Source organism: Musa acuminata, chromosome BXJ3-7, assembly GCF_036884655.1.
Source record: "Musa acuminata AAA Group cultivar baxijiao chromosome BXJ3-7, Cavendish_Baxijiao_AAA, whole genome shotgun sequence".
Classification (NCBI taxonomy): Eukaryota; Viridiplantae; Streptophyta; class Magnoliopsida; order Zingiberales; family Musaceae; genus Musa; species Musa acuminata.
In genome coordinates this window covers 35,378,840-35,450,928 of record NC_088355.1, presented here as the reverse complement: position 1 = coordinate 35,450,928, position 72,089 = coordinate 35,378,840, and the positions used below count along the sequence as shown (strand labels likewise).

Sequence of the window (72,089 nt, the reverse complement as noted above, 5' to 3'; positions counted from 1 at the left end):
ATGACATACTCATAGACAAACTTCAGAGGCAGCTTCATTGTCCATAAAACATGGAGCTTCAATAGATATTTACATAACATCTACACTAGGGCACCTTTTCCAGTTTGAGTGCTGAATAAATTCCAGAAAGAAGTGCTCCAGGATGGTTGATGGTAACCAAATTGCAGATGTCAATTCCCTCGGCCAGCTGATTGGTGGCTGGTGCTGAAACATCAAGTTACCAAGGTGCTTGATCTCAAGATTGCTAAGTTGAATCATGAGGACGAGCAGCCCATAAGGAACTAAGCGCACGAAGGCGTTGGAAATAGTCACCCAAGGCAAGCAAGCCTTGTGCTGCTTGGTGGGTTGTGAGGATGCTGTACATCTGCCTCAAGGCCTGTTGCCGAAGGAGGTCTGCCTGTTTCAATATATAGCAAGAATGATTTCATGTTCAGGTTGAATACCCAGAAGCAAATTTCAAAACAATATAGAGTTAGTTGTCATATATTCACTTATGATTGCTGGTGTAAAAGGATGAACATTTTAACAAAAGCACATAATACAATAAGAATAATAACAAGAGACCAACTTTTAAACATTAGTAGTATTACTTTGTGTGGCAAGTGCATGTTCATCACTATTGATGCTATTAAACTATCCTGCAGAGAGGAAGAGGGTGAAAGGTAGAGGAAAAGTTTGTGACATGAACATCAGGTCATGCAAACTCAGTTGGAAAACTCATCCTAATACTAAAGGCAAAGGCAATGCAGATTCAGAACCACAGAATAGGATCAGATGCTATCTAGATGAAAATAAATGGATGAATAGTTAAGAAGATTATGAACCTTAAAAATTTATAGAGGATTAAGAAGATATCTATCAGAAACTAGGAAGAAAACAGAAAAGGCAAGCAGTGGACAGTGCTGCAATTTAAAGAGGCCCTTTGTGTTATCAAACACAGAATCCTTTTTGTACATCTTATATTCTGAAAACATATGACATTTAGAAATTAAGATTTTGAAAATGCTATTTGATTATGACAATACCTATTGGTTTGTCATTCTCCAATTAATCATTAGGCATATTGTTTTGCGATCTCAAAGAAACAAGAGGAAAAGATAACATACGGCAGAAACTATGACATACATGTGCTCATATTCATGCCTACCCAGTAATTGTTCTATTCAGCTAATAAAATCTGGTTTTATTCACATATTCATAAGTCCTACACTGATGCAAATTATGGAAGTAAGGTTTAAGGGAACACAAACTACCAAAAATAATGACATCAGCAAAACAAGAGACAATGGTATCCATTACAGATTAATTTTAAAATTTGTATATTACCTGGTTCACAAAGCTTACAAGAGCCTCCAACTTTCCCATGGCATTTGCCATCTGTTCCATGTAATTTGTGACACCAGGTGTGCCTGAAGGGTCACATGTTAGTGTTTCAGAAAGAGTTTCCTGAAGTCTCTCCAATCCTTGCGAAAGAGCATCTTCAGCTTGTTGTGAAGATTGCCGCAGGCCTGACACAGCGCTCTTTTGTTGCTCTGTCATAGGGTCTAGTTGCGATGAGACTACCTGTGAACCAAGGATGGTAAAGTAACATTAGCAGTACTTTTTATCCATAGCTTACTCTAAGGCTCCCTAAGGACGGTGAAATGACTTTCTCAGTAACTTGAGGAAAATGAAAATGAAACTACAGATAAATAGCACGTGACATTAGCAAGAAACATAAGGTTTTTAGTTCAGCAACATGCCCCTGCATGGTGACATGCTAACATGGAGTATGCCGACCCAGTCTACATCTCCATAGGCTTCCTATAGTCCAATGCTGCGTTAGCATGTCCGTGCATGCCAGCATGTCACATACTGGCAGCACAGTCAGAGTGCTTGCATTTGCTGAAATCTTTACTAGATTCTAAAATTCCAAAAAATAACATTTAATCACCTTTAGAAGCTCTGATGGCCTAAATCCACCAATCCAGAGAAAAAACCTTTCTGTGGGCGTTCTCCACATGCCGGATATAAGATAGAAGACATCAGATTTTGCTGTGACTGCTTTTATTCGGAAAAGATTGTCATAGTGTCTTATTCCGCTCTCCACAAGCATTTCAAGCTCAACATCAGATGCATGTGCTTGTAGCGCAGTTCTTAAATCACTAGTTTGCCGATTCTGTTCTTCAACCCAGTGTCCATATTCCATTTCAAAAGCAGCAATCCCTGAAATACACCGCCAAGGAATGCCTTTAAGTACATGAGGAGCTGACATATTGATCTTACAATCTGATAATAATCTGTGGAAAGAATTGAAAGAGGCAAAACAGAAAAAGCCTACTTTATCATTCCAAATAGTGCTGCTACGAAAGAATCGCAAATTTTATCATCTTTTACTGAGTCAATATTAAAAAAAGACACATGATATAAGATACTGCAAGTGAAACATAAAATTCCCTTGCAAAATATTGTATATTATAGTCTATATATTTAGAATGGATTTAGGGACTTGAGGCACAAGTCCATGGAGGACTAGCAAATAATTCAAAGTTTGGAGAGTGAGGTTGAGGTATTTACATAGTAAAAGTGAGACCACATTGATGCTTCCAGACTTTAAAGATTCAAAATGAAAACTGAGAAAAAGAATACAAATTACCCGTCACCTGCACTAGTAGTAGAAAGCTGTACAAGTTTTAATTAGAGCTTATAATACAACCATATAATCAGAGTAGCTTTTATCAAACATCAAAAAGATCTAGTGAAACTTTAGAAGTACAGGTCCGACATTAACAAAATATTGCAGCTGAAAAACGATAGCCTTTCAAGATAGATGTAGCTGAGTCTTCTAATTCTTGATATTTTAACATTGAAGTCGTTAACATATAGTTCAGAATATATTAAGAAAAAGATACGAAAGAAATGAACACTATACCCGAATTAACACTTCCTGACAACCCAATATTCGTCTCTCGTAAATGCCCACCAATGTACACAGCCTGGAATTCATCAATAACTTCTTGCTTAGCTCATATAAACACAGAATTCCTTGTTCATCATGATTAGTGCCACTTATACCTGCTGTCTAGCCTGCTCAAGCTCCCGCTCTAGCTGGGCCAGTTTTAGACGACTTGACTCTAGTTGTTGAACATAAGCCTACAAAACAAGTATCAGATGATCAGCATATTAAGAATCAAATCAGTCACCTAATTGTACCTTTACCATTCTAAGATACCTTTTTCCGCAGACGACTTTTCTTAGCAGCCTCTCGATTCTGTGCAAGCCGTCTTAATACCTATGATAAGTCATCCATACATCATCAAATTGGCAACACCATATGGACAAACCAATTACATTCGGAGTTCACAGCATTTGAGAAACATATCAAGAAAATGCAATTCATTCTCTAACAATATATATTAAGAAAATGTAATTCATTCTCTGACAATATATAATAAGAAAATGTAATTCATTCTCTGACAATATACTAAATAAGTAGACTTGAACTTGGCTCATTGATATTATTGCAGATACATATAAGAACAAGAAACTCTTTTCTAACATTAGGATTGGTTTTGCAACTTGGGTTAATGGTTGATTAAAGAACAAGCAATGTTAAGCACGGACAAAGAAATTCGAAACCATAATTGGGACTAAGCCATCAACTGAAATGAACTGAAATTGATATAAACCAATAAATTTTAAATGAGCAGAACTGAAATAGTTATAACTAAAATTATTGTAAATACATATCCCTCAGAGCATCCAAACCCTGTTGTAATATCATAAACTAACACGAAAGAATTTTTAAAATTATCATAAACATATGATACTCCACAAAGATAATTCGTTAGAGGTAAAATTTTCTTGACTGATTTAAACTAAACCGTCAGATAAATTCATTGTGATTTAAATGCCAAAGTACATCATTCCAGTGGTCCAGTACAGGATTAATCCACATAAATGAACAGGCAATATTTTGTTGACCATTTAAGAAAATAAACTGACAAGATTCAAATAATCTCAAAGTTTATGTACTATTTTTGTTGTCACCAAGAGATCCATCACTTCTGTAATCACAGAATTGTCTAATTAGTTAGTTTCAGACTAAGGTGGGACTAAATTCAAGCAGACATATCTTCTGATTACTACCTTGATCAAAAGTTTCTTGTTCTCCACAAGTTCACATGATTTCTTTCAATCTGTATTAAAAAAGTCCATAAACCTATATTGCTAAAAAATACTCAAAGCACAAAAGATAGCAAGAATGTCAACAATTTTTGGAAAGAAAACCTTTACATGGAAAGCCCATCAATAATTCCACAAAAACCAACCAATGAAGGTATTCCAAAATATGAGAACATACTAATTGAAATCATAGTCAAAATAGGATTTGTTTTAGCTAGAGTGTCAAAGTATGCCCTATTGACTTCTTCGCTTTCAAGTAGATGCCAAGGTCAAAATTCTCCTTCCCCTACCAGAAGTTGAAGGAATCACCTATTATTTGTCTGAGTGAAAGAAGTGAGGCGTTTATCCCGAAATAAATAAAACAAGTCAGGGTTGTTTTTCTCTCTTCTTCAAAGAAATTTAGAGTACCATGAACAAAAAAATTTCTTCAGCAAAGCAGGTGGTAAAAATGTCACAAGCATTTTACATACCTTGTCTGAAGAATGGCTTGTTTCCTGACCATACTTCTTTGGTTGTCCTAGTTCCTTGCGAGGAATATCCTCCAGCTACAAATTATTTCAAATTTAAAATATAACGTATATCCAAGTAACAGATCTGATGCGATTGATGACATAATGTTGCCAAACAACACATGCCACATACCTCTGCCATATAATCAAGTTTCGTGTCTGTTTCCACAATTGTTGATGCACATGTATTTTGACTGCTATCAGCTTTAAACGAGTCTTCCCACATGCCAATTTGGTGGTTCGGTTCATATATACCCATCCTTCTGGAGGTTGCAAATGAAGATGTAGAGCTTCTACTGTTTAGGCCAAAAGGAGAAAATCACTTCTATGAAAGACAAAAGGATAAGAAGTAAACAAATTTACTGATTCAAAAAGAGAGTCCTTCAGACAATTGTAAGGTGCAATTGCTTTTAGTATATAATAGAGCCCGTAACAGTATATAGTAGGAGTTTCAAATGGACCTTGATTACCTGGCTACTTAAACATACCTCAATGTATCAGCATCAAATTTTGGTCAAGGACTTTAAAAATAAGAAGCTTGGTTATGTAAGGATTAGATCAAAGTTTTTCCTAGATCTGGCTTAGCAACTAGCTGGATAGAAACCCCAAGACCAACTTAATATTTTAGGCAACCACATTCCACTATAGGTTATAGCCAAACTTAATCTGATAATCAAATGTTTCAGCCCATTTTGTTATGTCAAAATAGCGGAGTCACACTTCCTAGAGAATTCTGATAGAGCTCTTCACAACGGGTTTACTTGTACAAATGCTTGCAACCGCACCCAGTGATTTAAAAGTTACTGCTACCTGATCAGGTGTGTACCTACTATCTAAAGTCCATAGAGAGTATGTATAACTTTTTAAATAAATTAATAAAAAATAAAGTCAAAATATCTTAAAAGACCTATAGCACTATATCTGACATCACATAAAGAAACTCTCTCAAATCTGCTTTTGATTTTACAAATTATTCCAGTTCCAAACCCCAATAATTTTCTTCCCTTCCATGTACTATGGAATTGTCTCAAAATCATGGGATGCCTTCATAAGTTTATCAGACATGCCAGAAAAATGGGTTGTAAAAGATATTAGAGCTGAAGGGCATTTATTGTGCCCACAATATTAATCTCAAAAACACAAATAAGCAAACAAATTAACAGAATAGAACCCTACTAAACAACACAGGAAACTAATCTATTCTCTTTTGCTTCTTGAGGTTCATGATTAGAGCTGGTGGCCAGCTATGATGTCAAACTACTTCCCAACTACACAGGAAACTAATCTAAGCAAACTCAATCCATCTCATCTCCTGCTTAACTTTGGGAAAAGCTGACAATCTATCAACCTGCTAGAACCTAGTAGTTCTCTGTGCTACCAACTTGCAAAAGTGAAACAGATCCCTATCAAAATACTTCCAACTTTTTCTAAATATAACAGCGGTTTGTATAATTACCCCAAAAGATCTTTCTGTTTCATTTTTCTTCTCTATTTTGTAAACGCTCTTTCCTAAAAAAATGCAGGCAAATAAAGCATCATTTCCTATCCTTTGGAAGGCCAACTTTTTCTACAATACTTCAAAGGTCACGAAACCACAACAAATGTTCTGAAAGCTTGTGGACAATATTTGTCGCGTAATTTTGCGACTACTCTTTATCAATATTCAAAAAGCCATTTCGGGGGAAGGGAAGATATCGTCGTTTCTTGAATTATGTGGGTCGTATTAAGCTGAAGTTCTAATTGTTTCCGAGACTCACGAAGACCAAAAGATCCCGCTCGAACTCAGAGCACACAAAATTCCAACCTTCAAGCAGAATCCAAAACCGGCAACTCGAAACAATAAAAAGAGAATATCCCACCGTTTTGCCGCAATCTTCACCGAATCAAGTAAAATCCATGTAAAAGAGGTACTAAAGAACAGTTTCCCCGTTCAAAGGAAGAACTCTTAGGTTCCCACAGCACGAAGCACGGTGACAAGTTCATCAGCCGAAGAATCTGAACAACCTCGGTGATAGAAGAGCAGCGCTCTAACCTGGACATCACTCGAAAAGCTGCCGTCGGGCCCCGCGAAACGCAAAACCTTAAGCCCAATACCGAGGTGGGAAACCCCCGCTGTCGCCATTTCCTCTCTCCCTCTCTCTCGCTGCTCCCTAATCCGAGAGAGAGGAGAGAGATGCAGGGAGCAGTGGAAGCAAACCACGAGACGCAAGTCCACCACCGTCCCCTTGTCGTCCACCGTTATTTTAATGGAACGTCGCGTGTGAGCGGAGAGAAATTCGCCGCGGGTGGACGCTACGTTATCCTGCTCCGTCGGCGCCGGTTAGCACCGTGCGCCGATGACGTCATCGGCCGCTGTTGTGCACTGTCGGTACACTTACCCCCCAAAAACTGCATTTTGATTGATAGATTCGGATGAACTTTACTGGATTAACGAGTAATAGTTTTGAAGATATGAAGTTTATTGAAATCATCTGTAGCCCTTCACAACCCTATTGACCATTACTTATTTTTCCATCTGCCAATGACTATGGAGACTTGTTGAGTGAGCTTTTTTTTTTTTTCTGAAAAATAAATAAATTATTAAATTAAATGGGTAAAGAATATATATATATATATATATATATATATATATATATATGTATATGTATAATTTATTTTTGGTGAAACACATTGAGGTTTTATTGGGGACAATCAAGATAAATTGTAATATTAATTCTTTTGTTCTACCATTAGTTATTCCAAAATTATGAACGACTCTTAAAGTGGTTTGCGATCGAAAGGTTTTTATCATAATATTTGTATAGATGTAATTGAGGTGGTTCATGATTTTCATATATGTATTAGTTTTATTATCATATCAATATTAGTTTCTCTGGTAAAAATAATAATTTTTAAAATGGACTAAGAAATCAATGGCAAGAGAAGGAACCTCTATATCTATAAAAAATATATATTCTCTATTGATTATATATGATGGGAACTTAGCATGTTATAGGATGGGGGTAATGGTACTAACATGAATGTTAGTAAATTAAAAAAAAGATAAGCCTAAAGACATATTTTGGTTTATGTATAGCACATAAGATGTACAGGGATATATAATTCTACCTAAATTTTAGAGTATATAAAAATCTTGATTTTAGAAGGAAAAGAAAGAGAAAGGTTCTCAATGAAAAGGGAAATATACATAATAAACCAACCCCATTGATATTTATCCTAGAGAACCATGTGGGCATAACATGGCAACATAAAATCTAGAAATCTAGAATTTTGGCACATAAAGAAATTGCATGACCTATTGACTCACTATTTTACTGATGATCACTTGCAATTATGCAAATAATATAATATATAAACATTTATCTGTTTCTTGAATCTTTAAAATTCTGTATTTGTGCATAATTTATAACAAAAGGGAAAGTATTCATTTATCACTTTTACTAGCTATTATCAGTATAATTAAGAACAGGTGTACCCTATGTAGAAAGAAGTGTCTTCTGAGTTGGATTTGTTTCAATAGTTTGAAAACTCCTATCCATAATCAGAACACATTTACAGTGCATTCAGCAGTGCTATAATTCAAAGGAAAAAAAAAGTGACAAATCAAAATGCTTACCTATGTTCAAGATGAGGTATGTTATTTTCCAGATAGCCAACATAAAGCTCCATCATATCCTGTTGCAGTTGATCCTTGCCAAAGTTCATGGTTTCCTCACATTCTTGTTGATATGGCTTGGAGTATCTCGATTAAGTTGCATGGCTTAGAAGTACTTCAGTGATCTAGATAATGAGCAATAAAAAATATTAATTATATACATATGATGGTTGAAGATTAATTATGGCATACAGATGATTGGGTTTTAACATAAAGAGAATCATTCTGAAGTAGAGGAGAAATTTTATTGTATAAATATTTGCATTAGGAGTGAATTCATTTCTTTTGATGATACATGCCTACTTTCATGGCGATTACATGCCAGTAGATTAAAGAAAATAAGGCACTTATGTTTCTAGCAATATCCTTAAGGGGTGAAAACATCTGCAGTAACCAAACTTTGCTATCTCAAAATATGTAGATTTGTGCATAATTAAGCTTACACATACTACTCTTCTATTTCATTTACAAAGATATCTCACTACTACACTCTTTGGACAAACTCCTGTTGCATTCTAAACTCGATTTGTTGTAGAAATCATCAGTCTACCGAAACTTCGACACGATCCAAAATATAATTGTAGTACCATATGTGTAAGGATTATAAGAACATCATAAAAGAACTTTGAAGAAGAAAAAAAGACCACAATAAAGGAAAAGAGAGTCATACCTCTCTGCCATGTTTAGGAAAGCTGAGTTTGATCTCAAGTGAGATGGAGAGAAGACAGTAGCAATCAAAGCTGGGAGTTGGGAAGGAGGCGTTAAATGGAAAATGAAGAGAGAAGCTCCTCTATATGCACCTCCTACTAAGATACACATAGTGGATAACCCTTTATACTAAGTTGCCAGCCGTTTAAGCTTTATGCATCAAACATTAACAAAAGCCTAAAAGAGCATGATGCATCAAGCATACACTAAATGACCCTAAAAGTAGATGCAACTTGGCTGGTTAGGGGTTCAAATCGAACTACATAACCAAACACATGTTTTAACCTAGTTGAGATAAAAGGTTGATTGGTTTACCTTCTGAACTTAGAGCTAAGCACTTCACATTTACCAGTTCAGGTCTGGTGCTAGCTAACAAAAAAAAAAAAAAAAAGATGTTTATTGAATTTATGGTATAGATCCAAGCTGAAATACTAAATTTCACTTAATCCTAAACTAAATAGATCTACTATCAAGTATCAACAACTCAATTGTGTTCTAAGTTACTCGGTCAGTGGTCCTATCAGGAATCAGATCTTGATAATTGGACTGATCTATCGTAGGTCGGATTATGATAATTGATATTATAATGAATCTATTTCTAGGATGTCAAGCCGTTTGAGTAACACCTTGTTAATCCATCCATCATTGATATTGTCCCATTAACAATTTACAATATTACTCTCTCGAAAGTAATACGGAGTTTTCTTCATAGAAAAAGAAGGAAAAAAGAACTATAAAATTATGGGAACAATTCCTTTTGTGTAGGAAAAAGAAGCTGTAGGGACATTGTTGTCATTTACCTTTAACAAAATGTTCTGCAATCTCTATGATTGTTTACACCAAATTTATTACTTCAGTTTATAGCAAAAGACTAGCTGCTCTCTAGATTTGATTTTCTATGCCATTTATCATGGAAAAGCACATTTGTAAGACCTGAACAATCAAGGTGAATTATCAGTTTAGTTAGCAGGTCTGCAGTGTGTTGCTATTGGAACATCTTGTACTAATAACGCAAGGAAATGTAGTTGACTTGTTAATAATGAGGAAATAATTCTGTGAAGTTTAGGCTTAACATTTCTACAAGCTGATGCCCTGGAACACATCACAGGATCCAACTTACTTTAATGCGTAGCAAGATCTCAAGCATTGATGAATTCATGGACCTGTTCAGAAGCTTTCCATATAGGTGACACTCCTATGAACTTAAGCTAGTGGGATGGCCAACTTCACACTGCTTTCTTCATTCTATCCTTAAAGGCCTTTTGTCTTGATCATCTTTGGCTTTTTTGGGTGGCGTTACCGCTGCCGTCTCTTCCAACTCTTGATCAATTGCGTAAGACATAAGTGTGGTTTGTTGTTCTTTCGAAACAAAAGCTCACAGCCTTAAATATGCTGCACAGGCTCACCTAAAGAAAGATAAGCCTGAAGCAACAGTTTCTTTGCCCACCATGCACTGGAAGCAAATCCTAGTGCGCCTATGTGGGGTATTGATTCAATTGAAAAGGCGGTCTCTGCCCCCACTGTCCCTTAATTTTGCGAAACCCAACAAAAATGGTGCTCTTTGATTGATCAAATGAGCTTTTTCTTGGCTCAGGGTGTATTTTCCATGCTTTTGACACATATCTATCTGTCTTGTATCAGATTAGGTTTGTTTACTTACCAGGTGGGAAGGTTATGGACGCATGAGCTGAGGCAAAGTGCACAGCCACTTGGAAAAGCAAACTGGCCAGGTAAAGAGGTGTCCAAGGATAATATTAGAAATGGTGAATGACTAAGATTCTTGCATGGGTGGTGCTTGACTACTGCATTCTCCTTTTTGAGATGCTTTGGTGTAGATCTGCAAAATGGACAGTAATCTGAATAGCAGACTCTGAACATTGTTGACTGAGACAAAAGACACCATAACCAGAGAGCCTAAAGAATCATCAGGTCTTGTTGCACCCAGGAGTTTGATACGCATGTCAAAGTTCAATAGAATCATGGGCTAAACTATGCAGTATTTTCTTTCACTAAAATACAGTCATCAGAAAATGAGGAAGAAAGCAACTCGATGTAATGCGTATGATAGGATTCAAATAATACTATATACACATGTACACCCATATTTGGATACGTAGATACACAGAGAGACAGTCACTGGTTCAAGCAACAGAAGCTCATTCTTTCTAATTTGATTTGAGCATCACAAATAGTATATATGATAGAAAAGGCTTGAGCTGAGGTGATAATTAAGCTCGACTTCCTAAATCAGTTTAAACCTTTACATCTGCAAAAGCAAGGAAACAATCAAGCTGGCAAAGAGAGAATAAGGCTTTGCTTCTGCTGATCCTAACACTCATTTGGATCGTACTGTGGCTGACGGATTCCCCCTTTCTTTTCCTTTTTCTTTCTTTGTGAGGTCACCATATTGCATGAGTATTAGGTGCAATGGAGCAAACCATTCATCTGAAATGAGGTTTCCTAGCTAGGTTGTTGCGACTGTAGAGGAAAGAGACCAACATGAGCAAGGGCTGATACAGTGGCCTCTCCTTTGCGGGTCAAGAAACACTTCCCCTCTGGTTTCATTTGCCTTCGTAGGCCATCGAATCCACTACTGATGGAGGTCCTTTCCCTTTAGAATTTTGGATGCGCATTAAAGCACAACACAAAGTTGGAAGCTGTAAACAGTTCTCGCACTTTATATCAATTATTAAAAATAAAGTGAACGGAATCTAACGCATTATTTGGATTCAAAAGCTGATTCCTCTCTCTCTCTCTCTCTCTCTCTCTCTCGCAGATAAAAAATTAAAGCTTGTTCATCAAAGCTACAGAAGAACTCAACTGTTTTTCATGCTGAGAGGAACTGTTTTCAGGGATCAAAACCTATCAGTTCAAAATGTAAGAATCCTCATTAATATAATATATATATATACATATATACATGTATATATACATGTATATGTATACATATATACATGAATATATGTACAGATTTCCTTTTATATTATCTTGAGGTAAGCGTAAACATACTGCCTCACTGCATTTGGGCTGGTTCATGATGATGCTTGGTGCTTCTGCCACTGAAAAGTTGCAATCCACAGTCATCTGCAAATTGTTCTAATTTATTAGAATTTTGATCACGGGAAAGCATCTGATGTTAATCTTTTTGTGTTCCTCCAATGAAACAATGCCAGATTCCTTCTAACGTATGTATTTAGTCTTTTCAGGTGAATAAAGTTGCAATTCAACCCGAGTGTCTCAGATATATTATCCATGGAGGAAGAAGCTTTGAAGGCTTGTGCTTCGTTTCACTTTATAATTCCATGAATGCATGAAATGCTGACTTTTTAATCCGATGTCGTATGAATTCATATACATAAAATTATCCAAAGTGATTTCGAGCAAAGTGATTTCGAGCCTAAAGTATTATACTTTCAATGTAGCACCTACATGAAAATTAGAATCGAGAGAGGTTTTTTTACTTGGTCCCCCAACGCTGAAGTTAGTAATTCAAGATTCCTAAATATGAGCTCGAGTAATTCGATAAAAGAGAGGATCCTCCCTGTTTCCCTATATAAGATTGTTTTTATTCCTTCAAGGAAAAGAAAGTTTGTGATGTCTTTTATAAAGGAAGAGAAGAGAGTATAATATTGTCTTTCATGTGAGTAAGAAGAAAGTTTGTGATTGTCATCCTTGTTATAAAGAATACGAAGAAAACTTATGATTACCTTTTTTTTATTATAATGGATAAGAAGAAAGCTTATTCTTTGAATCATAGGCAGATAGGTGAAGGATGACTTGATCTTATATGTGACAGTCACATGTCAGTTAATAGTAGATTTTCTATCATTTGTCCCTCCCGAAGGCATGTTATAGTGCACTTGTGAGAGGGGTTCAAAGTGTATCATTTAGTTCGTCCGACATGGAAGCGTTTGGATTCTCATCTTGCGAGTCAAGTTTTCCCAATTCAGGTATTTCGGGCATGTTGAGCCTATTTTTCTACCATAATAGGTTTATCTTGACGCAAGTTGGATTTTCTCGACTCACGTATCTCGAGCATATTTGGCCTTGCGCTTATGTCATAGCGGAGTTCTCTTTATGTGGGTCAAGTTTTCATAACTTATATGTCTCGAGCGCATTTGGCTTTGTACCTTCGACATAGCGAATTTATCTTAGCACAGGTCAAGTTTTCCCGACTTACGCATTTCAGACACATTTGGCCTAACACCTATGTCCTAATAGATTTCTCTTAGCGTTGGTTGGGTTTTCCTGACTTAGATGTCTCTAGCGCATTTGGCCTTGCACCTCCGTCATAGCAAATTTATCTTGGTATAGGTCGGGTTTTTCCAACTTACACGTCTTGGGCACATTTAGCTTTGTGCCTCCATCATAGCAAATTTATCTTGATGTGAGTCAAGTTTTCCCAACTTACGCATCTTAGGTGCATTTGGCCTTGCCATCATAGTGGATTTATCTTAGCATGGGTTGAGTTTTTCCAACTTATGCATCTCGAGTGTATTTGGCCTTATGCATCTTAGTGCATGTCAGATTTTTTTGCCATAACAGATTTCTCTTGGCATGCGTTGGGTTTTCCCAACTTACACGTTTTAGGTCCTTTTGGTCTTGGCATCATCGTGAGGGTCAGGTTTTACCCACTCATGCATCTCGAGTATATTTGGTCTTGTGTCTCTGTTATAGCGAATCAGGTTTTCTTAACTCACTCGTCTCATGCGTATTTGGCCTAACGCCTATGTCATAGCTTATTTCTCTTTATGCGGGTCGAGTTTTCCTGACTTACGCGTCTCAAGCACATTTGGATTTGTACCTCTGCCATAGTAGATTTATCTTTGCACTAGTTGGGCTTTCCCAACTTACGCATATCAAGCACATTTGGCCTTTGCCTTCATCGTAGTAGATTTTCGTAATGTGGGTCGGGTTTTCCCGACTTATATGTCTCTGGTGCATTTGGCCTTGCATCTCCACCATAATGGTTTTGTCTTTGTGTGGGTCGAGTTTTTTCGACTTATGTATCTCGGGCGCATTTAGCCTTGCACCTCCATCGTAGGAGATTTATCTTAGCATGGGTCAAGTTTTCTCAACTTTTGTGACTCAGGCGTATTTGGCCTTATGCCTCCATCGTAGCAGATATATCTTGGCATGGGTCAAGTTTTTTCAACTTACACATCTTGGGTGCATTTGGCCTTATACCTTTGTCGTAACAAATTTATCTTGGTATAGGTTAGGTCTTCTTGACTTATGCATCTCGAGCGCATTTGGTCTTGCATACCATAGTGGATTTATCTTGGCGTGGATCGAGTCTTCCAAACTTACGCATCTTGGGTTCATTTGGTATTATACCTCCACCGTAGTGGATTTATCTTAACGCTAGTTGAGTTTTCTCGACTTACACATCTTGAACACATTTGACTTTATGTCTATATCGAAACGGATTTATTTTGGCACAGGCCAGATTTTCTTGACTCATGCATTTTGGGCACATGTGACCTTACACCTCCGCCATAGTGGATTCATCTTAGGATGAGTCAAGTTTTCCTGACTTATGTATCTTGGGTGCATTTGGCCTTGCCCTCTATCGTAGTAGATTTATAATCTTCCTACCATGGTGGATTTCAAGTTCCTTCTCTACCATAGTAGATTTCAGATTTTTTTCACCATAGCGGGTTTCAAATCTTCTCTCTATCATGATGGATTTTAAGTCCATTCTCCACCATAGTGGATCTCAGATCTTCTCGTCATGGTAGCTGTAAATCTTCTTTCCACCATAGTAGATTTCAAGTTCCTTCTCCACCATAGTAGATCTCAGATTTTTCCACCATGGCGAGCTTCAAATCATCTTTTTACCATGGCAAATTTCATATTCCTTCTCCACCATAGTGAATCTCAGGTCTTCCCACCATAGCAGGCTTCAAATATTATTTCTATCATGGCAGATTTCATGTTCCTTCTCTATCGTAGCAAATCTCAAGTCTTCTCGCTATGGCGGGTTTTAAATCTTCTTTCTGCTATAGCGAATTTCATGTTTATTCTCCACTATAATGGATCTCAAATCTTTCTACTATGGTGGGCTTCAAATTTTCTTTCCATGGTAGTAGATTTTATATCCTTTCTCCAACGTAGTGGATCTTGAGACTTCCCCCTGTGGTGAGCTTTAAATCTTCTTTTCATCGTGATGGATTTCATGTCTCTTCTTTGCCATAGCAGATCTCGGGTTTTCTTCTATAGCGGGCTTCAAATATTTCCTCCACCATAATAGATTTCATGTCCCTTCTTCGTCGTAGTGGATCTCGGGTTTTTCTTCTATAGCGGGCTTCAAATCTTCCCTCCACCATAATAGATTTCATGTCCCTTCTTCGTCATAGTGGATCTCGGGTTTTCCCATCGTGGTGGGCTTTAAATCTTCATTTCATCGTAGCAGATTTCATGTCTCTTCTCTATCATAGTGGATCTTGGGTCTTCCCTCTATAGTAGATTTTGGGACCTCTCTCGTCGGAGCAGATTTTGAGTCCTTCCATCATGGTGGGCCTTAAATTTTCTCTCTGTTGTGGCCATAATCATAGTAGTTGCAATAGTATTTGGATTTGTTCCACCTCGCTAGAGATGTCTTCATCGATTGAGAGTCTTTCGAGAATCCTTTTTCTTTTCTCTATAAAAAGACTCTAGTTTTAGTTATGTATAAGGAATTCGACTTGAACCTTGGGCGAGATAGCTCGGGTCGGTCATTTCTTCTTTGTCTCATGTTCTTCATTGGATCGATAATATTTTTCTTTGTTGTAGTAACCTCGGGGTCAAGATAAGAGTGGGATCGATATTGACAGTAGTCACTCTATTCTCGACCTTTTGTTCATCTCCTCATGGTTACCTAAGATCATCACCTTGACGGTTATAAATTGATTGGCCCTTTGGAGGACCTTAGGTACGATCACCAGTAGCCTCTCCATTAATGACCAAAAAAAGATAATAGGACATAAGTCCCATCATGATGATATAGGCCTTGTATTTTGTTCATAAATTGGGTGACAAAGTTAGAGAGTGTTTCTTCCTTCCCTTGCCTGAGTCCAAGCGATATTGTCGTTGATAGCTTTGAACATATAATCCCGAGGAAGTAGAGTTTGAACTCCTTTGCAAGCTAAGCGAAGGAATTGATTGTGAGTAACTTCAAACAAGTGTATCACTCATATGCCCGGCCTCTCAGTGTCATTAGGAACATGCAATACATTAAAGCGCGTGAGGCACAATAGAGAGACATATGAGCATGGAAGGCAACAGTGTGTTTAACCAAGTCGGTACTATCGTCAAAGGCTTCGAGTGATGCAAGGTAGAAGTTAGTCGGGATTGGTTCCTCTTGGATGTTTTGAGTGAATAGGGATCAATTGGATTATCCTCCTAGACCGTTGGAACTCTCATAGCATCTCATCTAGGCATTGATCCATTTGCTAGTCATAGGTGTCCTACAAGCCAATCACGTGAGTGATGACACATGTGACATGACATACAATCTTTTTGCTTATTATTATTATGATATTTTATCACTTTATATTGTTTGACGTATAAATATATTGTAATGTCCATGGATCTGTGCAATGGGAATCAGATCATACTGAGATCACGATAATGAGACTAATTCACCTCTAAACAAAAATTCTAAATAATTCTAATCATAGGTTATTCGATAGAGACATCGAGATAACTGAACAGACTAATGTTTTGTATAACCATCTATATGATAGAGGCAGTTGGTCTCATAGTTGCTCGTGTGGAAACACTAGAGCTACAGTGAAGATGCTCATTGGAGAATGAGTTCATTGATTGATCCGTTCATAGAATATTGGATGGTTGATGATATCTCATTGTCAGAGAGTGATTCTGTCGTCCTAGTGATGTACCTGGTCCTTAGACTTGAGACACCAAGGATGTCCTATATGAGTACTTCGCCCTTTGATACCAGACTTATAGGTTTGGAAGTTTCAGATCTGGCAAAACCGGTCATCGGGAGTGATAGACAACCTTACGAGGGATATTAAGTGTCAATAGAGGATCATCCGCTCTTAGTATCATAAGAGAAATATCATATATGTTCTTGCTTAGACAAATCCCTAGTCATGTTCATTCGGATTAAGAGAAAAAGAGTTCTTCGGGAGAATATAATTAGAGCGAGACTTGAGTAGAAACCGTATGGGCCTGACAGTACTATGCCCGATATACGGTCTTGAAGGTATTAGATAGATGAGGGACTAAAGGTATATGATAACTGAGGATAGATAGGTCTAATGGATTGGATTCCCCTGTATTGTCTAGGGACTACGGCGTAGTTGTCTAGTACGTCCATAGTCGATAAGTCAAGTGAATTATTATGAAAATAATAATTTACTAAGCTAAAAGGAGTTTTGATAGGTATGACTAGTGGCCAGCTCGATATTGGGCATAGAGGGTCACACATATATGATAGGTGTTGCAACAAGTAGAGGTTCGGATATGAGATATCCACTAGAGACCCTATCTTATTGGATATCCAATAAGCCCATGAATTATTGGATCATATAGATGAGATCCAATAAGAGCTAATAAGATATTATTGGATAGAAATTCACTAATGTAAGAGGCTTGAATAGTTGGATGGGCTAGTGAAAGGTGCCTTGCAAGCCAATCATGTGAGTGATGACACGTATGACATGACATACACTCTTTTTTCTTATTATATTTGATATTTTATCACTTTATATTGCTTGTTGTATATATATATATATATATATATATATATATATATATATATATATATATATATATATATATATATATATATATATATATATATATATATATATATATATATATATATATATATATATATATATATAGTGATGTCTATGGATCTGTGTAATAGGAATTATGATAAGTTCATGATAATAAAATCGATTCACCTTTAAACATAAACCTTAAATAATCTTGGTCATAGGTTACTCAAAATGGATATCGAGATAACCGGACAGACTAGTATGTTGTATACCCATCCATATGAGGTAGCTGGTCTCATAACTACTCGTGTGGGGACACTAGGGCTACAGTGCAGGTGCTCATTGGAAAATGAGTTCACTCATTGATATGCTCATGGAATACTGGATGGTTAATGATACATTATTGTCAGATAACGATTTCGTTGTCCCAATAGTATACCAAGTCCTTAGACTTGAGACACCAAGGATGTCATGTTTGAGTACTTCATTCTTTGATACCGGACTTATAGGCCTGGAAATTCTAAATCTAATACAATCGATCATCATGAGTGACAGCTAATCTTACAAGGATTATTGAGTATCGATAGAGGATCATCCACTCTCAGTGTCATGAGAGGAATATTCTATGTATTCTTACTCAGACAAATATCTGGCCAGAGTCATTCAGATTGAGAGAGAAAGAGTTATCCGGGAGAATCCAATTAAAGCGAGATTTGAGTAGAAACTGTATTGGCCTGATAGTATCATGCCCGATATAAAGTTTCTAGGATATTAGATGGATAAGGGACTATAGATACATGGTAATTGAGGACAGATAGGTCCAATGGATTGGATTCTCCTATATCGTTTGGGGACTACGGCGTAGTGATCTAGTATGTTCGTAGTTGATGAGTCGAGTGAATTATTATGGAGATAATAATTCATTGAGCCAGAAAGAGTTCTGACAGGTATGACTCACGGCCAGCTCGATATTGGGCCTAGAGGGTCACACACATATGGTAGACATTAGGACGAGTAGAGGTTTGGATATAAGATATCCGTCGGAGCCCCTATCTTATTGGATATCTAATAAGCATATGAATTATTGGATAATATGGTTGAGATCCAATAAGAGCCAATGAGAGATTATTGGATAGAGATCCACTAATCTAAGATGCTTTGGTAGTTGGATGAATTTCTAATACCTAATAGGGCATGATCCATTAGGGTTAAGTTGATAGGCGGTCTCTATAAATAGGAGGGAATCAAACACCTATAGAATAGAGGTTTTCTTGGTTTCCACCTCCTATTCTCCTCTCCCCTTCTCCTCCTCAAATAGTAGGTGTGGAGATTTTAGTAGTGATTCGAGGAGCGTCGTTGCAGCCTTGCTGTGTGAATCACCATTAGAGAGGATGATGCTTGACCTCCTTCATTCTCTCCTATAGATCTATAGAAATTCATGGATATATGATCTCCCTAGATAACACAACTATCTCACATATGATTTTCAATTTCACAGATTTTGCGCATCAATCTACGCACGGCGATGAACACCTTTTTGAAAAATTTGAGGTTTTTATTTTCTGTTCTTTCGCTATGCATGTAATGTTGCCCCCTAGATTTTCCTATAATGGTATCAGAGCCAGGTTGTTCATACGACAGATTAGTTTTAAACTGTGTGTATTGTGTTTTAGAAAAGCTTTTGACATTAAAATCGTTGACGCAAAAAGCGAGAGAGGGCAACAACTATTGCTGCCCTCGTAGGTTAGCTAAAGGCTACTTGTAGCCTTAGCCGAGAGCTCCCAAGGGAGGTCTCGACCACCTACATGCAGGGGCCACAAGCGGTTGGCGGTCGTCCACCCGTAAGTAGGGCCGCCTGCAGTGCAAGCCGCCTGCGCATGGCCACTATGCGTAAGGGCGACGCTTGCAAGCACTGGGCCTACTGACGAACCCCCTTTCAGGTGATGCCCACAGGGAAAACCGCCGCCTACGGGCGAGCCACTTGTGGGCACGACACTTACAAGGGCGCCAGCCCGAGGGGGGGTGTCGTCTACAAGTGCTATGCTCATGGGCAGAATCGCCCATAGGCACACTGCTCGTGAGCGAGCCATCTGTAGGCAGGGGTGGGTCTCCCCTCATAGTGGCGGCCGTCGATAGGGTGGCGGTGGCCGCAATGCAATGGAGAAGGAGAAGGGGCAGTAGATTTTTTGGGCAAACTATAGTTTTGCCCCTCTGAATTTCAAAAATTTTGAATTCTATCCTTTTATCTGAATTATAAAAATACCCTAATAATTAAAAAAAATTCCTTGTATGTCCCTAATTTTAGAAAAATATTAGTTAATTAAAAGGTTTAATTAACTATTATTATTATCTAGTAGTCCTACATCATGATATTTATATGTAATGTATGATATTGACAAATGATCATGGATTGTGTGATGTGTGTGTACATGTGATTATTATTATTATTATTGGGGCCTGCGAGTCTCCAATTTTATTCTCATTTATTGTTGGCCATGTGTGTCTATGATTAAGTTGTAATCACATAAGGAGGTATAGCGGGAGTATCGAAGCGATAACGGGACCCATAAGGTTGAGACGGACGATCGCGACACATAGAGATGCATCGAGATGCCGATGGAACCGACTAGGATGAGATGGACGATCATAGGTCATGGAGATACACCGCTGCACACATAGATCTTGATGTGAGTGATTACACCCACTAGCTCTGGCCTGATCATATTAGGTTATGGTCCATGATCATCTAGTGTGATGTGTAATTTCTCTTGCGGTGTCCCCTCAGTCTTCCTAGTGTAGAAGATGCTCTTAGATATCTCATATTGTTGAGTCCTTCCCTGTTCCTCAAATAGTTTACAAACATATAGGAGAATGGATCTGGCATCCGTCTTTTTATGTTATCTTTGTAACTCAAGAGTCATAGAGCCTAACATGTAACACTGAATAAGAGTGGAGTCATCTATGTATTTCACGTAGTGAGTGATCTCATCATCGCTTGTCCCTTCCTCAGGTGTAGGCATCACTGTATCAATGACATATGTGATTTTCTCTACCGTGAGAATAATTCTCAAGTTGTGAAGTCAATCCGTATAATTCAGACTAGTGAGGGAGTTGACATCAAGTATGTCATATAAGGGATTTGAAAGCGACATTTTTTTAAAATAAAGATGCAACAAAAATAAATAACATGTAGATTTCATAGAAAAATAAATAAGATATAGACTTCTATCTTAATCTACTCCCACTATTTTTCCAGTGAGTCACGTGATACCCTCAACACGTGAAACGAAAGTCTCTGACAGACTTCTAGTATGGATCAGGATTCAATCAGCATCTTAGTGTAACCTCGAGAGACTCGACCAATCACACTAAGCCCAAAAGGTAGGCAACTCTTGCTGATCATAACTCCTTGTGATTCCTATCCTTTTCGGCCTTCGAACCACCATGGTCTCGAGGGACTCGACCAACCATGATATTCAGTTAAGTCAATATCATCATTACAAGATGAGTCTGATTCGATAATATACCCTCAAGAGACTCGACCAAGAATACCATGTCCTCAAGTCACCGGTGATATCTATATGTCATAGGTAAGATAGCGATTCACGATATATGTGAGCCTTGAGGGACTCGACCAACTCAACCTACATTGAGAATCGGTTCCTACCTATAACGAGGGAAGGTCACATGAGTCAATCTAATTGCCTCACGTTTATCGACTTAATATTATCGAGAGAGGAGATTTTGATTTGGTCTCATAATATGTCACACAGATACATATTTAATATATATCTACATCACATGCAAATATATATATATATATATATATATATATATATATATATATATATATATATATATATATATATATATATATATATATATATATATATATATATATATATATATATATAGTGTGTGTGTATATAAGTAGTCACACATAATATGAGCAATCACACCAAATGATCATAGACCATAACCTAATATGATCAGGCCCGAGCTAATGGGCCTAATCACTCACATAAAGATCTATGTGTGCAACGACGTATCTCTATGCCCTATGATCATCCATCTCATCCTCGTCGATTTCGTCGGCATCTCGATGCATCTCCATGTGTCACGATCATCTGTCTCGGTCTCATCATGCGAAGATTTAGGGTATGTGTTCACCTTGAATGAGGGTTGAGTTGGTTGAGTCCCTCGAGACTCACCTATATCATAAATCGCTATCTTGCCTATGACATAGAGATGTCACTAGTGACATGAGGACATTGTATATTTGGTCAAGTCTCTCGAGGGTATATCATCGAATCAGACTCATCTTGTAATGATGGTGCTGACTTAACCACACATCATAGTTGGTCAAGTTCCTTGAGACCATGGTGGTTCGAAGGCCGAACATGACGAGAATCATAAGGAGTTGTGATCAATAAGAGTTGCTTATCTTTTGAGCTTAGTGTGATTGATCGAGTCCCTCGAGGTTACATTAAGATGCTGATTGAATCCCGATCTCCACTAGAAGTCTGCCGAAGACTTTCGTTTCACGTGCTGAGGGTGTCACATGACTCGCTAGTAAAATAGTGGGAGTATATTAAGATAGAAGTCCATTGTTTATTTTCTATAAAATTTATATGTTATTTATTTATGATGCATCTTTATTTTCATAAATATGTTGCTTTCAAATCTCTTACATTGCATACTTGATGTCAATCGCCTCACTGGTCCGAATTATACGGATTGGCTCCGTAACTTGAGAATTGTTCTCATGATGGAGAAAATCGCATACGCCCTTAATACAGTAATACCTACACCCGAGGAAGGGGCAAACGAGAATGAGATTGCTCATCACGTGAAGTACATAGATGAGTCCACTCTTACTCAGTATTACATGCTGGGCTCTATGACTCTTGAGTTACAGAAACAACATGAAAAGTTGGATGCTAGATCCATTCTCCTACATGTTCGTAAACTGTTTGAGAAACAGGGAACGACTCAGCGATATGAGATATGAGTCTCTTCCACGCTAGGATGATTGAGAGGACACCGGTTCAGAACCATATCCTAAAGATGATTGAGTGGATAGAGAAACTCACATGTCTAAGAATGGTCCTAGAGGATAACTTGTGTGTGGATCTTTTTCACAGTTCATAATGAATTTTAATGTGAACAAGCTTGATGTGACTCTCCCTAAGCTCCTTAATATGTTGAGGGAGGCAGAGAGCACTATCAAGAAAGAGAAGCCAGTTCTCTATATTAGTGAGACCAAAAAGAAAATGAAAGCAAAAAAGTCCCTTAAGAAGAGCAAGGGCAATGACAGACCAAGTAAAGCAAAGATTGTTAAGAAAGACCCGATAAAAGACAAAGGCCAGTACTTCCACTATGGTAAAGATGGGCACTAGAAGAGAAACTGCAAAGAGTACCTTGCAGAGAGGGTGAAACAGAAGCTTAAAGAAGTTTCAGGTACATTCATGATTAGTGTCCAATTATTAGATTTTTATGATAGTGCATGGGTATTGGATACCGATAGTGCTTATCACATCTATAATTTATTATAGATTCTCACAAAGCTTAGGAGATTGGCGAGAGAAATACTGCATAATGATTTATTTATGCTAGACACTACTCCACATATCATGAGTCTAAGTGTATCGAAGAGGAAACGAGATGAGATGAGCAGTGCATACATGTGGCATTATAGGCTAGGTCACATCCATGAGGGAAAGAACCAAAAGTTGCTAAAGGATGGATATCTAGATCCATTCGACTATGAGTCATATGCAACTTGTGAGTCTTGCCTTCATAAAAGATTGACCAACTCTCCTATTAGTGGAACTAGAGAGAGCCACTGAACTGTTAGAACTCACATATAGTGATGTATGTGGACCTATGTCAACTCATGCCATAGGTGATTACTCCTACTTTATTACTTTTACTAATGATTTTTTAAGGTATGGACATGTGTACTTGATGAAGTATAAGTCTGAGACCTTTAAGAAATTCAGAGAATATAAGAATAAAGTAGAGAACTAGACTAGAAAGAGTATCAAGACTCTTCGATTATATCGAGGAGGTAAGTACTTAAGTACAGAGTTTACCCAATTCTTCAAGGACCATGTGATTCTATCCTAATGGATACCTCCTTATACACCTTAGCTCAATGGTGTATTTGAAAGGAGAAATCATACACTGTTAGATATGGTACGGTCCATGATGAGTTTCGCTGACCTACCCATCTCATTCAAAGGAGACACCATAGAGACTATAGCTTACCTTCTGAATAGAGTTCTAACTAAATTGATAGTGTCTACACTATATGAGATATAGAAAGGAAAAATGCTCGATCTTAAGGTTGTTAAGATTTAGGGCTGACCTGCCCATATTAAAAGACATAACTCTAATAAATTGGAATCGATGATGGAGCGATGCATGTTCGTGGGATACCGTAAGGAAACTTATGGGTATTATTTTTATCATCCCGAGGACTAAAATATCTTTGTAGCCAAGAGAGCGGTGTTCTTTTAGAATGAACACATTCTTGGCGGAGACAGTGGGAGCATTATAGAGTTGAGCAAGGTTGGAGAACCTAGCTTAAGCACCACTCTATAGCCCGAGTATGTTCAAGTACCTAGTACATATGTTCTGACTTTACATAGGTCTAGCAGAGTATCTCATCCTCTTGAGAGATATATGGGACATATTAGAGGAGATGATGTTGAGGATATTGATCATCAGACCTACGAGGAGGCTATTACAAGTATAAACTCTAGGAAGTGGCAAGAAGGCATGAATTCTGAGATGGAATCCATATACTCCAACAAGGTTTGGAACATAATTGATGCACCCGACGGTATTATACCCATCGGTTGTAAGTGGATCTTCAAGAAGAAGATTGGAGTAGATGGAAATGTAGAGACCTATAAAGCAAGGCTGGTGGATAAGGGGTAACGTCAAAGGCAATGTGTTGATTATGATGAAACCTTCTCACCTGTAGTAATGCTGAAATCCATCTGAATTCTATTGGCTATTGCAGCACACTATGATTATAAGATCTAGTAGATGGACGTGAAAATTACATTCCTCAATGGCAACCTCGAGGAGGAGGTGAATATGATACAACCAGAATGATTCATATCCAAGGACTACCTAGATAAGGTGTGCAGGTTGCTTAGGTTTATTTATGGACTAAAGCAAACTTCCCGAAATTGGAACATAATATTTGATGAGGCAATCAGATCTTATAACTTCGTTAAGAATGAAGATGAGCCTTGTGTGTACAGGAAGGTAAGTGGGAGCACTCTTACCTTCTTGGTGTTATATGTGGATGACATCCTGATCATTGGGAATGATGTAGGAATCATATCCACAATAAATGCTTGGTTATCTAGACACTTCTATATGAAGGACTTAGAGGAAACATCTTATATCTTAGGGATTCAGATCTATAGAGATAGATCCAAGAGGATGATTGGCTTATCCCAGTCTAGGTACATAGACACCATTGTCAAAAGGTTTAGCATAAAAAATTCCAAGAGATGTCTCATAGCGATGAGACATTGGATATCGCTTTCTAGGAGTATATCCCCAAAGACTCTTGAAGAAAGGGCGAACATTGATAGAATTCCCAATGCGTCAGCGATAGGGTCTATCATGTATGTCATGCTATGTACCAAGCTTGATATAACACATGCTCTTAGTGTCATGAGTAGGTATCAAGCGGATCTAGGCTTGGAGCACTGAAAAGCAGTAAAGTATATCCTTAAAGACTTGAGAAGGACTAAGAATCTTTTACTAGTATATGGAGGTAGTAGCCTTAGGATTGAAGACTACACGGACTCGAGTTTTCAATCCGATGTCGATGATAGTAAGTCAAATTCAAGGTATATGTACAACTTAAATGGAGGAGCAGTATGCTAGAAGAGTTCTAAGTAAGATACTACTGCTGTCTCGACCACAAAAGCGGAGTACATTGCTACAATAGAGGCAACAAAGGAGGGAGTCTAGATAAAAAAATTTATCACAGATCTGGGAGTCGTATGGACAACGAGGAGTCGATTCCCTTATTTTACGACAACTACGAGGCGATTGCTCAAATAAGGGAACTCAAGTCTCATCAGAAGTATTTTGAGGAGGTTTCAACTTATTAGAGATATCATGACTCGAGGAGATATAGTAGTGGAAAGAGTTCCATCCGAAGATAACATAGCAGATCCACTAACAAAGTCATTTACTCATATTGTCTTTGAGTGTCATGAGGGTCTGATGGGGATCAGATAGATAGGTGATTGATTTTATGCCAAGTGGGAGATTGCTAGTCATAAGTGCCCTGTAAGCCAATCACGTGAGTAATGGAATATGTGACTTGACACACAATCTTTTTGCTTATTATTATTATTTGATATTTTATCACTTTATTTTGCTTGTTGCTTGAATATATTGTGATATCCATAGATCTGTGCAATTAGAATCATATTGTGATGAGATCGTGATAATAAGACTAATTCGCCTTTAAACATATATCCTAAATAATCCCGATCATAGGATACTCAAGAGGGACACCGAGATAATCGGACAGATTGGTGTGCTGTGTACCCGTTCATATAATGGATACAATTGGTCTCATAGTTGCTCATGTTAGGACATTAGAGATATAGTACGTGTGCTCATTGGAAAATGAGTTCACTAATTGATCCGCTTACGAAATGCTAGATGGTTGATGATGCCTTATTGTTAGACAACGATTCCGTAGTCCCAATGGTGCATCTAATCTTTAGACTTGAGACACCAAGGATATCCTATATGAGTACTACACTCTTTGATACCGGACTTATAGGTCTTGAGGTTCCAAATCTAGCACAACTGATCATCCGGAGTGATAGTCAACCTTATGAGGACTATTAAGTGTCGATAGAGGATCATCCACTCTCGATGTTATGAGAGGAATATCACATGTGTTCTTGCTCGAACAAATCTCTAGCTAAGGTTATTCGGACTGAGAGAGAAAGAGTTCTCCGGAGGAATCCGATTAGAGCAAGAGACTCGAGTAGAAACTGTATGGGTCTAACAACACCATGCCCCGTATACGGTCTTTGAGATATTAGATAGATGAGAGATTATAGGTATATGGTAATTGAGAATAGACAAGTCCAATGGATTGGATTCCCCTATATCGTCTAGGGACTACAGCGTAGTGGCATAATACATTCGTAGTCGATGAGTCAAGTGAATTATTATGGAGATAATAATTTACTGAGTCAAAAAAAGTTCTGACATGTATGACTCACTATCAGCTCGATATTGGCCTTAGAGGGTCACACATATATAGTAAGCATTGTGATGAGTAGAGGTTCGGATATGAGATATCTGTCGAAGCTCCTATCTTATTGAATATCCAATAAGCCCATGAATTATTGGATCCTATAAATGAGATCAAATAAGAGCCAATGAGAGATTATTGGATAGAGATCCACTAATATAATAGACTTTGGTAGTTGGATGAAGATCCAATACCCAATATGGCAAGATCCATTAGGGTTAAGTTGATATGGGACCTCTATAAATAGGAGGAACTAATGGTTCATAGGCTATAACCTTTTTGGGTTGCCTCTCCTAGTCTCCTCCCCTTCTCCTCCTTAGATAGCAAGCTTGAAGTTTTGAGGAGTATCGTCGCAGCCTTACTATATGGATTACCACTAGAGAGGAGGACACTTGACCTCCTTCACCCTCTCCTAGAGATTTGTAGGGATTCAGGGATATACGATCTCCCTAGGTAACACAATCTTTACTATATGCAATTTTAAGTTTCACGATTTTTGTGTACCAATCTTTGCATGTAATGTCGACCCCAAGATTTTCCAACAGGTTGGCAAAGCTCATCATGGATCACCCCATGTCTAACAGTATACGATTCCTCATTTAGATACATCATTGGGTTGACATGTATAAGGAGGTATCAATTGGGATAGAATCTCATGGTCCTTAAGGAACTGAGTGAACTCAGTACTCAAGTACTCACCTCTTCGATCTGATCGAAGTGTCTTTGTACTTTTTTCAATCTAGTTCTCCACTTCATTATTATATTCTTTAAATTTTTTAAAGGTCTCGGACTTATATTTCATTAAGTATGCATATCCAGAAATCATCAATAAAAGTAATAAAGTAGGAGTAATCACCTATGACATGAGTTGACATGGGTCCACATACATCACTATGTATGAGTTCCAACAGCTCAGTGGCTCTCTCTCTAGTTCGACTAAATGAAGAGTTAGTTAGTTTTCTACGAAGGCAAGGCTAGTAAGTTGCATATGACTCATAGTCGAATGGATCTAGATATCCGTCATTTAGCAACTTTTGAATTCTTCCCTTATGGATATGACGTAGCCTACAATGTCACAAGTATGTACTATTCGCCTCATCTCATTTTCTCTTGGATACACTTACATTCATGATATGTGGAGTAGTGTATAGCATGAACAAACTATTATGCAATATTCCTCTCGTGATGATCCAATCATCTAATAATATTGAACAACCATTATTCTCAAAAAGTAATTTATATCCACTAACTATCAAACATGAAATGGAAATAATTTTTTTGATAATAAAATGAACAAAATATCATGCATCCAATGCAATAATAGCTCTACCAAGTAGATGTATGGTGACCTCGCCAATAATTACTACAGCAACTTTTGCTCCATTGCCCATCTTAAGGTTCATCTCATCTCTCGCCAATCTCCTAGGTCTTGCTAGAACCTGCAACGAATTACAAATATGATAAGCACTACTAGTATTCAATACCTATGTGTTATCATAAGAGTCTGACAAATGGAGATTGATCATGAATGTACCTGAAGCTTCTCCGAGCTTCTATTTTGGCATCTCTTCAAGGTATTCTTTACAATTCCTCTTCCAGTGCTCATCTTTGCCGTAGTGGAAGCATTGGCCTTTGTCCTTTACCGGGTCTTTCTTGATAACATTTATTTTATTCGGTCTGCCCTTACCCTTGCCATTCTTATGGGACTTTTCTACCTTTCTTTTATTTCTGATCTCACTGGTATAGAGAACTGGATTCTCTTTCTTGATAGTGCTCTCTGCCTCCCTCAACATATTGAGGAGCTCAAGGAGAGTCACCTCAAGCTTGTTCATATTAAAATTCATTATGAACTGTGAAAAGGAATCTAATAGGGACTAAAGCACAATATCCACATATAGGTTATCATCTAAGACCATTCCTAGACATGTAAGTTTCTCTATGCACTCAATCATCTTTAGGATATTGTTCTGAACCGGTGTCCCCTTAGTCATCCTAATGAGGAAGAGGCTCTTAGATATCTTATATCGCTGAGTCCTTCCTTATTCCTCAAACAATTTGTGGACATGTAGGATAATGGATATGACATCCATCTTTTCATGTTATCTCTATAACTCAAGAGTTATGGAGCTCAACATGTAACACTGAGCAAAAGTGAAGGCAGCGAGCGATCTCATCATTGCTTGCCCTTTCCTTGGGCGTAGGCATCACTGTATCAAGGACGTACATGATTTTCTCTATCGTGAGAATAATTCTCAGGTTGCGGAGCCAATCTGTATAATTTGGACCAGTGATGCAGTTGACATCAAGTATGCCACGTAAGGGATTTGAAAGTTACATTTTCTGAAAATAAAGATGCAACAAAAATAAATAACATATAGATTTTACAAAAAAATAAATAATCAAAATATGGACTTCTATCTTATTCTACTCCCACTATTTTTCTAGCGAGTTATGCGACACCCTCAACACGTGAAATAAAAATCTCCGATGGACTTCTAGTGGGGATTGAGATCTAATCAATATCTTAGTATAACCCTGAGGGACTCGACAAATCATACTAAGTCCAAAAGGTAGGTAACTTTTGCTGATAACAACTTTTTGTGATTCCCATCCTGTTCGGCCTTTGAACCACCATGGTCTCGAGGGACTCGACTAAGCATACCATGTCCTCAAGTTCACGATATAGGTGAACCTCGAGGGATTCTACCAACTCAACTTACATTGGGAATCAATCCGTACTTATAACGATAGAAGGCCACGTGAGTTAATCTAATTGCCTCACGTTTACCGACTTAAAATTATTGAGAGAGGAGATTTTGATTTGGTCTCCTAATATGTCGTGTCACACACACACACACACACATATATATATATATATATATAGTATGTGTACAAGCAATCACATTAGATGATCATGGACCACAACCTAATGTGATCAGGCTCGAGCTAGTGGGCCTAATGTGATTAGGCTCTAATCACTCATATCAAGATCTATGTGTGTAGTGGTGCATCTCTATGCCTTGTGATTGTCCATTTCATCCTCGTCGGTTTCGTCGACATCTCAATGCATCTCTATGCATCATGATCGTCCGTCTCGGTCTCATGGGTCCCGCTTTCGCTTCTATGCTCCTATTACATCTCTTTATATGATTACAACTTAATAATAGGCATGCAGGCCCAACAATAAACGAGAATAAAATTGGAAGCTCGCAGGCCCCAATAATAATAATCACATCACATATACACACATCACACAGTCCATAATCATTCATCCATATCATACATCACATGTACATATCATAATATAGGACTAATAGATAATAATAATAATTAATTAAACTAATATTTTTTTAATTGGAGACATGTAGGGAATTTTCTGAATTATGAAGGGCATTTTGGTAATCTAATATAGAAAGGACAAAACTTGAAATTTCTAAAATTCTAAGGGGCAAAACTATCTTTTGTCCAGAAAACCCTAAACCCTTCTCCTTCTCCTCTACTATGTTGTGACCGTCGTGTTAGAACCCTTGCAAATTCTAAACTTGGGATTGATCTCTTTAAGGGATCGGCCTCCTTGGAACTCTATAGGGGTTCCTCCCTCCAAGTTGCTACTCAAAGGCTGCAGAAAAGATTCATCTATTGCTTATGAAAAGAGAAGGAATATATGACTATTTTTAGGACTTCTAAACCCTAACTCCTAATAGGACTCCTACTTAAGACTCTTACTTCTAACCAACTCCTAATAGGACTCCTACTCAAGACTCTTATTCCCTTACAACTCCTAATTCTTCTCTAAGAAAAAACCTCCTACATGAATGCCCCTCTCAATTAGGGCTCTCATAGCTAGAGTCCTAACAGAATGTCCCTCTCAATTAGGACTCTCCTAGCTAGAGTCCTAACAGTTTTACATGAATCTCCCTCTCAATTAGGACTCTCTAAGCTAGAGTCCTAACAGACCCGTCCTCTTCAAATCAGCCTTGTCCTCGAGGCTGATGATTCGTGAATTTTGGGAATTTGATCTTCAAGTCGTCATAGTTCTCCCAAGTGACATCTTCTATTGGTAGGTTCGCCCACTGTATTAGCACTTCATTAGTGGGTCGTCGTTATGGCTGCCTTAAGTTTGTCGAAGGCAGTGGAGGCTCTGTCCGACCATTGGAAGACATATTTTTCTAGTAAGGAAGTAAGTGGTGCACTGATCTTTCCATAGTTTTTCACGAACTTACGGTAGTAGCCTATTAAACCCAAAAAGTCATGTAGCAATTTTATATTCCTCGGGGTAGGCCAATTTTGCATTGCTTTAATTTTGAAGGGGTACACCGTCACACCTTCCTTTGATATGATATGCTCAAGATATTTCACCTTTTGTTGAAGAAAGTAAAAATTCGTAGTGGTCGTTGTGTGTTCGAAAGGCGGTTTTCGGTATGACTTCTTCATACACTCGTATTTGATAATACCCGGATCGAAGGTCCAGCTTTGTGAATATTTGTGCTCCCTTTCATCTAGCAATTCATTTGCTATTGGAATAAGGTATTTGTTCTTGATGGTTATGCCATTGAGAGCTCGGTAATCAACGCATATTCGCCATGTTCCGTCCTTCTTGTGTACAAGTAGCACCGGTGAAAAGTAGAGGTTGCAACTTGGCCGAATAACTCCTGTTTCAAGCATCTCTTTTAAAATCCTTTCTATAACATTATTCTGGAGATGTGGATACCGATATGGCTGAGTATTTGCTGGAGATTTGATTGAAAAAATCATTATATAATGATCATGCCGACGACTAAGAGGTAGGTTGTGCGGCTCGTCAAATATATCTGAAAATTTAGTAAGCAAAGGAAATAGGTTTAGAACTTCAAATTCTATTGGCTCTCCTTTAATTTGCTGCTCAAGTTATACCAAAAAGCCGCTGCATGCTTTATGCAAAACCTTCTCCATTTGTTGTGTGCAAATCGTTGTTACGTCGCTCCCACGTTTCCCGTTCAGTATCACATGTTTCTCCTTACTATAAAATTTCATAATTAGTTGCATAAAATTCCAAGAATTATCACCTAATGTCGTCAACCATTTAATTCTGAGTATGGCCTCATGATCATCAAGAGGGAGAAGGAAGAAATATGCAATTATCTCTTGGTAAGGCCTCATGATCAGCAACAGTTTCACTTGCGGGCGCCTACGATCATACTTCAAAATCCATCCGTCGGTGGCCTTAACATGAAACCTGCAGTGATTCTTGATAGGTAATGGCATCCGAACAGCAAGTTTACTATTTAGGAAGTTAGTAGTACTGCTCGGGTCGATGAGAACAGTGATCGGTTGTTGTTTGAGAAGGCCTCCAACTTTCATCGTTTGCGGGTTTGAGTAGCCGACTAGTGCGTGTACTATAACGTCAGTCGATTGTGGCTCTTCTTCCGCATCTTCTTTATGTTCAAGGTTCTCTTCTAAATATTCAATGACCTCTTCTTCTATTGGTTCAATCACAAGAAGTCTCCCTTTCATCGTTTGCGGGTTTGAGTAGCCAGCTAGTGTGTGTACTGTAACGTCGGTCGGTTGTGGCTCTTCTCTTGTCGACCTCTTTGGTGAAGGGACTCGATCGACAATAGGGGGGGTTGAGGGCTTTAATATTGCTGGTTGAGGAGTGACCCTAGTCCTGTGAGCTTCATGGTTCAATTGCTCCTCTTGATGTCGTGCGAAAGAGATGGCTGCTATAAGCATGTACGGTTGTCGTGCTTTAACTTCTCCTCGGATCTCCGGCTTCAAGCCCTCAATGAAGGTCCTCAATAGCTGTTTTTGAGACCAATCATGAGTTTGATTAGATAACCTTTCAAACCTGGTTTGGTACTCCTGAATGGTGGAGGTTTGTTGGATCTTTGCTAGTTGTCCGTCAATATTCTCGTAATCGGTTGGTCTGAAGCGGATCAGCAGTCCTTCTTTGAATTGTGGCCATGAAAAGACTCCATAAGTATGTTCAAACCAGTCAAACCACTGTTTAGCATCCCCTTCAAGATGTATAGCTATACTTTTCACCATAGATGCATCCGCGGTTTTGTGGTACCAAAAATATCGCTCCGCGCGCGAGATCTAACCAATCGGGTCTCCTTCTTCCCATCTAGGGAAGTCCACTCTCATGCATGGATAGTTGGGGTTGGTCATAAAGCTTTCTCTCTCTTGGAAGTCATATCTTCGGGCTTGGTGCGATTGAGCAAAGCTCTCTCCGTGATATGATTTTTTTGGGCTTAGTGGTCGGCCCAATCTGAGTTCAGTAAAGAGCGTCCAAATCTTATCCTCCATTCGCTCCTCGAAGGCTTCGAATTTAGCATTGATTACCTCCTCAGATGTCATAGTATATGCCGCCAAATCTGTGATATTAAGATCTCTTTTTTCTTGTAGGGTTAAAGGCCTGGATTGGTTGAGAGAGGTGATGGTCGAAAGGGTTGGTGGATTGGTGGATGTAGGCTACGGTTTAGGATTGTTTTGTGGCTGTTTTGGGTGCAGTTTGAGGGTGTGGTTTAGTGAAGTTTTAGGGCTATGGATGAATGTTTTGGATCTGTGGTAGATGGTAGCAAAGGTTTGATAGAAATCAGTGGAAGTTGCAGCAAGCATGTGCTGTCTTGTAAGAGTAGAATTGTCGTCGAAGAAACAACGGTTTCTCGACGCAATTTCTACCAAAAACTTGAGAGAATTAATAGCAAAATCACAGTTTATATAACAGCAAGGATATCTAATTTAAACAAGAAACTTTCGACGGTATAACAGCAAGGAAATTGGTGCAAGTTGCGATTGCAGAATTCTCGTCGAAAAATTTCAGCGGGTTACAATGAAAATTTGCAGCAACATAAAATCGTATTTAGAGATGAATTTCTTAATAGATCAATCTTAGATGGAAGCCAAGATGATCTATGAAGTGTATAAGAAATTTCATTCAAAAAAGATTGCAAATAGATGGGTTAAGGGAACAATATGCGGCTGAAATTTTCTGCAGCACAGATTTTTAGGTATAGCAGATTAGACATAAAAGATCAGTGGTTTATATTAAGAATTTTTTGATGAAACTAAAGGGAAATCCACTGTTAGGAAGTGTCAAAGCTATCATAAAAATTTCGTAGAGATTTGGATAGAAACAATGTAGTATCAAGATCAAACAAACAGTGCTATGCGGTTGAAATTTTACAGTGCATATTTTCAAGTATAGCAAATTTGACGTAAAAGATCAATGGTTTATATTGAGAATTTTTTGAAAAAACAAAAGGAAAATCTGCTGTTAGGAAGTGTTAAAGATGTCATAAAAATTTCATAGAAATTTGGATAGAAAAAACATAGTAGCAAGATCAAAAAGATGGTACTATGCGGTTGGAATTCTGCAATGTATCTTTCGTCGTAGAGATGAAAACTTTGTGACGAAAGGTTTATGCAGCAATATAGGAACAGTTTTGTTTTTTGGATTTTCGAATAAGGATAACTAAATTGCAGCAGAAGTAAGGTAGGAAACCAGAACCTGTTGCAATTCACGGGGAGATCAAAGGATGATCCGCGGTGGTGGAGATGATGGCGGAATTCGGCGACGATCTTTTAAGCAATTGTGGGAATTGCTTTGGGCAGTTGTGGAGGGCTAATGGATGGTAGTGGAAGGGCAGCGAGATACCAAGAACGCTGCTCTAATACCATGTGTTAGAACCCTTGCAAATTCTAAACTTGGGATTGATCTCTTTAGGGGATCAGCCTCCTTGGAACTCTATAGGGGTTCCTCCCTCCAAGTTGCTGCTCAAAGGCTACAGAAAAGATTCATCTATTGCTTATGAAAAGAGAAGGAATACATGGCTATTTATAGGGCTTCTAAACCCTAACTCCTAATAGGACTCCTACTTAAGACTCTTACTTCTAACCAACTCCTAATAGGACTCCTACTCAAGACTCTTATTCCCTTACAACTCCTAATTCTTCTCTAAGAAAAATCTCCTACATGAATGCCCCTCTCAATTAGGACTCTCATAGCTAGAGTCCTAACAGAATGTCCCTCTCAATTAGGACTCTCCTAGCTAGAGTCCTAACAGTTTTACATGAATGTCCCTCTCAATTAGGACTCTCCAAGCTATAGTCCTAACACGTCACCACCCTACCGGCGGTGGTCACTATGTCGAGGAAGGGGGGGTGTGTGGGGGAGGTGTGGACACCGTCTTTGCCCACGGGCAGCTCGCTCGTGAGCGGTATGCCTATGACGCCATCGCAGCAGGCAAGCGTCCCCTTTGCCCGTGGGCAAGCGCCGCCCCTTCAACGATAGTGCCCGAAGCGACGCGCGTAGTGAGCCGACACCGTCCCAACAAGCGAACCCCCCATGGGCGCAGCACATGCAAGCGCCCCCGCAAGGGCTCGCCCTTGGGCGGCGGGTGCCACCTCTGCAAGCGAGCACCGCCTGTAAGGGGGCTCGCCCAAGGGCCCAGCGCCCGCACGCGCCACCCTTACAGGCGAGCGTAGTGCCCACATGCAAGTAGCCTTGCCTATGAGCGGACGATTGTCACCTCCCGGCCGCTTGCGGCCCCTACATGTAGGTGGCCTGTTGCAGATGGGCGAGACCTCCCTTAGAGCTCTCAGCTAAGGTTGCAAGCAGCCTTTGGCCAACCTACGGGAGTAGCAATAGTTGCTGCCCTTTCTCATCTTTTTCATCAACGATTTTGATGTCAAAAGTTTTTCTAAAACAAAACATACACGTTCAAAACCAATCTTTTGCACGAACAACTTGGCTCTGATACCACTATAGAAAAATCTAAAGGTAGCATCACATACGCAGCGAAAGAATAGAAAACAAAAATCCCAAATTTTTCAAAAAGGCATTTGTCATCGTGCGTAGATTGGTGTGCAAAAACTCGCGAAACTTAAATTCACGTGTGAGATAGTTGTGTTTTACCTAGGGAGATCATATATCCCTGAACCACTATAGATCTATAGGAGAGGATGAAGGAGGTTAAGTGTCCTCCTCTCTAGCGATGATCCACATAGCAGGGTTGTGACGACGCTCCTCAAATTGTTGTACAAATCTCCGCACCTATTATATGAGGAGAAGGGGAGAGAAGAATAGGAGGTGACAACTAAGTAGTCTCTAGCCTATGGGCCTTTAGTTCTCTCCTATTTATAGAGACCCCCTATCAACTTAACTATAATGGATCCTACTCTATTGGGTACTGAATCTTCATCCAACTACCCAAGCCTCTTAAATTAGTGGATCTCTATCTAATAATCTCTCATTAACTCTTATTTGATCTTATTCATAGGATCAAATAATTCAAGGGCTTATTGGATATCCAATAAGATAGGGGCTCCAACGGATATCTCATATCCGAACCTCTACTTATCGCAATGCCTACCATATGTGTATGACTCTCTAGGCCCAATATCGAGCTAGCTATGAGTCATACTTATTATAACTCCTTCTAGCTCACTGAATTATTATCTTCATAATAACTCACTCGACTCATCGATTACGGACGTATTAGGCCACTATGCCGCAACCCTGAAACGATATAAGAAAATCCAATCCTTTGGTCCAATATGTCCTTAGTTACTATGTACCTATAGTCCCTCATTCATCTAATATACTAGAGACCGTATACCAAACATGGTGTTGTCAAACCCATACGATTTCTACTTGAGTCTCGCTCTAATCGGATTCCCCTAGAGAATTCTTTCTCTCTCTCAATCTGAATAACTCTAGCTAGGGATTCGTTTGAGGAAGAACATATAGGATATTTCTCTCATAACACCGAGAGCAGATGATCCTCTATCGATACTCAATAGCTCTCGTAAGGTTGACTACCACTCTCGATGACCGGTTGTACTAGATCTAGAACTTCCAAACCTATAAATCTAATATTAAAGAGTGGAGTACTCATATAGGATATCCTTGGTGTCTCAAGTCTAAGGACCAAGTATACCACTACGACAACGGAATCGTTGACTGATAATGAGGTATTATTAACCATCTGACATTTTATGAGCGGATCAATTAGTGAACTCATTCTTCAATGAGCACATACATTGTAGCCCTGTGTCCCCACATGAATAGCTATGAGACCAGTTACCTTCATCATATGGACCGGTATATAACATATCAATTTATTCGGTTATCTCAATATCTCTTTTGAGTAACTTATGACTAGGATTATTTAGGGTTTGTGTTTAAAGGTGAATCGATCTCATTATCATGATATCATTACGATCCAATTCCCATTATATAAATCCATTAACATTACAACATATATATATATATATATATATATATATATATATATATATATATATATATATATATATATATATATATATATATATATATATATATATATATATATATATATATATATGCAACAAGTAATATAAAGTGATAAAATATCAAAGCATCTATGACTAGCAAGAACACCTTGGTGGGAACGAGCAGGCGGCTCGAGTTCATCCTTTGGGGGTAAGGGACCTAAGTCGATAAACAAATTCTAGTGTCTCATCGGTGTTTGTGTTAAGGTGGATATATCCTCATATGGGAATTATGGCAATTGCCCTCCTGAATAAAAGTATTGTGGTTGGAGGTGAAGCCTCCTCACTAGTGTATTTGTTGAGAGATTTGGTAGATAGATGTTTCTACAACATCGAGCCATTCTTCTAGCGTCAAATTGTTAGAAAAAAATGTTATTGACGTCTTGGTCAGCTTGACATAATTCAGACCTATATGCATATGATTGACTAAAATGGCTTCGAGGTGGCTCTAAGGTGGATTTGAGGTGGCTCTAAAGTGGAGGTGTCGAGCTCCCGTGATGAAAGTATTGTGCTCCTAAGATGGCACCTGCATGAATACCAGAGTTGGGAGAGGTCTTTTAGTCCAATCCATCCGATACTCAAGTTAATAATATGATGTTCTTAAATATAAGCTCGAGAAGTTTGAGAAAGGAGAGAGTCCTATTTTATTTTTCTGTTTATGATGTATTTTTATTAAGTGAAAGAGAGGAAGGAAGTTTATAATGTGTCACAAAATAAAATAAGAGAAAGAAGTTTACGATTATTTTTCTTGTCACATAGGGAAAGACGGAAGTTTGTAATTATCTTTTTTTGTCATAAAAGATGAAAAGAAAGTTTGTAATAGTCTTACTTGTCATAACGGATGAGAAGGAAACTTATGTCTTATTTTTAATTTTCATCCGGATTGAGAGTGATGTGGCAATCACCTGTTTGCTGATAATAGATTCTCGATCAATATCATTAGTGCATTTCTAAATAAGCATTCTTCTTTATAAAATAATGTTTATCTTCTGGATTATATATAATGATAACTTATCTCAAAAACAAACTTTTCAATTTTACAAATTTTGATGCAAATTTTCTTTGTAAGAAAATCTCAAGCAATGTAAAGGTTCTAACCCCAAGGCATGAAATAATTTCCAAGTACACAAAGATTAATTTGCATGTCTTTATTTGTTGTTCAAAATAAATAATAATAATAATAATAATATTTATTATTATTAGTTTTTTTATTTTTAAAAAATTATATATTTAGCATGATTCTTTTTATCGATTTTTACTGATGTATTGATTAATTATTGATATGATATATACCGAATTATATCAAACTATACCGAGTATGAACACATGATATATGATGTATATTGATGTATCACCTATATCGATCTCTTGTACATATCAAATGATACGTTACGATACGATAAATCTTATTATTTATTAATATTCATGTCTTATGTTTTCTTTAACTCCAAAAGTAAAAAAAAAAATATTTATTGAGAAAAAAAAGCATGTTGGTAATTTTGATATTTGTTAATTGTTTTCATAAAGTATATAGTGGTGGGAACTCAACTATATTTGAGTTTGCCTTAATCCAAAAGCTTCCTAATTTTAGAATGCAAAAATTATAAAAGATGAACACTAAACAAACTTTTTATAAATAGAAAAAACAAATATAGAGTGCACAAATCATTTTGTATTTCTAATTTTTGAAAATATTAAAACATAAGCCATGTTAAAATTACATCTCGGTCATATAACTAGTGAAAAGTTCACTGGAATTGCTTCTAAAAGTTTCAGGAACGTTGAAATACTTCAGATAAAGAAAAAATAAAAGCAAATTTCCAAAACATTTTTTTCTGCAATTGATTCCCATTTTTTCAAGTTTTCAGAAACAAAAATAAAATAAAATTGTCAAACGGAAATTAATTGTGTGCTCTTGCACGGGACCCTATAAGACTCCAACAAAGGGCCTCCGTCCCCAAGAAGGCCCAAAGAGGAGGCAAATGACCCACAAGAGAGACGGATTCTAAAACCCTAAAAAGCGAACCAAACCCAGAGCAACCGTGCCGTCGGCATCCATGGCTACCAAGAAGAGGAAGGTCGACCAAGAGGATGAGCTTCTATCCGGCGCCCTAAACCACGCCGCCGATCCTCTCTCCCAGGCCCACCACCAGCCCGTCGTCTACACTCCGGCCCCGGCCTCTGACGACGACGACGGTGGCGAGGACGACGATGATGACGTGGGGACGCTCCTGGAGCCGCTGTCGAGGGACCAGCTCGTCGGCCTCCTCCGCACCGCTGCCGCCTCCGACCCTGCCACCCTCGCGGAGATCCGCCGCGTCGCCGATCTCGACCCCTCCCACCGCAAGCTCTTCGTCCACGGCCTCGGCTGGGACACTACCGCGGAGGGCCTCCGTGCCGCTTTCGCCAGCTACGGCGACATTGACGACTGCCGCGTCATCGTCGACAAGGCAAGCGGCCGATCCAAGGGCTACGGCTTCGTCCTCTTCCGCCACCGCAGCTCTGCCCGACTTGCCCTCCACTGCCCCCAGAAGGTCATCGAGAATCGCATGACCTCCTGCCAACTGGCCTCCTCCGGCCCCTCCGCCCCCTCCGTCCACCACCACAACCCGGGTCCGCACCACCACCAAAACCCTAACCCTAGCCCTGGCCCCGCCTCTCATCAGGACAACGTCTCGAGGAAGATATACGTGGGGAACGTTCATTCTGACGTTGACGGTGGCCGCCTCCTTGCCTTCTTTTCCCAGTACGGCGAGATTGAGGAGGGGCCCATTGGCTTTGATCGTCACACGGGGAAGCCAAAAGGGTACGCCCTCTTTGTCTACAAGACCGTGGAGGGCGCTCTAAGGGCCCTCGAGGAGCCAAACAAGAATTTTGAGGGTCACCTGCTCTACTGTCAGCGAGCCACTGATAACAAGAGTAAGGCGGCGCCCATTCAAACTCCTGCTGCTCCGCCAAATGTGGCTTCCAGCACAGGGACTCTCAATGGGTCTGGTTATGCAGGGACCCCAGATATGGGGTTAGCACAACAAGCTGCGATGTTAGGACAGGGTCTCCTTGGCATGGGCGGTACACAAGCCTTTGGTCAGGGGATGCAACAAAATGCTGCGGTGCTGGCTCTACTGGCAGCAGCTGGGCAAAATCCTGCAGCTTTTGGGATCACGCCGGCCATGATTACTTCTTTGAACCCTGCTTTTGCAGCTGCATTTGGTGCAGCAGGGAGTCAGCAAGCTGTAACTGCTCCAACCGGTCCTCAGGTAGCACAGGTGCCAACCTACGGAATGGGAAATGCTGCATATCAAGGACCTCCAGGGTATCATGCACCTACAGGTTTTCAAGGTTCACCAGGGTTGCAGGGCCCTCCAGGTTTCCAGGGAGCTCAGTCAGTTGCTCAACAAGGAGGTGGAGGTGCCAGTTCTTATCAAGGAGTTCCAACAGGGCAAGGTCCAATCTCGAGGCCACCAACTGGACCAATGGGTGGATATGGACCACTTTAGGTATATAATATATGCAATAGACCAATATTTCAGAAATTTTTGGTCTAAAGCACTAATCTATTCTGTTAATTTTTGTTTCTTGTTGTTGGATTGTCTCGCTGATTGGTGTTCCCTCTGTTCTAGTTTCATACTGAGACCGTGGTTATTCATGTCATTTAGAGATCACCTGGGTTTTCAATGTCTATCAGCTCTGGATATTGAGAAAGGCTTCCAATGCAATGGTTGCTTGAGTCCTGCGACTAGTTTTATTTAGTTTTCTCATTGATTATGGATGTATGGATTTTGGACCTTATCTTTTATGTTGATGTTTCTCCACTCCTTGGAATTTAGTCCCCATGTTCTGTGTAACAGTCAATGCTGTTCAAAATTTATCTTTCTATTATGGACTGTCAGCTCAGATTTGTGGGCTACGGTAGCTTGTTTTGATTGGAGCTTGATGACCAATTTACATGGGTTTTAGTGTCTATTGGTGCTGGATATCGCGAAAGGCTTCCAATTCAGCAGTTGTTTGAATATGGTGACTATTTCTATTTATTTTTCTCTCTGATTATGGATGTATGTATTTTGGACCTTATACTTCTATTTTGATGTTGTCCTCTTCTTGGAACTTAGTCTGGATTCTATCTTTTTATTATGGATTGTCAGTTTGGATTTGAGGATTATGGTAGCTTGTTTTGGTTGGAGCTTGATGAGTAATCACGTCTTCTCTGAGATGTGATCTGCAGACTAAGTTACTGCTGTTTAATTTTATGCTTCACCATGCTATGATATATACTGCATTTTGGACATGTTGTACTTAGGTACCTGCTTATGGAGTAAAATTTCTGTAGTGTCACTAAAGGTTTCTACCTCAGGAGTCACTTGGTTCTTTTAAGCATGTGAATTCTGAATTAGTTAAATAGATCTCTAGTGAATGTTTGATTTAACATTTGATCAAACTTACAGCTTTGTTTTCTGTTAGTTGCTGGTGTTTGATCATTGTCAATTCAACATATCCTCCTTCAGTCTTTGACCATGTACATTGATAAATGATTGCTTCGTGGATGCTCGGCATGCTTTCCCTAATCCCTACATCATTATGGTTTAAGGTAGATCTCTTGCACTGTTGATTTTATTATAATCCTTGTTTGACTTCATACCAATGCTTTCTGCTAAATAATTGTTTTCTCTTAGCTATGACCTCTGTATTAATGTCTTTTAGCATTTGAATATTGCATTGCACAATAGAATTGCAATTTATTCTGGATTAATGATTTATGCTGTGAAGATTATTTTAATTTGATAAGCATCAATAGCGTGCAGTTTATTTTCATTCACATGCTGTTACTCCAGAGTTAGAAAATGGGCATTGAAGAACACTGAAACGAAACTGTTTAGGTTCCATTTCTTGAAGTTTGATTGAAATGTCTCTGTTTCCAAGTTCACAAGTGGGACTGACATCACAGTTGACATAGCTACATTTGGCAACTAGAGTCATGACAATATCTGATGGTGAGAAGTTGATGTGGCTAGAGCAAGATCATGGGATTCAAGATGGAATTGAAAATTGAATATTTCTGGTGCTTCATCTGTGGTGTTTCTAGATGCTAGTGATGTATAAAAGTTGAATTAGCTGTCAGAATTTTAGAGTCATGGGAAAGAGGCAGCACGAAAAGTCAATTGGCTGTCAGGGTATCACAGCTTATGGCATTGGGAAAGATGAAAGGCTTTAATTAATCTCAAGTATTTGATTAAGTTCTGATTAAGACAATTATTAATTCAAGCATCCTAATTTAAACTGTTATCTATAAGAGCTGAGTCATATCATTTGAATTAAATACATAAGTTTGACTCAAATGTTCAGTTTCCTTGGCCTGCCTGCACGTTCCTGTGCCTACTATGTGCTATATGCATAGACCATATTATTTTATATTAAACTCTTTTATATTGTATCATATGTCTTTGTTGCTCAAATTTGGGTGTGGTGTATTGAATGTGATAGGGAACTAATTGTTCTGCATGGTTGTTGTACTAGCTATGGTCCAGCATTTGATATACAGGAATGGGGATTTGATCTAAAATGGGTCAGAACAACTTTTTATATACTTTTAAAATTTAACTTTGAAAGTACATTATGTATTTTAAAATAAAATAAAACTAATTGTAAAAATAGTTATTACTATATTAAAACTATTTTCTTTCTTTTTATCATATCTTTTCTCCTTGGTACTTTATTATCTTGTATTTATCGTCTCCTCTTATGCTTCTGTTTCCTTCACACCATGGGATCTGCTTCAAGGGGGTAGGTTACCAGAGGGCATGATGTTAAATCCCATGAATTATTTCTCTATTTGTCACTTAGCAGTGATGGACAGAAATTGAAATGATCTATATATTCTGTATATTGATTAAAAGGTCCTTCCAATTGGCTCCGAGAGCAGGGCACCATTTATCTTCCTCTTCCCCTTCAATCATCTCTCTTGCCCTTCTTATGTTGTTCTCTTCTTGTTAGAGGAATGATGCAACCAATGATAGCTGCTTTCTGTTTTTTTTTCTCTTATTCAGTAACTGATTAGATAGAATAATCTGATTTACCCTAGGATCGCTGGGCACAGATGATTTTGGGTCAAGTTGGAGACAGCCCATACCAGAATCTGTCATTCATCAACGGTAGTCAATGATATAGAAGAATCTAATTTAGCCTAGACTAACAGAGTGCAGACAATTTTTGGTTGAGTTGGAGAAAACCCATACTAGAATCTGTCATTCATCGATGTGAGTATGGTGGAATAATATGCCAATATGAGCATCATAGTCTTATTATAGTATGAAAAAAAAATGAATTTAGTGTAGAATATAATATTAATAAAATGTAGACTATACTTTAGAGTGTACAATTCACCATATTGTACTATTCTATTCTATTACAGTGTATAATATTGTCTAGTGCAATACAGTAGAGTATAAGGTGAGAAAGTTGAGAGACGAACAGAGAGGAGAGAAGTATGTGGGAAGAGAATGTAAGTTTGCAAATATATGGGCAGGAAGGAGCTTTCTGTTCTAGCTGCAATAATGAATCATATTTTCACATATCACAGAAAAATGAGACATTTATGAAAAGTTAGGTTTTTCTTGAGATGCCCCATGTTCTAAGAGCACTCAAATTAAGAGGCATATAATGGTGGTTATAAGATGAGCATGTTACAGTGTAATAATTGAAGTATAAGAATAATTTAGTTTTTCAATGAAGTGGCGTGCTAAGAATTTCTAAAATAAAAAATAAACCACAAAAATTAAAAATATGAGCTTAAAGATTTTCTTTTCCTATTACGTATAATACGATTCCTTTTCCATCTATTTGACACCTTTAGGTTCGTCTCTCTCAAATCCCTTGGCTAATCTTGATACTATGAGCTTTAGTTTAGACAAGGAGCCTTGTGGATTATCTGTCACATTCTGATGTGATATATATGCCAGTCTTACTTTCATTAACAAAAAGGTTTTCCTTGACTTGGACAATATATTAATAGGTATGCAGTTATTTCTGTTGTGCATTATTACCTTTACTGATAGATTATATGGTGCTTGTTATAATTTTACATGTCTCAATCAAGTGTTGGGGATTGGGAGCTAGCTTTATAATAAAGAACATGTATCTGTTTTTCATACCCTGTGGGTCTGCTCAAAGTATAAACAGATCTTTACTTTGTACTGGTTTCAGAATATAGATGAGTAATGAATAATTCTCCTGTTAGTATTTTCCCTGTTCTTTGTTTCTTAATTTCCACCTTGATGAGATGCATATTTCTAATCTGATGTGGTCAGATTTCTTTAAGCTGTCATTTTACCTCCAAGGTTTCCTGTTGGGTGTATGACATTTGAGTTGGTTATACATTGAAGTTAGAATTCTAACACTTGCATGATGGAGAGTTATACTATGGAAAATAAGTCGTCTTGTCAATGTTATATCAAGATGGAATGCCCAAGTCAATTTTTGTTCTGGATTTCCTGTCATATAGATTTCTTCCCTGAGTTGCTGCATTTCATCTTTTTCTCACCTAATCAGACTAGACTAGTACATTTACATATTTTTTTTCTGATGGCTATTAAAACTCAGCCACCTAGCTTTTACATGCTTTTTGGAAGATGCTATTAGATGTTATAGCTCCAACTACTTGCTTAGCATGTGGTTCAACACAAATTATCCGGAGGCACTTCTTTTCACAGAAGAAGAAATATACAAATGGTCATTTTAAATGTAAATTTAATTGATAAGGAAATATTGTGCTCTTTGTGTTCCTTGGTTATTTGAAACCATTTGGTAGAAAAGAGACCCTTTATGTAAGGAAATAACATATCGCCGCATTTGCTCTTGGCTGCTAAAACACGAGGGCAATGTTGTCAAGTGAATTTGTGATTTGGTTTTTCAACTGTTACCTTTATTCTTTAAGATCCTCCTTTAACTCTTGTATTGGGTTTATGCTAGCACCAAAATTGATTTCGGCAGAGAGCTTGTCAGAATCCTCCATGCAACACAAAACTGTTATACAAATTATTTTCAGAAACATCTGTTTGACATGGTTCTCTCTGTTTGCTTGCAAGGCATTGTGGTGTTTCAAACATTAAGACATGTTTGTTAATTTTGATGTTGGAGCTTATGATGTGCTCCCTTGTTGGTTGTGTCCTATTTCAGTTTGGTCATTTTAAGTTTGCATATGCTTCCATTGCTTCTGATTTTATTCTTCGCTTATACATTGCCTATTGTATTCCTGATACTACCGGAAGGGGCATGCATGTAGCAGCTAAAGAGACTCATGTCCTCCCGGAGAGGAATGAGGCCACGACAACAACGACGTATGACCATAGGAAACAAGAGGTATGACCATAGGAAACAAGAGGAGCGTATTTTCCTCCAGATAAAGGTGAGGATCGATGCACTAGTGAGTGGTATAAAGATGACATGCAGTTCGAAGTCACCGTCGGTGATGGGTGTTAACTGTATCAGACAAGGCTTTGACGTGAATCTTCGTTCTCACTGTCTTCGCAATTCATTATTCTGACGCTTCTTTTTTGTTCCCTGACATTCTCAGACGCCCGTTCGTCTTGAGCTTATAGCTGGAGATAACAAATGCTGCTATGCGGACTGCAGGATAGATAAGGTATGATATTACAACGATTACTTACAGTGCTACGAATAACTACTACTGATACCACGGGAAGGGACTTGATATTTATGGTTTTGGATCTTAAGGTCCAGCTGAACTCACTGAACAATATGCAAGTTATAAAGATATTTCTAGACCAACGTGCAAAATATTTGAAGTGTTATAAACTTAAGTTGTATTTTTTCAGAAATCTTGCACTTATCTATGTTGAAGAGTGATTATTTTTTATGGACATATCAAGGTATTAATTTTGTATCAAGTTTTTGGACTGAAAATTGACACTCCAACTGTACTGTAAATTAACACTTGCCTGAGTCGAACAATGTGTTTACTGAAATCGTAAGTTTAATTCAATGTCAATTACTTGCCGAGTTGGTTCGGTGTACAGTATGCAAATATAACTATCCTACTAAATTTTATTACATAACTCACTAATACGGATCCGACCTTAGCTCAGATGGTAGAGCGGAGGACTGTAGTCGTTGTAGTTATCCTTAGGTCGCTGGTTCGAATCCGGCAGGTCGGAAACTTTATATTTTTATTTGTTTTGGTCAATCTGATGTCCTGATTGGTCCTCTTTTTCTATTTTACCTTTTTTTATTTATTTATATTTGATAAGAAGATGATGTAACTAACACGTGATGTACTGATTTATCTTTTTTTGTTTTTTTATATTTGTTACATAACACTTCTAATATCTCAGTGTTATATGGTTAACACTTCGATTCTAAAATTTCAATGTTATATGCTCAACACCTCAATTCTTAACATACTTTGTGGATGTCAGTCCGACCTTAGCTCAGATGGTAGAGCGGAGGACTGTAGTCGTTGCAGATATCCTTAGGTCGCTGGTTCGAATCCGGCAGGTCGGAAACATTATATTTTTATTTGTTTTGGTCAGATGTACTGATTGGTCCTCTTTTTCTATTTTGCCTTTTTTTTTATTTGATAAGAAGATGATGTAACTAACACGTGATGTACTGATTTATCTTTTTTTTATTTGTTACTTGATACATCAGTATTATATGATTAATATCTCCCTGTTATATGGTCAACACTTCAATTCTAAAATTTCAATGTTATATGTTTAACACCTTAATATTTAACAAAATTTATTGATATCACTCCGACCTTAGCTCAGATGGTAGAGCGGAGGATTGTAGTGATTTCAGATATCCTTAGGTCGCTGGTTCGAATCCGGTAGGTCGGAAAATTTATGTTTTTATTTGTTTTGGTCAATCTTATGCTGATGTACTGATTGGTCCTCTTTTTCTATTTTTCTATTTTTCTATTTTTGCCTTTTTTATTTATTTATATTTGATAAGAAGATGATGTAACTAACACATGATGTACTGATTTATCTTCTTTTTTTTTTATATATATCTGACAAGAAGATGATTATATAATTGATACCTTAGTTGTCACATGGTCGATACCTTGGTGTTACATGATTGACACTTCAGTATTATATGATTAATATCTCAGTATTATATTAACACTTCGATGCTAAAATTTTAATGTTATATGTTTAGCACCTCGATGCTAAAATTTTAATGTTATATACTCAACACCTAAAATTTCAATGTTATGCTCAATACCTCGATGCTAAAATCTCAATGTTATATACTCAACTCCTCGATGTTATGTGGACAATACCTTAATGCTATGTTATCAACATCTAATGTGACCAATATCTCATTGGCTACATGACCATTGTACCATCATCCATCGAACATTATCAATTGTGTTACAAACATGTCCTACAGATTCAACGCATCATAACTCCATCAAGGTTGAGAGATGCACCTACCATCCCCAACTTTAATGTGCATTTACGTACGTAATAATCTAAAGTCGCACTATAAAAAAAACCTCCTTCAAGTTTTTTCCACTATATACAAGAATTCATAATTTTTTTATGCATTCGATACCTTACTCTTTAAACTAACTTAATCTAAGTTTTATCTGATACACCACCCCCACCATGATACAATTTTGTAGAGTACGACACCCTTAGAGATTTAATATTTTTTTGTTTCAATCTATTAGAGGAAAATATTATTGATATCTTGGTCAACTCGATGAAGTTTGGACTCGTATGCATAAGATTATCCGATGTGTCTTTGAGATGAAAATACATAGCTCCCGAGGTGCCACCTATATAAAGACTAAGGTCGGAAGATGTTTCTTGATCTGATCTCTCCGATGCTCAAGTTAGCAATCTTAAGTCTCTAAGTGTAGACACGAGTGGTTGAAAAAGGGTCATATTTTTTCCTTAAGCTTTTATACATAGTCGTAAAGAGTACGAAAGAAGCTTGTGGTTATCTTTCTTTTCATAAATAGAAAAAATAAATTTTATAATTATCTTTCTCATCATAAATGGCAAGAAGGAAGCTTGCAATTACTTTACTTGTCATAAATGACAAGAAGGAAGCTTGCAATTACTTTACTTGTCATAAATGGCAAGAAGGAAGCTTGCAATTACTTTACTCGTCATAAATGATAAGAAGGAAGCTTCATTTTATCTTCCCTCATCGGGCACCATGCAACGGTGATATATCGGATGATTAGTTGACATTATTTCCTCTATCATTTGTTCTCCCATTGAAGACGTGTTTCGGGGCTCGCTTTGAGACTCTTTCAAGAGAGGGGCTTGAAGTGTAACGTTTATTTTATCTAACATGTGAGCATTTAGGATTTCTTATTATGGGTTGGGTTTTCCCGGCATGTGCACCTTAGACAAATTTTAACTTGTGCTTCCATCATAGTAGATTTCTTTATTCGGATGGGTTTTCTCAACTCACATATCTCAGGCATATTAGTCTTGTGCCTCCATTATGGTGGATTTCTTTACGTAGGTCGGGTTTTCCCAACTCACACGTCTTGGGCATATTTTACCTTGTGTCTCCACCGTATGAGATTTCTTTACATAAGTCGGATTTTCCTAACCCATACATCTTATATAGTTATCGATAATTTTCTTCCTTAACATAAATTAATTATTATAAATAATGTATTATCTTATTTATTATTAGCTTCCTTATTTGTGTAGTATGATTAAGGAAATGGTTAAAATTAATTTTCTTAATCATATGGACAAGTTAAAAATTTTGCCAATCGATTAAATTATTAATTAATTTATTTTCTGATGAGTAATGTAACTATAAGAAATGAATATTATATTTCTATATTTGTGTGTGAAGGTAAAATAAAAATAAATTAAATTATTATTTATCTTTCGGGAGAACTCATCTTCTCTTATTTAAAGGAGGCTCCTCTCACTTATTTCTCACTATGCTCGGTGGTGGGAGGATTGAGAAGAGGATTCCTCAAAAAGAGAATTCCTAATGAGAGGTAGGATCCTTTATTCTTTTCTAATTAACTTTGATTGAAATATTTGATAATAGGATTATGATAATTTTATTATGCATAATAGTATTTTAATTTTAAAATTTTATGATTAATAAATAATGATAATTGATTTGTGATGTTAAAATGATTATTTGACTTATAATAGTCTCTCAAGCTTCAGTGAATTTCAAGTTTGATTTAAATTAATTATTTTTATTTTTAAATTAATATAATAGTTTTAATTTATTTATTTTATATATATATATATATATATATATATATATATATATATATATATATATTTGTGTGTGTGTATGTATGTGTGTGTATGTGTATGTTTCAAGAATTATGTGTGATGTTTTATGATTTAATTAGCTTTAAATTTAAGATGAATTTAAATTCCTTAATTCATGGATTTGAGTTACTTTTTAATAATTTAATATATTATAATATAATTTAATAAGAGGAGTCTAACTAGGGTCTAACTTGGGTCAAATTAATCTGTTAGGCCGGGTCAACTAAGCTCATGTGGGTAGGCATGGTCCAACTCATGTGGGTAGGTAAGACTTAATACATATGATTAGATACAACCCCAACTCATGTGTCTAGATACGACCCAACCCGCAAGACAAACATGGCATAATTCAGTGGTAAGACTCAACCCAACTTGTTTGTGAGAGTTAGCCCAGTTTGCGAAATTAGGCCTACATCGTTGCTCTTCTATCTAACTCATTGTATCTCAGCCCAACCTATTACTTAGGACAAGTATGTATGATGCACATTGTTAGGATCAATATGACACTAAAAAGGGGGGTGCGGGGTGGGGGGGAGGGGGGGGGTGGGGGGGTGGCACATGGGGGTGCGGGTGTGTGAATTAGTGTAGCGATAAAATCACGTTGGTTCAAAAATCTTACGTTCGATAAAATCCAATATCGGAAAGCGTTTAACTTGAAAGCATTCGTAAGCATAGTGAATTAGTTTATAATATGAAGATGGAAAGCTTAAAGTAAATGCAAACCAGATTTATAGTGGTTCGGTCAACGTGAACTACATCCACTCCCGATTCCTCTTCACTCGAGGCCACCGGCTTCCACTACCGATCTTTCTTCAATGGGTAAAGATTAACTAACATTTTACACTCTTTCTCCTTTTGATAGGCTCAGGGGAGAACCTTTATAACCTCTCTTTTAGACCTCACTCCTCCCTTAGAAAACTTCTAACTCTAGGAGGAAGAGACTCTAAATCCTAAGAGAGTTTTCAATTTTTCTCAAGTATTCTTTCCCCCTTTTTTTAACTTAATTTCGTGCTAATTCTTGCATCTCCATGCAGGAATAGTTGGGGTATTTATATACCCCAAATGACTTCAAAATTAGAGCAAAAAAAGGTTTCATCCTAGGTTTCCCGGGTCCTGACAGTACCACCGCCTGGGTGGTACTACCTACCACCTATTGCACTAACATTGGGCGGTACCATTGCCCAATCTAGTGGTACCACCACCTGACATAATCTGGGAGACTGTGTCTAAGCGGTACCACCGCCCAGTTTGGCGATACCACTATCTGACACAATCTTGAAGACTGTGTCTGGGCGATACCATCGCCAAACCCTACTATAGGACATTGAATGGGCCAAATAATAGGCTTAATTCAGCCCTGATTGAGGCTCAATTGGCCTCTAATTGAGTTGACATTGTTTCGCCAAATACCGACTTAATTAGACCTAAACTAACTCGATCTAGACACACAATTATAAGCATGAATCTTATGTTGTCTAATATATCATTAGTTCATCCGGTGCATCATCCTCTCCTTCGGTGTATTACCCAATCGACATATTGACTTCTGTTACTTTTGATCTCCTTCGCATAATGTATGATCCTTCAGCTTAATTCCTAAACTCATAGCACGAAGCCTTCTATCGATACGTCGATTGATCCTCCAACGTATAATCTTCTAACATGTTCCACTCCGGTCCAACATCTGATTCCTCCTGCTTTAATTGATTTATCTTTTCTGATCGACGTTAGTCCTACGTCACTCAAAACATAGATTAGATTGTAAACTCATCAATTGATTTCACCATCAAAATTGGAGATTCAACACACATAACTCATCGAAGACTTAGGTGGGTCGGTTAGGCTAGCACTAAATAACATAGTCCAATTTTCTTTCTCTTTATTGGTTTGAGTTCACTAATTGATTAAATCAGACAAGTTTGATCGGTTTAAGCTAGTTTAGGGTGATTTCAGACCAATTTGACTAGTGCAAACATACTTTACCTAATCGAAATTAATCAAATCTAAATTAGACTTTCTAGAATGATTCCAAACCAGTTTTATAAGGATTTGATGTTAGTTCCCTTAGGTCTAATTGAATTGAGCTATTTTAATTAGGGTTCTGGTTGATCAAGGATTTTTGAGATATCGATGTCTCATGTCTTTATGATTTGACAAACTTAAAAATTTTATCTGAAGGTATCATTTGGAAATGATTATTGATTTTTTACATTTTAAATTTATGGTATTGATATGGTTGTTACTATGAAGTATATGTGATTATGTTAGTAGTTCATATTAGAAGTGCAACCTGTGGAAGAAGTTGTCACCAATGGATATAATATGGTAGATCATACATCAAGCATGGTTCCTCATAGTATTTTATCATTCTATTTCTTGGATGCATCATGAATGAATAGATGAATGAATGATCATGGTTATTTATGTATCCCTATTGAGGGCACGCAGAGCGATTCCCTTATGGAATTAGTAAGCCATCAAATGTAACAGTTAGATGGTTCCTTCATCTATTGTCGAGAGGAACATGTCCCTACTTGGGCGGATGAGATATACTACTTTATTCATTGTTGGGAGTGCGATATGGGTTCTCTCGATCCGTTGTTGGGAGGAATCTAACTCGTAAAATATGCCTCTCCATCCACGATATGAATACACCATCGGGTGTAATGTACACCTTTGTTATTTGAGTATTATGTAAGTATTACATATGGCTTATTGATGATTTTATTTATTACTTAAAATTATCATTTTTTTATGCATGAGTTTTATAATAAGTCGATATATTATTATTATTTATTAAATTATTAATATATGTATATGTTTTATAAATATTAAAGATTATTTTTATGATTTTTCAGAGGTTCCTACCAACATGTGTGATTGTTGATATGTTTTTATTTTATATTTATTTTTAAAGTAATCTATTACTTAGTAATAGATCTAAGGCTTGGGTGGAAGAGACCTTTTTTATCACTTGTGGCCCTACTAAGAATATGTCATCCTTTTTCTAGTTAATAAAATACTTACTATTGTAAAGATAAGGATTTGAATTCAAGGATGAAAAATGAATATATTTTTATAAATTATGAATAATAAAATGATGATTTGTTACTTTTTTATAAATTTGAGATATGACAACTCAAGCACGTTAGCATTGTGCTTCTGCCATGGTGGATTTCTTCACGCGGGTTAGGTTTTCTCAACTCATGTGCATCATGCACATTTTACCTTATGCCTCCACCATGACGAATTTCTTCATACAGGTTAGGTTTTTTCGACTCACATGCCTCGATCATATTTTACCTTATGCATCAATCGTAGTGGATTTCTTTACATGGGTCGGGTTTTCCCGACTCACGCGCCTTGAGCATATTTTATCTTGTGCTTCTGCCATGATGGATTTTTTTCACGTAGGTTGGGTTTTCCCAATTCACACGTTTCATGCATATTGACCTTGTGCCTCTATTATGATAGATTTCTTTTTACATGGGTTAGGTTTTCCCGACTCAGGGTTTCGGGCACATTTTACCTTATGTCTTTGTCATGAAATATTTCTTCACACATGTCGGGTTTTTTCAACTAATGTATCTCGAGCATATTTTACCTTCTGCCTTCGCTGTGGTAGATTTCTTCAAAAGGGATAATTTTTCTCAACTCACATACATCGGAAGTATTTTATCTTGTGCCTTCACCATGGTGGATTTCTTTATGTGGGTTAGATTTTTCTTACTCATGCGTCCTGGGCCGCATTTTACCTTATGCCTCTACCGTGGCAGATTTCTTCATGCGGGTTGGGTCTTTTTACCTTGGTAGGTAAAATGTTCCCACAGACAGCGCTAGCACGTTGATCTTGGTAGGTAAAATGTTCCCACAGACAGCGCTAGCACGTTGATCTTGTGCCTTTGCTATAGTGGATTTCTTCATTTTTCAAGTCCTTCATCTAGCACATTTTCAAATCCCTTGTCTGGCATATTTTGAATCTTTTATCTAGTGCTTTATGAATTCTTAATTCACTAGCATCCCTTTGAAGTGTCCCGAAGGGATACTTATCTCAATCAGGAGGAGAGAGATCGATTTCCTCCTTATAAATTCTCCTTTCCTTATAGGTGAGACTCATTCTTTCGTTTGAGCCTCCAGGGCCTCATTAGAAAATTTCTATACTTTGTCTTGATTCCCTACAAGGTGAGTTGGTTCTTGAGTCACTCATAGTCTCAGGGTTGGTTCAATTATATGACAATATTCTACCATTCTACTCTTCTATCTCCTCCGGTCAAGATATCTCTTTTTTCTTGTATAAGTTCCTCTCGATCTACTAGCCACCAGTAGTTTAGGTCCACGCTTTGTCCTTAGATAGCTCAAGGGTGGAGGAAGTTTTGACCTCCCTTTCATCGAGGGAGGCAATTCCCGTGAACCCAAAAGTTTTTTAGGATTTAGAGCTAATAAAAAGTTCACATGACTATGATTTAGTAGTACTTGCATCACTTTTAGATCACTTGTGAGTTATATATTCTATCTTGACCGAGTTCAACTTCCAAGTCACTCGACCCGGTCAATGTCCATTCAATCCTGTGTCGATGTCTCTTTGCTTATCCTGTAACTCCTTCAAGGTTGGACTTTATCTTTCCCTCCATTCAGTGATAGTATCTTGCCTATAATAATAAAAGATATCACCTTCACATGTGACGCTCAACTCGTGATGCTATATAGTTGTGTTCATCAGGGAACGTTAGCATGTTGACATTACTCCAACACACAAACTTTTTATAGCTTATTTTCAACTATATAAGGGGAGAAGTCGCTACTACTTAGCTGCTTAGGGGTGCTTTAAAGTTAGAGGAGCCCCTTCTAACTATAAGAGTTGGAAGGAGCACTTCTTATTTTATAGGTCCAAGACGAGATTAAGGGTTGGATCTCACTTGGTCAATGCTCTGCCTATAATAGTAGTAGATATCACCTTTTCATGTGGCACCCAACTCGTGGCGCTATCTAGTTGTGTTTATCGGGAATGTTGGCGCGCCAACATCACTCCGACACAAACTTTTTGCAACTTATTTTCAACTATGTAAGGGGAGAAGTCACTACTACTTAGCTGCTTATGGGTGCTTTAAAGTTAAAGAAGCCCTTTCCAACCATAAGAGTTGGAAGGAGCACTTCTTCTTTTATAGGTCCAAGTCGAGATTGAGAGTTTGATCTCACATAGTTAATACATTGCATAGATAAGGAGGTGGGTCGGATGCTTCAATAGACAGATATATTCTCTTCCTCTAAGGTCATCTAGAAAATGAACAATGATTGGTTAATCGATGCGAGTCTCAGCTCAACTCCTCGGGGTATGACCCTAACCCCCAATTATTTCATCTCATACCTCTTTTTAATCCTCTATAATCTTATGATTGTGGTTGTTTAATCTGTCTTCTTTTAAGAGGAAGGATCTTGACTCTTCTTCGGGCATGACATTTGCCTTGTCTACTCCAGCCACTGTCCACGAGCCGCCACCACTCAAGACATCAAGTCCAATCGGTCTAACCACCAATGCTAGCACTGACAAGCCAAGAAAGAAGTAGAAGATTATTGTGACAAAAGTATCTCAAAGGAGATTGGAACCCGCGGAGCTAGTTCCAAATAAGGAGCCTCCTACTTTTGCAGTACTAGGGCCTTTAGAGGGCTACTGAAGTTCTCGATCCTCTTTGGGAAAAAATGAGATAGACCAAGTTCGATGTTTAATTTATGCAGGGGCGAGCCCCTGCCCTTCGTGGCTATTCAAATAGCTAACCTACTATATCTGGCCTTGACTATATTGTTATAGTCAAGATGGGAGGATTTATGTAAGAAGGAAAAGGTATGGAGCGATAGTGTGACATCAAAATAATACTATCGTAGAACGACATCTACTTCTATAACGAAGTGTTGGAATGTTAGGTGTGGCTAGCTCCTTCAGATTTTCTTTACTCATCCATTTGTTTTTTATTTGTAGCACTATCACTATGTGATGACCGTCATTGATTATGCACACAATGTTGGTTCTATTATCCATCAGCAATCCCCTACAATCAATGATCTTCAGGAAGAGATTGCGGGGCTAATGAAGGATGGAGCTCTTGCTACTATTGTAGAGGTAGATGCTTGAGGGGTTGAGTTGGCACAATAACTTGAGGCAGTCGAGCTATGCCTCGCTAACCTCCTCAACCAGTTGAAGGAGGTCTGGAGCAATAACCAGGCCATGGAGGATGATATGTTGTAGCTCACTCTAGAGCTAGATTTGATGAGAGCGTACAACTAAGAGTGTTATGGCAACCAATGAACAAACTCAGGAACTGAAGGATGCGTTAGAGCCGAACGATGCATGATGTCAAAATATCGAGAGGAGGCAATCACTGATTATAAAGCGTCAACCAAGTTTAAAAAGGGTTTAGAGAGGACGAAGTTTGTCTCATATTAGTTCAGGGACCAAATTGCCTAGGCCCATTTCAAGACAAGGTATCCCAAGCTGAAGCTCAAGAGGACTCGTTCATTGATTTCCTCGATGACTATAATATCTTGATGGCAGCCAAAGTGCCCTTTGATGATAGTATCAACCTACCGCCTTGTCCCAACACCTAAGTTATCATCCTTCATTATGCTGATCTTTTATTTTTAAGTTGTTGGATCAGTCTACTCGACTTGTTCTTTATGTCATACATATTTATCTCATCAATCCTTTATTTTAATATGTTAGGATCTCATTTTGAATGTAGAGGCTCTACTGAATTGATGTAATTTTTTTTATGAAATGAAGTTTCTTTTTCTTAATTTACAATGATGGTGTCTTGAAGATACACTCAACTCCACAACCAGTGCCTTGAGCTTTGTAGATCAATATCCATTGCTTAGAGTATAGTTTTTCCTGATCGGATCCTAAGAGGAGTGTTAGGGATATAACTTTTTCAAGTTTACAATGTGTCATGTTCTCGGCAACGACACACCTTCTATTGTCCCGAGACGATACATTCTATCTCGGACGACCTGGATGATTCAATATGACCCTTCTTAGTTTAGTGCCAACATTTCTCAAGAGCCAGTCAGGTCATTAACCTCAGCTTTACGGAGTGCTAGATCCCCTAATCCAACTCCACGAGGGTGGACACTTTAGTTTTATAACTTTGTCATCACTTTTTTATATCTCAATGCTTATAATGTGCCTCGACTCTGACTTTGCTGATTAGGTTAAGTCTAGCTCAAAATCCTTTTTTGAATTTTTTTTATTAAAGTTCTCAACCCAAGGTATTGGAAAGGCTATCTCGGGTGGTAGGATAGCTTTAGTGTCAAAGGCTAAGCTGAATGATAATTCTCCCGACCCGATCTTAGGTATCATCTAGGAGGCCCATAGGATGCTTGATAGCTCATCCACCGAAGTACCCTTAGCCTCAGTAACCCATTTCTTTAATCCCTCGAGAATGGCTTGGTTAGTGACTTCGACAAAACTATTGGTTTGAGAATGAGCTACCTACCTAAACCTTAATTAAATCTCATGAGATCGATAAACAAAAACCAATTTGCATATAAATATAAATCCTAAATATTCTCAGTCATAAGTTACTCGAGAGAGAGATATGAAGATATCTGGATAGATCGATATACTATACACCTATCCATATGATGGAGGCAACTAGTCTCATAGCTGCTTGTGTTAGGATACTATAGATATAGTACAGGTTCTCATTAAAGAATGAGTTCACTAAATGATCCACTTATAGAATGCTGGTTGGTTAATGATACCTCATCGTCAGATAGTAATTTTGTAGTTCCAATTATGTATCTATCTAGTTATTAGACTTGAGACACTAAGGATGTTTTATATAAGTACTCCACTCTTTGATACCGAATTTATAGGCTTGAAAGTTTTAAATCTAGCACAACCAGTTATCGGGAGTGATAGCCAACCTTACGAGAGCAATTGGGTGTCAATAGAGGATAATCTACTCTCGATATCATGAGAGAAATATTCTGTGTATTCTCACTTAGGCAAATCCCTGGTCAAAGTCAATCTACTCATGATATGATAAGGGTGAGATTCATATTGAGAGAGAATGAGTTCTTTAGGAAAATCCGATTAGAATGAGACTCGGATAGATTTTATATGGGCTTAACAATATCATGCTCGATATACGATCTATGAGATATTAGATAGATGAGAGACTGTAGACACACGATAAATAAGGACAAACATGTTCAATGGATTAGATCCCCTTGTACCATCTGGGGACTATGGCGTAGTGGCATAGTACGTTCATAGTCGATGAGTTAAGTGAATTATTGAGGATAATAATTCATTGAGTCAGAAGGAGTTCTGATAGGTAAAACTCACGACCAGCTCGGTATGGGCCTAGAGAGTCATGCACATATAGTGGATGTCACGACGAATAAAGGATTAGACCTGTGATATCTAATAAGCCCTTGTTTTAATGGATCCGTTGGATGAAACCCAATAAGAGTTTTGAGTGCATATTTGGATAGAAATCCAATATCCAATATGCTATGGTAATTGGATGAAAATCTAATATCTAATAAGGTAGGATCTATTAGGGTTAAGATGAAAATCCAATATCCAATTGGACTTAAAGTTCCTAGGTGAGCGAGAGTCCTAAGAGAAGTGTTTCATATTCTGCTTTATTATTAGAGATCTTGAATTCAATCCGGAGGGCTTCTTCATACACCTATTTGTTCGGGCCCTTTAGAATGAGCCTAACACCATCTCTTTCCAAGGTGGTGGAGCTATCCACGAATAGCATCCATGCTGAGGGGGTGTAATTGCCAGCTTCTGATGAAGGAGTTAGCTCCGATATAAAATTGGCTAACACTTGGGCTTTAATAGTAGTCCTCGATACATATCGAATGTCGAACTCACCAAGCTCTATTAACCATCTCAATAGTTATTCTGAGATATTAAACCGAGAAAGAATCTATTTGAGTGGTTGGTTTGAAAATAAGGGTAGAGATTCCTTATTGCCAACATCAGTGCAAACACAAACCTCTTGATAGGCGGGTATCTTTTGTCAAGCTGATTATAACATGACTAACATAGTATATAAGCTTTTGAACTCCTGAGTCATCCCAAACTAACACCAAGGTGATAATTGAATCCATGGCATTGAGGTAAAGACTTAGAGTTTCGCCCAAGATAGAGGAGGAGTCTCGTGGTAACTGGGCAAGATGATGCTTCAATTTTTTGAAAGCCTCATAACACTCCTCGATCTACATGAAGTTTTTATTGGGAAACCTTAGAGAGCATCACATGCATAGTTGAAAATAAAAATAAAAAACATTTTCAAAATAGATCTTATCGGATCATCGTGCGATAATCAAGAGTGTAAAACTATAAACGACAAAATTACATCAAGTGGTTAAGACATTCTCACCTATGAGAGATTATACATCTCCTAAATCATAAATCTTGGTCCATGAGATAAAAGAGCTTTCGCAAACTCCTCTCTAGCAATAATCTACACAGCGAACGTAATGACGATGCACCTTCTTACTCAGTGGGTTCTCTCCAGGGGATCGCGCACCACCACGTAGTAGCAATCAAGAGAGGGGCCGACCCTCTTGCTATCCTCTCACACTATGGAGGGGCTCACGATTAAGAGAAAGATGAGGAGGAGGAGATACGAGGCCGACAACTATGTGGTCTAGCTTATGACTCATGAAGCCCCAACTCTTATTTATAGAGAGCTCCTATTGCTAACCTTAATAGATCTACCTTAATGGGTATTGGATCATCATCCAATAACTACTAGCTTAATGGATATTGGATCTCTATCCAATAACCACCCTAAGCTCTATTGGGTCTCACCCAATAGATTTATTAAAATAGGAGCTAATTGGATATCCCATATCTAATCTCCTATTTGTCGTGTTGTCCATTATATGTATGTGATCCTCTAGACCCAATACCGAGATGGTCATGAGTTGCACCCGTCAGAACCCCCTTCTGACTTAGTGAATTATTATCCCTATAATAATTCACTCAACTCATTGACTATGGACATACTAGGCCACTACGTATAGTCCTTAGATGGTACAGGAGATCTAATCAATTAAACATATCTATCCTTAGTTGTCATGTATATACAGTCCCTTATCCATCTAATATCTCAAAGACTATATATCGAGCATGGTACTGTGAAACCCATACGAAATTTATTAGAGTCTTACTCTTATCGGATTTTTCCAAAAAACTCCTATCTCAACCCGAGTGATCTTGACTAGGGATTTACCTAAGTAAGAATACATGAGATATTCCTCTCATGATACCGAGTATGGATGATCATTTTTTGAAACTCAATTGCCTTTGTAAGATTGGCTGACATTCTTAATGATCGTTTGTATTAGATTTAGAACTTTTAGACCTATAAGTTTGGTATCAAAGAATAAAGTACTCAAACAAAACATCATTGGTATCTTAAATCTAAAAACTAGATATATAACTGGGACTAAAGAATCACTATCAAACAAAACATCATTGGTATCTTAAATCTAAAAACTAGATATATAACTGGGACTAAAGAATCACTATCTAACGATGATGTATCATTAACCATCCAGCATTCTGTAAATGGATCAAACTCATTCTCTAATGAGCACCTGCATTATATCCCTAATATCCTCACACGAGTAGCTATGAAACCAATTGCCCCCATTATATAGACGAATATATAGTAAACCAGTATATCAAATTACCTCGATGTCCTTCTCAAGTAACCTATGATAAGGAATATTTAGAATATATGCTTAAAGGTGAATTAGTTTCATTATCATGATCTCATCATGATTCAATTTCCATTGCACAGATCCAAAAATATCATAATATATTCATCATATAATATAAAGTGAGAAAATATCATTATTAATATTAATCAAAAGTGATTGTGCAACATATAACATGTGTCATTACTCACGTAATTGACTTATAGTATACCTATAACTAGTAGTCTTTTAGATTCTTTAATACCCAAAAGAAATATAAGCACTTATCACCCGTTGCTATTCATTTTATTAACTATTTGACTTTTCTTACCGACCAAGGTGGACACATTTTTAGTATGGCTTGAACTTTTTCGGGGTTTGCATCTATTCCTCTTCAGTGAATAATGAATCCGAAGAACTTTTCTGAGCTGACTCTGATAGTGCATTTGGTTAAATTGAGGTGCATATTGAACTTCTTTAGAACTCGAAATGTCAGCTAAATCTATCAAAGTGAGTCAACCATTCTACTTTTGACAATCATGTCATCTACATATACTTTATATTTCTCTCGATTTAGTACTTAACATTTTGTTCACTATCCTTTGGTAGGTTACCCCTATATTTTTCAACTCGAATGACATATATCGATAGTAATATATGCCTCGTCAATGATAAAGGAAGTGTGTTCTCAATTTTCTAGTATCATCTTTATTTAGTTATATCCCAAGAATATATCCATAAAGGTGAGGAGCTCATGACCCAATATAGGGTGAACCAAATGATCAATATGATGAAGATGATAGTTGTCCTTTGGGTATATTTTATTGAGGTCAATATAATCAACACACATCCTTCAGCTTCTATTAGACTTTTTAATTAGTATAAAATTAGTGAACCACCGGGGGTACTTTACCTCAGTGATAAATCATGCTCCCAATAGCTTGTCTACCTCTTTGTTGATTCAGGAGCAAATTTGTAATGCTTTTATTTCATTGGTTGTCTTAGGAGAAATATTTAGGTGGTGCTAGGCCACATCTGGATTGATTCCCGATATATCTTTTGACGATCATGCAAACATCTCGGTATTCTCCTTAAGAAAGTTGATGAGTTATCCTCATTTTTCTTTAGGAAGTATCGCCTCGACCTTGATAGCTTGATCGGGATGGGCTTTGTTTATGGGTGCCTCAATTAGTGATTTCACTGGCTTTAGGTGTGGGAGGGATTTGGCAAAACTTCGAGGATCCATAGGCGGTGTCTTAGATTGTGCCTTCTTTGATAGGAAGATCACTATAAGGTAGCATTAATGTGATTCCCTTGTGTTGCTTATCAACTCTCCAATGTTGACCCTCGTCAGGAACTTCATCATCATATGATAGGTTAACATTATTATCCTCCACCGATTTAGCATTAATCATTTTATAATTGTGTATATATTGAGGGGATATTGATCTCACCATTTTAGAGTGCGATCATCTTCAAACGTAACGTTCATATCCCCGATAGAAAAGATTGAAGACGTTAATACATCCCGTCAGTAAAAAAGTTATATAAGTAAAATCGTTAATCGAGATCCTGAGCTTCATTTATCTTCCTCTCAAGCATATTTTACATGCATCGTAATTAATTGGCCTAACAGCCGCTTTCACGGGGTGTAGGCCACACAACAGCAAGCAATGAGGTACGAAATTACGGTTTTAGTCCAAAAAAAGTGGGCCATGGACAGTATACTTTGTGGTTGATTTGTGCTTGCAGTCAGGCCCTGAAACCTGTGACAACAGATGATCTCGACAAAGAGCCAAATGAGAGAGAGTCAGTAGATAATAGATGAATCAATCAAAATAAGAGGGCAAGATGCCATCCATATGTAAGGCAGAAAGCCCAGGAGGTGGATGGATATCTCACTCCCATTGGTCAGCAATCTATCCTTCTTGCGTTCTCAGATTTCCTTCAGATTTGGTGGCTCCCACTCTCTCTCACACACACTGCAGTATAACACAACTACGCCACACAACCAGCGACAGAGGAACGCCAAGGCCCTCATCATCATCAAGCACAGCAACCCAGTTGTCTCAGGCGGTGTTTCTTTCCCTTGTAAGCCAAGAGCAATGGTCATGGCCTCCACCTCTGCTGCAGTGCTCCAAGGCATCTCCACCCCTTTCCTCTCGGGCTCCAGGGCCGCCCGGAATCTTCTGAACGCCACCGCCGGCGGCAGGGCTTCCTCAGCAGCAGCAGGTTCTCCGAGGAGGCTCCTTGTCGTCGCCGCCGCCGCCCCGAAGAAGTCCTGGATCCCGGCGGTCAAGGGCGGTGGCAACTTCATCGACCCGGAATGGCTTGATGGCTCGTAAGTCCCTCGTTCTCTTCGCTGGCAGTAGCAACGAGCGCAACAACTCGTTGTCGGGGTTTACTGACGTCCGATCTCTCCTCGCTGCCCCGTGCAGGCTCCCGGGTGACTACGGGTTCGACCCGCTTGGCCTCGGCAAGGACCCGGCCTTCCTGAGGTGGTACCGGGAAGCTGAGCTGATCCACGGCCGCTGGGCGATGGCGGCGGTTGTCGGCATCTTCGTTGGCCAGGCGTGGAGCGGCGTGCCCTGGTTCGAAGCCGGCGCCGACCCCGGCGCCATCGCGCCCTTCTCCTTCGGCTCGCTCCTCGGCACCCAACTCCTCCTCATGGGGTGGGTGGAGTCGAAGCGCTGGGTCGACTTCTTCAACCCGGAGTCGCAGTCCGTCGAGTGGGCCACCCCGTGGTCCCGCACCGCCGAGAACTTCGCCAACGCCACCGGCGACCAGGGTTACCCGGGCGGCAAGTTCTTCGACCCCCTGGGCTTCGCCGGCACCTTGCAGGACGGCGTGTACGTGCCGGATGTGGAGAAGCTGGAGCGGCTGAAGTTGGCAGAGATCAAGCATGCCAGGATCGCCATGCTGGCCATGCTCATCTTCTACTTCGAGGCCGGCCAGGGCAAGACTCCACTTGGAGCGCTGGGCTTGTAAACATCCCCATATACCTTCCTTCTGCTTTGCTTTTCCTTCTTGCACTTGTCGGCGCTGTAAAGTCGTCCTTCTGTATGTGGTGGCATTAGTGGTGGGCTTCTTCCTCGGATCAACATCTTTGTGTGTGTGTGGCTAAACTTCAATAGGCTTTCTGCCAGTGACTGCTATCCTTCACAACCTACTGAAATGATACTTTGTAGCTCCATGTCCACCACAGCTAGAGAAGTCACAGAAAGCTTCTGCAGTCTCTGGTTGATTCCCTCCGTCCATTCTCATAAAGAAGACCATGATCACTTCTCCTCCCTGCAATCTCTGATAACACAACCAAACCCAAGCGGCTTCTCAATCAAATATGGCTGCTCCAAATGTTGTCTTCACTACAGGATGTGGTGGCCCGACTGTTTAAGCTTGTAGTCTGGTCAATTTTTAAGGCAGAGAGAGGAGAACTGAATCAGAGTAATTAGGCCATGAGCAGTAGAGAAGAGCAACAAGAATCTATTCATATTCCTAAAAGACATCAAAGAGGTGGTAACCAAGAATTCTACCGGCACCTCCTGAAGTACAGCCTGAATACCAAAAATTGATATGACTTCGTTAAAGAAAAAAAATCAAGAGTTGTTCTGTATATTGTATCGGGAAAAAAATTTCTTGAAGCGGAATATTCTTTTACCTCTTTGTGTATCAAAATGGGTTTCTCATCAAAATACCAACTTGATATCCAAATGAAAATATCAACCATAAACAATAGAGCAAAAAATCAATTAGACAGTGAGACCAAATCTTTTTAACATAGAAAATTTAACATGGGAAAAACTATGGGACCGTAGTCCACCTCAAACTTTCACTATCAATAGTAATAATAATAAGTTTACAGTAAATCTTCTCTAGAATAACTAAAGGATCAGAATAACATCAAGATCATAGATCTTGGCTCAAGAATAACATATCTTCATCACATAGGATGGATCTTCTCGTAGGAGAATTCTAAGTCTTACAAAATGGATATAACAGGAAAGTACCTTAGAGAGGATAAAATGTAGATCAACACCGTTAGGATTGTAGAGTTTGCTGCAAGGATTCTCCATATAAAATTTGGGCCAAAACTGACAACGTTTGATCGCCGATCGTCAAGCAGAAAACTCATAAATCTAATCTTTCTCTCTCCTCTTTTCTCTCTTTGCGTCGTCGCTCGCTACACGCTCTAATTTTTGCTACCCTCACCTTTTGCCATTTCTTTCAATTAGTGATTTGGGCTCAATAGATCCAATTGTCCAAGCCCACATATGGGCTGGACTCAATAATTCTCCCCCTCTAGCTCATATGGTGGACTGTACCAAGCAGGCTCTTCGCCTACATCCTTCAAGCTTCTCCTTAGGCAAAAACTTTGTCAACATATCCGATTCATTCTCATTAGTATGCACTTTTTCTAACTATAATTCTTTCATCTCAAGCACACCACGACTCCAATGATATCTAACATCAATATGCTTGGATCTAGAATGGTATGTTGAATTCTTGGAGAGGTGAATAACACTTTGACTGTCACAGTAAACAGTATATCCTTCCTGTTTCAAGCCCAATTCCTGTAGAAAATTTTTCATCCATAAAGCTTCCTTATAGGCTTTAGTAATTGCTATGTATTCTATTTCTGTGGTTGATAGAGCAACACACTTCTCTAACTTAGACTGTCAAGAGACTACTTCTCCTGCAAATGTCATCAAGAATCCCGAAGTGGACTTCCTAGAATCAGTATCACTTGCCATGTCTGCATCTGTGTAACCTTCTAACATAGGTTCATCACTGCTAAAACATAAATATAACCTGGAAGTACCTCTTAGATATCTTAATATCCATTTCATTGTTGCCCAATGTTTCTTTCCAAGATTAGAGAGAAATCAACTGACAACTTCAACTGCATGAGTTATATCTGGCCTAGTACAAACCATAGCATATATCAAACTGCCTACCGCAGATGAGTAAGGCACTCTGGACATTTTTTCTTTTTCTTTCTCACTTGTAGGACATTGTTTCGAACTAAGCTTGAAATGACCTACAAGTGGAGAACAAACTGCTTTGGCTTTATTCATGTTGAATCTTTCAAGAACCTTTTCAATGTAAATCTCCTGAGATAGCCAAATCTTCTTTTTCTTCCTATCACAAAGAATCTTTATGCCAAGTATTTGTTTCACCGATCCCAAGTCTTTCATAGCAAAAGACTTACTTAGCTCTCTTTTAAGCTTTCCAATTTTTCCAACATCATAGCCAATAATCAACATATCATCAACATATAATAATAAAATAATAAAATCATTATCTGAAAATTTTTTCATAAACACATAATGATCAGATGTGGTTCTATCATACCCTTGGCTCATCATAAAGGAATCAAACTTCTTATATCACTGTCTAGGTGCTTGTTTGAGTCCATATAAGCTTTTCATAAGCTTACACACCATATTTTCTTTTCCCTTGACTTTGAAACCTTCTAGTTGCTCTATGTAAATTTCTTCTTCTAAGTCACCATGAAGAAATGTTGTTTTTACATCAAGTTGCTCAATTTCTAAATTCAAGCGGTCAACTAAACCAAGAATAACTCGGATAGAAGATATTTTCACAACTAGAGAAAATATTTCTTCAAAGTTAATACCTTTCTTCTGACTGAATCCTTTCACAACTAGTCGTGCCTTGTATCTTTGTTGTGAGCTATTATTTTAAGTCTTCAATTTATAAACATATTTATTCTTGAGAGTTTTATTCTCTTTAGGCAATTTTACCAAGTCATAGGTGTAGTTCTCAAGCAAGGATCTCATCTCTTCTTGCATGGCTTTAACCCACTCATTCTTATTCTCATGTAGAATAGCTTCTTGGTAAGTTTCTGGCTCTCCTACGTCAGTAAGCATAACATACTCATGTGGAGGATATCTGTTAAATGGTTACCGCTCTTTAGTGGATCTTCTCAATGGAATCTCAATTGGTAGTGGAGGTGCCTATTCAATTGGTTCAGCATCATCAACTATAGGTGTATCATCACTAGTATTCTCACCATAATCTTCTTGTTCATCTCCCCTGTGATCATCATGAACTGCAAGTGAAGGAACTAGACCCAAACTCCAAGGAATATAAACATAGGTTTCTGGCTTCTCAATATTATCACCATCATCAAACAATTGGTCTTCAAGAAACACAACATCTCTGCTTCTAATAATCTTCTTGTTCACTGAATCCCATAATCTGTACCCAAACTCTTCATGACCATATCCCAAGAAGATACATGCTTTTGCTTTACTATCAAGCTTGGACCTCTCATCTTTAGGAATATGAACAAATACTTTACACCCAAAGACTCTTAAGTGATTATAAGATATATCTTTTCCTCTCCATACTCTCTCTGGAATATCACCTTTCAGAGGAACCACTGGAGAAAGATTTATCAAATCAACTGTAGTTCTCGTAGCCTCCCCCCAAAATGACTTTGGTAACTTGGCATAGGAAAACATACACCTAATCCTTTCTTTAATGGTTATGTTCATCATTTCTGTCACACCGTTCTGTTGAGGAGTTTTAGGAACTATTTTCTTAAGCCTAATACCATAGAACCTACAATAATTCTCAAAAGGACCCCTGTACTCGCCACCATTATCTGATCGAATACACTTTAATTTTCTGTCAGTCTCTCTTTCAACACTAACATGAAACTCCTTGAAAACATTGAGTACCTGGTCTTTAGATTTCAAAGCAAAACCCGCACTTTTCTAGAATGGTCATCAATAAAAGTAACAAAATAAAGAGCACCTCCCAGAGTTCTAGTTTGTATAGTACAAACATCAGTATGAACTAAATCAATAACATCTGATCTTCTAGATGATGGATATGTATGAAATGCAACTCTATATGTTTTTCCAACTAAGCAATAATCACAAGATTTAAGAGATGTACCTTGCAACTCTGGTAAAAACCATTTTCTAACAAGAGTTTGAAGTCCCTTCTCGCTGATATGTCCAAGCCTCTTATGCCAAAGATATATACTTTTACCTTTTTGAATTACATTAATCTCTCCTTTGTGTAGCTTAGCTTCCATGACATAAAAAGAGTTAAAGTTTCTTTCCTCTTGCCACAATCAAAGAACCTTTAGTGAGTTTTCATTTGCTTTCATCAAAATAGTGTGCAAAGTCCTCATCATCAAGTCTACCTATAGATATCAAGTTAAGACGAATATCTAGGACATGCCTTACATCTTTGAGTATCAATTCGCTTCCAATACTAGTCTCCAAGTAAATATCTCAAATACTCACGATCTTAGATATAACATTATTTCCCATTCTGACATTACCAAAATCACCAACAGTGTAAGATCTAAAGAAATCACCACCAGAAGTAACATGAAATGAAGCACCAAAGTCAATTACCTAGTTATTATCCTGAGCTACAAGACTAACACAACTGTCATCACAAACAATAGTGATATTACTTTCAGCAGCAACTGTATTGGTCTCTTTCTCATTTTTCTTCATTTCATTTTGTTCTCGCTTCCAAAACCTACACTCTTTCTTCATGTGACCTGGCCTGTTACAGTGAAAACATTTATATCTCTTCTAGACTTAGATCTTCCTCTATAACCATGTGGATTTCTGCTATGACTTCTTCCACGACTTTCTTGTTTTTTAGTACCCAAAAGAAGATTCACCCTATTCTTTCCTTCTGGCATCTTCATTTAGCAAACTGTCTTTAACTATATCTATAGTTAGAATTTCCTCTGGTGTGGAGTTGCAAATAGTCACCACATACGTTTCCCAACTTTCTGGTAAAGAGTTGAGAAGTAATAATCCTTACATCTCATCATCTATATTCATTTTCATAGCAACCAACTTGTTTGAAGACTCTGAAATAGGCTTATGTGCTCAACAATATTATCACCATCTTTATACTTCAAATTTACAAGTCTTCTGAGGAGAGAAATTTTATTTCCCACTATCTTTTTCGCAAAGAGGTTTTCTAACCTTTGCCAAACAACATCAGCTCTAGTTTTATCAGAAATATGCTCATGCAAATTTATATCCATCCATCTTCTAATATAGGCAATGATTTTTCTATGTTAAACTTCTCATTCTTCATCATCCATAGTAGAAGGTTTAACTTTAACCTTGATAGGCTTATACAAATCTTTGCAATATAGCAAATCTTCCATTAGACGCTTCCAAGTGGAATAATTTGATGAGTTCAATTTAATCATACCATCTGACTGCTTCATTTCAATCACACAATAAAAACTAGCACCAACCAATTGTTGGTACCACTTGTTGGAAAAAAAACCTATTGAAGCGGAATATTCTTTTCCTTCTTTGTGTATCAAAATGGGTTCCTCATCAAAATACCAACTTGATATCCAAATGAAAATATCAACCAGCACAATATAAATAATAGAGCAAAAAATCAATCACATAGTGAGACCAAATCTTTTTAACGTGGAAAACCCAATGTGGGAGAAATCACAGGACCGTAGTCCACCTCAAACTTTCACTATCAATAGTAATAATAACAGTTACAGTATGTCTTCTCTAGAATAACTAGAGGATCAAAATAACATCAAGATGATAAATCTTGGCTCAAGAATAACATATCTTCATCACATAGGGTGGATCTACTCGTAAGAGAATTCTAGGTCTCACAAAATGGATATAGCAAGAAAGTACTTTAGAGAGGGTACACTGTAGATTAACACCGTTAGGATTGTAGAGTTTGCTATAAGAATTCTCCGCATAAAACTAACAATGTTTGGCCACCGATCGTTAAGTACAAAACTCAAAATTCTAATCTTTCTCTCTCCTCTTTTCTATCAATGCGTCGTCGCTGGCTACACGCTCTAATTTTTGCTACCTTCACCTTTTTTATCCTTTCTTTCAATTAATTTGGGTTCAATATACCCAATTCCAAGCCCATATAAGCTGGACCCAACATATTGTATCTTGTACACCAACATGAGCTTTTTGAACAAACAAAAAAAAATAAAACTTTGAAAACTACATATTATAAGTATTCAAATATATCGATTAGTTTAGCCGGCAAAGATTTCATTCCGGTGAAGTCTTGCCTTCTTTAGCCAACAGCACCGCCGTGTACTCAAACCATGCATTGCTTTGCTCCATGGCTGCAGTGTTGCAGTATGGGTGGGTTCGCATCACTTATGGGTCGCAAGATGCACCCTGCGTAATGGCTTACTTAGCCCATTGCGTGTTGGTGGACTGTCACCTTTAGAACATCCAACTGGGCTCGGGATTCTTCATGGAATTGGATTGCCATGAAGACAAGCAAGTAGCACGATCTTGGCAGCATAGCCACAGCAAATTCTCTTCTATGAGTTAGTTTGCCAACTTTTTCTGTAGTAAGGGAAAAAAAAGACTTGGGTTCCAAAATAAGCTTATAAGAAGTTGAGATTTTGATATGCTAGGGTTTGAAGCCAACCCGAGTTGAGAGGCCAAGCTTATCATAAGTTACACGAGTTGAAAGTGAGATGATTTATAAACTTCTACGAAGGTTTTTTCGATACTTAAGTCAGTAAAATAGTTAAAGATTCATGAAAGAAAAATATTATATACTCAAATTATTCGAGAGCATCCTAAAGATGCATCCTACAGGAGATTCTCGAAGTTAAGTGAAGAATTATTTCAAGTAGACTTTGCTTGACCGAAATAAAAGAGTTGATTGATGTGTCAACATATACTATCTGCATGTTAAAACCCCCTTATCATAATACAAGCAAACCAACCTTGAGTGTATATATATATAGAGAGAGAGGGAGAGAGAGAGAGAGGGGATATGCCCTTCTATATGCCAAACTTCAACCTTTTTTTGGTCCTCGTCGTGGTATTGATGTTGCTCAAAGTGTATCACGTGTATCCATGTCATCTGGTGGTCGAACATTGGAAAGTAGCTTCTCAAGCAGGCATCTTGGAGATGAAGCTTTCTAGTTTGGCCTAACTCCATGTAATTGAACTCTGGTCACGCCCAACCTTGCATCTTCTGCCAAGATTTTGGTTGGCCCAACTCCATTCTGGCATTGCCATCGTCTTCGATGTCCATCCAAATCTGACAAAGATGAGAAGTTCCGGTGGCAATCGAACGCCTCCTCCCTGCATGACTCACAGGTAACCTCTTTTTGGAGCTGTCCTTCTCAGGACATCACAGTCTATGTTGAGCTGGAATTACGTAGGAATCATGACATGCTGACTCAGAATTACCAGGAGAACCGGAGTAAAGTACTTTTCCGACGTGGCTGTTCTCGGAATCCGATGAGGATGATAACCAACTTGCGTTTCAAGACAAAAAGAAGCTCGAAAGTTCCACCTCAGCCATCTCATGTGATGTGGGTAGAAATTTGCACGTATTCGAACATTTTATTTGACTATGAATTAATAGATACTGTCTCAGCTATCGATTTAAATGTTTGGAAGGGATGATCGAAGCCTTCTCAAACAAATAATACAAATCAATAAAAATTTTCCATGATTTTTATTGTATTGGATTGAGAAACTAAGATTAACTTAATATTTTCTTTGATTTTTTTTTTTGGGATGAAAGCAGTGAGAGAGAGGAAGAGGGAGAAGGAGAAGGAGAGAGCGACAGGACAAGCGCAGGCAAACTGCATGTGCTGCTGAGCTGCCGCAGCCGTGGAAGTTGCACTGCACGCGGTACGAGCGCATCTCTCCGTGCCTTTTGACTCTGTTGTCGACTCACCTCGCAAGTCTTTCCTGCTCGCTCACTCTCTCTCCACCTCTCTCTGTCTTCAACAGCGGAAGAGTTTATTGCAGCCACGCAACGTGTCACCGCGGAGGCAACGCCGTTGCCTTCTCCTCGAGATCCGACCGTCGGATGGAGGCAGAGGAGAAGGTGGGAGTCCCGTTCCCAACGGCGTCGGCGGCGGTGGGGTAGATCCAACGCTCTGGTCGACGCATCGCTTCGGGTGGAAGACAACATCTCTTCGCGTCCCACCAACTTTTGACCAATTGCAGGGGGTGAACGGGACCGCGGTTTAGTTAACCGGGCGGGGTTAGGTTTTCTTTTTCATGTTTGCCCCTATACATTTTAATATAACATATATGTCTCTTTAATCATTAAGATTCCCACCCATTATTATATTAAAAATAATAATAAATTATTAAAAAAATCTCTCTTTATAGATTTTTTTTAAGAATATACCCCTTATCTTTATAATTTCCTAATAATGTATATCAAGAATTCCCTCGGTCATCTACCTTTTTCCTATGAATCAATCTAATTATAATTTTTTAATAATATTATTTCTATAATAATAATAATAATAATAATAATAATAGGTGACTAAAGGAGATTTTTTTAAAAAAATCACCCAAAAAACCAATAGACTAAGAAAGAGAAAATGTATATACTATTTTTTAGCTTCGAAGGATTAAATCTAAAAATTATTGAAATATATATAGACATGAGAGAGAATCTCTCTCGATTGACAACCACAATATTGGTGTTGGGAACAACAGTGATTAAAGAAGGCATATATAAAGGGTGCAATTGGCTTGAGCTACATCGATGTCAACGGCGGCTCCATGCGTGAGACATGCATGCTTGTCATGCGCGTCCACTTTGTCGTCGGATGATCGCAACTCATTGCATCACAATTTTGTTCTTTATTTTTTTTGGTTGTTGGCGCATGATTGCTGTCATCATCACAGTTTTCTACTTGGC

The 72,089-nt window shown here is 38.1% G+C and overlaps 3 protein-coding genes and 3 non-coding genes across 9 annotated transcripts in view; 5 read left to right on the top strand and 1 right to left on the bottom strand.

Annotated features, from left to right (window-relative positions):
- Positions 1 to 9,142, bottom strand: part of LOC135643773 (transcription factor TGAL6-like) — a 9,326-nt gene extending 184 nt beyond the window's left edge. Inside the window, exons 1-10 of one of the 3 annotated variants that reach the window (XM_065161113.1) lie at positions 8,999 to 9,142; positions 8,290 to 8,453; positions 4,807 to 4,969; positions 4,635 to 4,709; positions 3,212 to 3,271; positions 3,055 to 3,132; positions 2,912 to 2,975; positions 1,934 to 2,205; positions 1,327 to 1,563; positions 1 to 397 (exon numbers count right to left, since the gene is read on the bottom strand). The exon at positions 1 to 397 is cut by the window's left edge and continues 184 nt beyond it. In XM_065161113.1, coding sequence (XP_065017185.1) covers positions 245 to 397; positions 1,327 to 1,563; positions 1,934 to 2,205; positions 2,912 to 2,975; positions 3,055 to 3,132; positions 3,212 to 3,271; positions 4,635 to 4,709; positions 4,807 to 4,969; positions 8,290 to 8,378 — 1,191 coding nt within the window. In that variant the 5' untranslated portion in view covers positions 8,379 to 8,453; positions 8,999 to 9,142 and the 3' untranslated portion in view covers positions 1 to 244. Of the gene's footprint in view, positions 398 to 1,326; positions 1,564 to 1,933; positions 2,206 to 2,911; positions 2,976 to 3,054; positions 3,133 to 3,211; positions 3,272 to 4,634; positions 4,710 to 4,806; positions 4,970 to 6,532; positions 6,686 to 6,705; positions 6,898 to 8,289; positions 8,454 to 8,998 lie in introns of those variants that run through there. The other 2 variants (XM_065161114.1, XM_065161115.1) reach the window with 2 other exon arrangements.
- A 30,207-nt stretch (positions 9,143 to 39,349) lies between these two features.
- LOC103973935 (UBP1-associated protein 2B-like) lies at positions 39,350 to 45,258 on the top strand. 2 transcript variants are annotated; one of them, XM_018821625.2, is made up of 2 exons: positions 39,350 to 40,874; positions 41,836 to 45,258. In XM_018821625.2, exon 1 carries the CDS (start codon positions 39,435 to 39,437, stop codon positions 40,872 to 40,874), a length of 1,440 nt encoding a protein of 479 aa, XP_018677170.2. In that variant the 5' UTR covers positions 39,350 to 39,434; the 3' UTR covers positions 41,836 to 45,258. The 2 variants fall into 2 exon arrangements, with proteins under 2 accessions (XP_018677170.2, XP_009386889.2); XM_009388614.3 differs by lacking the exon at positions 41,836 to 45,258 and adding an exon at positions 40,998 to 41,208.
- A 1,202-nt stretch (positions 45,259 to 46,460) lies between these two features.
- On the top strand, positions 46,461 to 46,544 carry TRNAY-GUA (transfer RNA tyrosine (anticodon GUA)). The gene is given in 2 exon segments: positions 46,461 to 46,497; positions 46,509 to 46,544. It is a non-coding gene; the product is annotated as a tRNA-Tyr (tRNA).
- A 262-nt stretch (positions 46,545 to 46,806) lies between these two features.
- Positions 46,807 to 46,890, top strand: TRNAY-GUA (transfer RNA tyrosine (anticodon GUA)). The gene is given in 2 exon segments: positions 46,807 to 46,843; positions 46,855 to 46,890. It is a non-coding gene; the product is annotated as a tRNA-Tyr (tRNA).
- Positions 46,891 to 47,144: 254 nt separating this feature from the next.
- On the top strand, positions 47,145 to 47,228 carry TRNAY-GUA (transfer RNA tyrosine (anticodon GUA)). The gene is given in 2 exon segments: positions 47,145 to 47,181; positions 47,193 to 47,228. It is a non-coding gene; the product is annotated as a tRNA-Tyr (tRNA).
- Positions 47,229 to 62,394: 15,166 nt separating this feature from the next.
- LOC135643632 (chlorophyll a-b binding protein CP24 10A, chloroplastic-like) lies at positions 62,395 to 63,487 on the top strand. Its single transcript, XM_065160827.1, has 2 exons — positions 62,395 to 62,727; positions 62,825 to 63,487. Exons 1-2 carry the CDS (start codon positions 62,492 to 62,494, stop codon positions 63,372 to 63,374), a joined length of 786 nt encoding a protein of 261 aa, XP_065016899.1. The 5' UTR covers positions 62,395 to 62,491; the 3' UTR covers positions 63,375 to 63,487.
- The last annotated feature ends 8,602 nt before the right edge of the window (positions 63,488 to 72,089 follow it).

Excerpts from the sequence above, each read along its gene's own strand:
- LOC135643632 (XM_065160827.1), top strand. The coding sequence starts at position 62,492 with ATGGTCATGGCCTCCACCTCTGCTGCAGTGCTCCAAGGCATCTCCACC. Across the intron at positions 62,728-62,824 it reads CCGGAATGGCTTGATGGCTC|GCTCCCGGGTGACTACGGGT; the intron begins GTAAGTCCCTCG and ends TGCCCCGTGCAG.
- LOC103973935 (XM_018821625.2), top strand. The coding sequence starts at position 39,435 with ATGGCTACCAAGAAGAGGAAGGTCGACCAAGAGGATGAGCTTCTATCC.